This window comes from Amblyraja radiata, chromosome 3, assembly GCF_010909765.2.
Source record: "Amblyraja radiata isolate CabotCenter1 chromosome 3, sAmbRad1.1.pri, whole genome shotgun sequence".
NCBI lineage: Eukaryota > Metazoa > Chordata > Chondrichthyes > Rajiformes > Rajidae > Amblyraja > Amblyraja radiata.
This window is the reverse complement of record NC_045958.1, coordinates 130975766-131034021: the sequence shown is the minus strand read 5'-3', so window position 1 is coordinate 131034021 and position 58256 is coordinate 130975766. Positions and strand designations below refer to the sequence as shown.

At 49.6% G+C, this 58256-nt stretch overlaps 1 protein-coding gene across 1 annotated transcript; it reads right to left on the bottom strand.

Moving 5' to 3' along the window:
• Nucleotides 1-20028: 20028 nt before the first annotated feature.
• On the bottom strand, nt 20029-55483 carry slc1a3 (solute carrier family 1 member 3). Its single transcript, XM_033018769.1, has 11 exons — nt 55356-55483; nt 54108-54248; nt 45912-46158; nt 44166-44303; nt 41699-41903; nt 36739-36781; nt 30535-30830; nt 28295-28528; nt 26352-26546; nt 21345-21479; nt 20029-20375 (listed from the first exon to the last, which is right to left on the bottom strand). The coding sequence occupies exons 3-11, from the start codon at nt 46045-46047 to the stop codon at nt 20189-20191; spliced, it is 1569 nt and encodes a 522-aa protein (XP_032874660.1). The 5' UTR covers nt 46048-46158; nt 54108-54248; nt 55356-55483; the 3' UTR covers nt 20029-20188.
• Between the last annotated feature and the right edge of the window lie 2773 nt (nt 55484-58256).

Genomic DNA, 58256 nt, shown 5'->3' with positions numbered 1-58256 from the left:
CTCGGCTTGTACTCGCTAGATTTTAGAAGATTGAGGGGGGATCTTATAGAAACTTACAAAATTCTTAAGGGGTTGGACAGGCTAGATGCAGGAAGATTGTTCCCGATGTTGGGGAAGTCCAGGACAAGGGGTCACAGTTTAAGGATAAAGGGGAAATCTTTTAGGACCGAGATGAGAAAAACATTTTTCACACAGAGAGTGGTGAATCTGTGGAATTCTCTGCCACAGAAGGTAGTTGAGGCCAGTTCATTGGCTATGGTTAGATGTGGCCCTTGTAGCTAAAGGGATCAGGGGGTATGGAGAGAAGGCAGGTACAGGATACTGAATTGGATGATCAGCCATGATCATATTGAATGGCAGTGCAGGCTCGAAGGGCCGAATAGCTTACTCCTGCCCCTATTTTCTATGTTTCTATGGAGAGAAGGAATAGGCGACGTTTCGGGTCGAGACACTTCTTCACTCTGGGAGGTCGAATGTGAGGGGGAAATTTGCAATTAATGGCTTGACCCTCAACAACATTATTGATGTACAGAGGGAACTTGGGGTCCATGTCATAACTCCCTGTAAGAGGTAACACAAGTACATAGAGTGGTAAAGAAGGGACATGGTATGCTTACTTTCATAGTTGAAGACGATTGATTCGGTTCAGTTTAGTTTATTGTCAACTTAAAAAGATGGGGAAAGTGTCACATTACGGGATGTGGTAGGTGGGGACGAGAGAGACAACTGCAGAGGGAGGAATTGAAAGCAGTGGATAGGATCACGTGTCTGCCAGTGGAATCTTTAAGGACCTGGTGGAAAATGCAAACATTGATCCACTAAATGCAGAGACGGGTAGGTGAAGGTAAATATTGCATCTGCCACTACCACTTCCACTGGCAGCATGTTCCATGTATCCACCATCCTCTGTGGAAAAAGTTGCCCCTGGTAATCCTTCGACCTCTAATGCTGCAGGGAAAAAGGCTCCAGTGTATCTACCTTCCCCTTGTATCCAGTCTGAAGAAGTGTCTCGACCTGAAATATCACCCATTCCTTCTCTCCAGAGATGCTGCCTGTCCCGCTGAGTTACTCCAGCATTTTGTGTCTACCTTCGGTGTAAACCAGCATCTGCAGTTCCTTCCTACGCCAAACCCTCCAATCCTAGTAATATCCTCTTCAGTCTTTTTTGCAATTTTCCAATTTAATGACATCCTTCCTGTAGCAGGAAGACCAAAATTGTACACATTACTCCAAACATAGCCGTACCTTGTAGAGCTGTAACATTCAACCCAACTCATGTACTAGGCACTCTCACTGATGAAAGCTAGCGTGCCAGATGCCTTCATCACCCTTTCCATGTGTGTCATCAATTTACTCTGGCTTAGTGCAATGAATGATCAAACATCCAAAGCAATTGGAACTATTAATGAAAAATTGTATTTTCATAATAATTGATTGCCATAATTTAATGATCCGTTAATAGCCTGGCTTGAGCTTTGAATTGTGTTTCTGTGGGAATGTCTGCTACAAACTCCTTTTCCTCACCAACAGTTCAGTGTGTTGCCCCAGTAACAGTGTAGTCTGGAAGCAGAATGTTTGCCACTGAGTGTTCCTGCAGTTCCTTCCTTCACCCAATTCCCACTCCCCCTACCCTCTAACCAGAGCCTCAGCATGTCCCTTTTTGTCTGCCCATTACAACTTGTTTTAACTGTGCAATAGTCTTTGAGAGGGTGACCAGGGCATGTGCTGTTCATCGGCAGGCAACCATCTTTGTTTCTCTTTTGCATAGGAAGAAACTACAGATGCTGGTTTACACCGAAGATAGACACAAAATGCTGGAGTAACTCAGCGGGTCAGGCAGCATCTCTGGATTGAAAGAATGGGTTACGTTTCGGGTCGAGACCCTTCTTCAGACTCTCAGGGGAGGGAGAGACACAAAGATAAGGAAGGGTAAGGTGAAAACGAGACATCAAAAGAGATGTGGATCTAGGAACATGTAGAATGGATCATTGTGAGCTAAGAGAAGGTGTCAAAAAGTAAACAGATAAAATGTAATCAGGGACAGTCAGATTACATTCGGAGAACTGGGAAGGGAGAGGGATGGAGAGAGAAAGAGTGAGAGGGAAATCAAGAGTTACTTGAAGTTAGAGTTAGTCTTCTTCCAGACTCGCCCTGCCGGTAAACTCCAGTGTGTTAGCCCTAACCCAACCCAAGGCAGACAAATACAATAAACTCTGTACACCACGCAAACCCCCCTTTAATTAAACTTTCCTTAGATGCTAGAATAACATCTCCTCTCTGACTATCAACACGTACACCCCAATACTGCGTGCTTACCCCCTACTCTACTCTCTTTGTACCCACGACTGCCATCTAGAAATTTGCTGACGACACCACTAGTTGGCCAAATCACGGATGGTGATGTGTGAGTGTACAGGAGACAGATGGAACACTTTCCTGAGTGGTGGTTCAACAACACCCTCCCACTCTTTGTCAACAAGACCAAGGTCTGGAGACAATATGCCAGTTTTCATTGATGAGTCAGTGGTGGAGAGAGTGAGCAACTTGAAATTCCTGGGTATTGACATCTCTGATAACCTGTCCTGAATCCAGTACCTCTACAATCTCAGGTTTAAAGAGATTCGGTACCTATCCAAATATTCCAGGTGCGGGAAGAAGAAAGGAAGAGGAGGAGCCAGTGGGTTGAGGGAGAGCTGAGAAGAGGAGGAGAAATTAAGGACTACCTGAAATTAGAGGTCAATGTTCATACTGCTGGGGTGCAAACTGCCCAAGCGAAATATGAGGTGCTGCTCCTCCAATTTACGGTGGTCCTCACTCTGGCCATGGAGGAGGCACAGGACAGAAAGGTCAGATTCAGAATGGGAGGGGGAGTTGAAGTGCTGATCCACCGGGAGATCAGGTTGGTTATTGCGAACCGAGCGGTGGTGTTCGGCGAAGCGATCGCCAAGCCTACGCTTGGTCTCACCGATGTAGAGCAGCTGACATCTAGAGCAGCGGATGCAATAGATAAGTTGGGGGGAGGTGCAGGTGAACCTCTGCCGCACCTGGAAAGATTGCTTGAGTCCTTAAATTGAGTCAAGGGGGGAGGTAAAGCGACAAGTGTAGCATTTCTTGCGGTTGCAAGGGAAAGTGCCCGGAGAGGGGATGGTTCAGGTGGGAAGGGCCGAATTGACCAGGGAGTTACGGAGGGAGCGGTCTCTATGGAAAGCAGACAGGGGAGGAGATGGGAAGATGTGGCAAGTGGTGGGGTCACGTTGGACGTGCCGAAAATGACGGAGGATTATTTGTTGTATGTGACGGCTGGTGGGGTGGAAGGTGAGGACAAGGGGGACTCTGCCCTTGTTACGAGTGGGGGGGATGGGGAATGAGAGGAGAGTCACGGGGTAAAGAAGAGACTAGAGTCACGGTATAGAAGAGACATAGTCACAGGGTATAGAAGGGACATTTTGCCTACTATCACTCTGCCACTTTCAGATTTGCCGGATTCCTTGTGCCTTCCACAGTAGGCATGTTCCTGTTCAAGTGATGGGCAAGGCAGGTCAGGTCAGGTCAAGGAACTTTGGGTGACAAGAGATATTGAAGCTCTGGTCATAAAAAAGAAGGCATGGGTCAGGTACAAGCAGGTGGGGTCAAATTATTACTGGAGGAGTTTGGGGACTAAGGAACATGAAGGGAATCAGGTGGGCAAAAAAGGAGCATGAGATAGCTTTGACATCCTATGATTAATCCTAAAATTAAGGAGAATCCAGAAGACTTGTATAATTATAACTAGGGGAAAAAGGTAATGAGTGGGAATAGTCAAAAACCAATGTGGCCATCTATGTGTGGAGCTACAGGAGATGGGCAAAATCCGCAATCAGTATTTCTTTTTTTATTGTGACCGAAGACTTGTGAACCTGGAACAGTCAACAGTGATTTCCTGGGGGTAGTCAACATCACGGTTGAGGTATGCCCTAAAGAGTACAAAGGTAGATAAATCTCGTGGGTCCGATCAGATATATTCAAGGACACTTGTGAACTCGAGAAGAAATTGCACGAGCCCTGGCTAAGATATATGAAGCATCATTTGACACGGGTGAGGGGTCGAAAAACTAGAGGGTAGCTAATGTTGTTCCTCTATTTAAGTAGGGCTGAAAAGAAAATTGTGGAATTATAGACCAGATAGCCTAACATCAGTGGTTACCAGAGAGGATAAGATATACATGCATTTGGAAAGACCAGTTGAATTAAGGATAGTCAGTGTTGTTTACTGCACGGGACTACTGACCGACATCTACTACAAACCCACTGACTCCCATGGCTATCTGGACTATACTTCTTCCCACCCTGCTTCCTGTAAGGGCTCTATCCCCTACTCCCAATTCCTTCATCTACGCCGCATCTGCACTCAGGATGAGGTGTTCCAAACCAGGGCATCGGAGATGTCCTCATTCTTATGGGAACGGGGGTACCCCTCTTCGACTCTAGATGAGGCTCTCACCAGGGTCTCCTCTATATCCCGTAGCTCCGCTCTCACTCACCATCCACCACACCCGTAACAAGGACAGAGTCCCCCTTGTCCTCACATTCCACCCTACCAGCCATCACGTACAACATAATCCTCCAACATTTTCGCCCCCTCCAACGGGATCCCACCACTGGCCATATCTTCCCATCTCCTTCCCTTTCGGCTTTCCGCAGAGACTGCTCCCTCCATAACTCACTGGTCAATTCGTCCCTTCCCTCCCAAACCACCCCCTCCCCTGGTACTTTCCCTTGCAACCGCAAGAAATTCTACACTTGTCACTTTACCTCACCCCTCGACTACCTCCAAGGACCCAAGCAGTCTTTCCAGGTGACGTAGAGGTTCACCTGCACCTCCTCCAACCTCATCTATTGCATTCGCTGCTCTAGGAGTCAACTGCTCTACATCGGTGAGACCAAGCGTAGGCTTGGCGATCGCTTCGCCCAACACCTCCGCTCAGTTCGTATTAACCAACCTGATCTCCTGGGTGCTCAGCACTTCAACTCCCCCTCCCATTCCAAATCCGACCTTTCTGTCCTGGGCCTCCTCCATGGCCAGAGTGAATCCCACTGCAAATTGGAAGAGCAGCACCTCATATTTTGCTTGGGTAGTTTACACCCCAGCGGTATGAACATTGACTCCTCCAATTTCAGGTAGTCCTTGCTTTCTCCCTCCTTCCCCTCCCCTTCCCAGATCTCCCGCAGCCCACTGTCTCCGCCTCTTCCTTTCTTCGTCCCCCCCCCCCACCCCCACATCAGTCTGAAGAAGGGTCTCAACCCGAAACGTCACCTATTCCTTCGCTCCATAGATGCTGCCTCACCCGCTGAGTTTCTCCAGCTTTTATGTCTACCTTTGATTTTTCCAGCATCTGCAGTTCTTTCTTAAACAGTTGGGATATTGTGAGCAGTTTTGTGTCCCATATTTGAGGAAAGATGTATTGGCATTGGAGAGGACTTACGAGCAAGATCCCATGGATGATTGGGTTAATGTATGAGAAGCATTTGCTGGCTCTGTGCCTGTACCCGCTGTAGTCAAAATTTCATTGAAACCTACTGGATAATGAAAGGCCTAGATAGAGTGGCCGTGGAAAGGATGTTCCAGTAATGGGAGATTCTAAAGGAAGAGGGCACCGCCTCAGAATAAAAGGGCTGGAGTATTGTGTGCAGTTTTGTTCCCCTAATTTGAGGAAGGACATTCTTGCTATTGAGGGAGTGCAGTGTAGGTTTACAAGATTAATTCCTGGGATGGCGGGACTTTCGTATACTGAGAGAATGGAGCAGCTGGGCTTGTACACTCTGGAGTTTAGAAGGATACGTCATTGAAACGTATAAGATTGTTAAGGGCTTGGACATGCTAGAGGCAGGAAACATGTTCCCGATGTTGGGGGAGTCCAGAACCAGGGGCCACAGTTTAAGAATAAGGAGTAAGCCATTTAGAATGGAGACGAGGAAACACTTTTTCTCACAAAGAGTGGTGAGTCTGTGGAATTCTCTGCCTCAGAGGGGGGTGGAGCAGGTTCTCTGGATGCTTTCAAGCGAGAGCTAGATAGGGCTCTTAAAAATAGCGGAGTCAGGGGATATGGGGAGAAGGCAGGAACGGGGTACTGATTGGGGATGATCAGCCATGATCACATTGAATGCTGGCTCGAAGGGCCAAATGGCCTACTCCTGCACCTATTGTCTATTGGTGTACCTTTAAAATGGAGATAAGGAGGAATTTCTTTAGCCGGAGGGTGGCGAATCTGGAATTCATTGCCACAGACAGCTATGGAGCTAAAGACATTGGGTATTTTTTAAAAGGAGAGTGATATGTTCTTGATTAGTAAGGTTACGGGGAGAAGGCAGGAGAATGGGGTTTAGCGAGAAAAATAAATCAGCCATGACTGAATGTGAATAGCCAAATTCTGCTCCTATATCTTATGGTCTAATTACAACAGGACCTTGATCAGCTGGGCAAGTGGGCCGAGGAATAGCAAATGCCATTCAATTCTGATAAGTGTGAGTGAATCTGTGGAAATCATTACCACAGAAGGTGGTGGAGGCAGTCATTGATAATTTCAAGGTGATGATTCATCGGGTCTTGATTAGTGATAGTGTCAGGATAATGGGGAGAAGGCAGGAGGATGGGGTTGAGACGGACGATAGAATGATTGAATGGAGGTGTAGACTTGGTGGGCCGAATGGCCTAATTCTGCTCCTACAACCTGAACGTATGATTTATGACATTCTGGGGAGTCCTTTCACCAGGTTTGTGGGAAGGCCCTTGGGCAGGTTGTAGAAATGAGGGATCTAGGAGTACAAATACATTGTTCCTTGAAAGTGACACCCCAGTCAGATAGGGTGGTGAAAAAGGCTTTTGGCACGCTGGTCTTCGTCAGTAATGCCATTGTGTATAGGAGGAGGGATGTTAAATGCAGTTGTACAAGACGTTGGTGACATTGCTTTATATTCTCGGTCACTCTGCTATAGAAAGGATGCCGTTAAGCAGAAACTATTTCCGAGGATGTTGCCAGGCCTTGAGGGCCTGAGCTATGGGAAAAGGTTGGGCATGGTGAGATTTTATTTCTTGGAGCACAGGAGAGTATGAGGAGTGATCTTATAGAGGTGTATAAAACCATGAGGGACATCGATTAGGGTGAATGCACAGAGTCTTTTTCCCAGGTTGAATGAATCAAGAACTAGAGTCCATATGTTTAAGGTGAGAGGAGAAAGATTAATAGGAACCCGAGGGGTAACTTTGCAACATAAAGGGTGGTGGGGATATGGATTGAGCTGCCAGAGAATGTGGTTGTAGCAGGTACAGACACTTGGACAGGTACATGGATAGGAAAGGATTAAAGGGGAATATGGGCTAAACGTGGTATTTGGGACTGGCTTAAATGGGGAATCTTGGTTGGTATGAACATGTTGGGTCAAAGAGTCGGTGTCTGTGCTGTATGATTTGCTGTGCTGTATTGTTTACACCCCTCATGATTTTATGTACCTCATTCACATCCCCTTTTAACCTCCTCTGCTCCAGGGATAACAGAGCCAGCCTCTCCATTCTCTCCTCACAACCAATCTGTTCCACACCAGGCAACATCTTGTCAGCCCATTACAGAAAGGATATGGAGGCTTCAGAAGAGGTTTACCAGAATTCTGCCTGGACTCTAATACTGACACATATGATTTCAATTCCCTCTCAAACTGCTTGTTTTTATCATATTAGAGTCACTACCTCCTAGGGCAGGGGTCGGTAATCTACGGCCCCCGGGCCGAATCCGGCCCGCAGGCTTTTTTTTTTTCCTCAATCGTCCGGCTCGCAGACTTCCGTCATCTCCAGTAACTGGATTGTTTAAGAAAGAGCTGCAGATGCTGAATAAAATAGTAGAAAAAAATGCTCGAGTGAGTTTCTCCAGCATCTTATTTTTCTACCTCCAGTACCTGGACGGTGATTTGGCTGTACCACATCCTGCGCAAAGCCGCCGGCACGACCGCCCACGCACCTTCTGTGTCGGGATCGGGGTTGTCAGTAGGCCGGGGACGTGTGAGTGTGATATTTGTGCTCAGTGCTCCGGGTGGTGTCCTCAAAGGGACGGAATCTATCTGAACACGTGATTTGATGCCTGCCATCCGGGGTGGGATCCATGTGTACACGTGATAGATGTGGCCCGCCATCCGTTCACAGACAGGTGTCCTGGCCCCTTGGCCGAGAAGGTTGCCGACTCCTGTCCTAGGGTTTCTTTTACTGTAAGCTGCCTAATCAATTCCAGCTCATTACTTACCAAATCCATGTTACCAGTATTTGTGGGCCTGTGCTATAGGGAGTGATTGGGCAGGCTAGAACTTTATTCCTTGGAGGAGTAATCTTATGGAGGTGCATAAGATCATGAGGGGAATAGATAGGGTGAATCTTGTACCCATAGTAGGGTAATCAAGAACTAGAAGACATAGGTTTAAGGTGTGTGGAAAGATTTAGTAGGAAACTGAGGGGAAACGTTTTTACACAGTGGTGGTGGGTGCATGCAACAAGTTGCCAGAGGAGGTAATTGAGGCAAGTACTGTAACAACATTAAAACATATATTTGGACAGGCCCATGGATAGGAAAGAGGGATATGGATCAAATGCGGACAAATGAGTGTAGATGGGGCATCTTGATCAATATGGGCAAGTTGGGTCAAAGGGCCTGTTTTCATGCTGAATGACTCCATATTGGTGATGAAATAGAAGAGATCTACTTCGCAACTGGTGCTGCGTCAATATCCGTCAGTTCAGCCGTCCAGACATCTGCAGGTTCCTTTCCTCCACACTCCCTCTGCTGGTAAACGCTGGTAACCTAGGCAGACATCTATCTGCACACTCACACAATCTGCAAAGCCACATTTTTTATAAGACATTCTACAAAGAGCTTGCCCCCTCAGTATCTCACCACATTGTGAATCATGGTGGCCGATTAGGAAAAGGGGAGATGCAACGAGACATGGGTGTCATGGTACACCAGTCATTGAAAGTAGGAAAATCTGACCACGCTGCCATTTTCCTGTTGCTGGAGTATAAACAGAGGATAGTTCGGGAAGCGGTAGAGACGAGGGACGTAAAGCGGTGGTCCGACCAGTCAGAGGCCATGCTGCAAGATGCACTGAGTGATGTCGACTGGAATATGTTCGAAGCAAGTTCCAGTGACGTCAGTGAGTTCGCGGAAGCAGTCACGGACTTCATCGCAACAGTAACCAACAACATCGTCCCCACGGTAAGGGTAAGCACCTTTCCGAACCAAAAACCCTGGGTAGACAGGTCTGTTCGTGTGGCCCTGAATGCTTGCACCGCTGCCTACAACTCGGGCCTGGCATCAGGAAACATGGACGTCTACAAGGCAGAGTCCTACCGACTGCGAAGGGCGGTGAAGGATGCAAAGAGAAGGTACAGAGACAAGATGGAGTTACAGATGGAGCAGCAGGACACCAGAAGCCCGTGGCAGGGGCTACGGATTGTAACCAACTACCGGAGCACCCCTCCCTCATCCGCAAGTGCCGGCACCTCCCTAGCTGATGACCTGAACTCCTTTTATGCTCGTTTCGAGAGGGGCAACACCACTCCAGGTCTGCCGACTATCGACAATACCGCCAGCGGGCTGGCTACCGAAGCTGAAGGGAGGAATGTGCACACATTCTCGCTGTCCGAGCACGACGTGAGGAGGGCTCTGACGGGTGAACACGAGAAAAGCTGCAGGCCCCGATGGCATCTCGGGGCGAGTACTCAAGTCCTGTGCTACGCAGCTAGCTCCAGTGCTCACTACATTATTCAACCTCTCCCTGGATAAGTCCGTGGTCCCTGCCTGCTTCAAAAAATCCATCATTGTACCAGTACCAAAAAATGCCTCCCCAGCCTGTCTGAATGACTACTGCCCGGTGGTCCTTACCTCGGTAGTCATGAAATGCTTTGAGAGGCTGGTGAAGAAACACATCTGCGCCTTCCTCCCTCGGAACATGGACCCGTTGCAGTTCGCATACCGTCCGAACAGATCCACGGACGATGCGGTCTCCCAGGTCTTGCACACCGCTCTCCCCCATCTGGACAGCCAGAAGGGGGGCTACGTGAGGATGCTGTTCATAGACTACAGTTCAGCCTTCAACACGATAGTCCCCACCAGACTGGCCGGGAAACTAATGGAATTGGGGCTCAACACCTCCCTGTGTGCCTGGGTCCTGGACTTTCTCACCGCCAGGCCCCAGGTAGTCAAGATGGGAGGGAATACATCGAAGTCCCTCACCCTGAGCACAGGATCGCCCCAGGGTTGCGTCCTCAACCCCCTATTGTACTCCCTGTACACACATGACTATGTGGCTAGGTTCAGCTCCAACTCAATAATCAAGTTTGCTGATCACACTGTGGTGGTGGGCCTGATCTCAGACAACGACGAGAAGGCCTACCGGGAGGAGGTGGCTGGTCTAGCACTCTGGTGCCAGGATAACAGCCTCCTCTTGAACATCAAAAAAACGAAGGAGCTGATCATGGACTTTAGGAGGGCACATCATCCGAGGACGTACACTCCATTGAGGATAAATGGGGATCCTGTGGATAGGGTGAACTGTTTTAAATATCTGGGAGTCCACATCTCCGAGGATATGACATGGGCATCACACGCCTCAGCACTCGTGAGTAAGGCAAGGCAGCGCCTTTACCACCTCAGGCAATTGAGGAAATTCAGAGTGTCCTCCAGTGCTTCTACGCAGCGGCGGTGGAAAGCATCTTGTCCGGGAACATTACCATCTGGTTTGGGAATTGCTCTGCCAAGGACAAGAAGGCTCTGCAGAGAGTAGTGCGTTCGGCCGAACGCACTATGGGAACTTCACTTGCTCCCCTGCAGGAGCTATACATCAGGAGGTGCAACTCCAGAGCCAACAATATCATGAGAGACCCCTTCCACCCCTGCAACGGACTGTTCCAGCTGCTACAGTCAGGCAAACGCCTCCGTTGCCATGCGGTGAGAACGGAGAGGTTGAGAATGAGTTTCTTCCCAGAGGCCATTCGGACTGTAAACGCCTATCTCACCAGGGACTAACTACTGAACGTTTTTCCTTCCATTATTTATTATGTAAAATATTATGTTATGATTGTGTTTATAGTTTGTTTGGTTGTTTGTCTTTTGCACAAAAGTCCGCGAGCATTGCCACTTTCATTTCACTGCACATCTCGTATGTGTATGTGGCAAATAAACTTGACTTGACTTGCATGCAGGTGCAGCAGGCAGTGAAGAAAGCGAATGGTATGTTAGCATTCATAACAAAAAGATTTGAGTATAAGAGCAGAGAGGTTCTACTGCAGTTGTACAGGGTCTTGGTGAGATCACACCTGGAGTATTGCGTACAGTTTTGGTCTCCTAATCTGAGGAAAGACATTCTTGCCATAGAGGGAGTACAGAGAAGGTTCACCAGACTGATTCCTGGGATGGCAGGACTTTCATATGAAGAAAGTCTGGATAGACTCGGCTTGTACTCGCTAGAATTTAGAAGATTGAGGGGGGATCTTATAGAAACTTACAAAATTCTTAAGGGGTTGGACAGGCTAGATGCAGGAAGATTATTCCCGATGTTGGGGAAGTCCAGAACAAGGGGTCACAGTTTAAGGGTAAGGGGGAAGTCTTTTAGGACCGAGATGAGAAAATCATTTTTTACACAGAGAGTGGTGAATCTCTGGAATTCTCTGCCACAGAAGGTAGTTGAGGCCGGTTCATTGGCTATATTTAAGAGGGAGTTAGATGTGGCCCTTGTGGCTAAAGGGATCAGGGGGTATGGAGAGAAGGCAGGTACAGGATACTGAGTTGGATGATCAGCCATGATCATATTGAATAGCGGTGCAGGCTCGAAGGGCCGAATGGCCTACTCCTGCACCTGTTTTCGATGTTTCTATGTTCCAGGCACTAATTTTTTCTGATAGACACAAAATGTTAGAGCAACTCAGCGGGTCAGGCAGCATCTCTGGAGAAAAGGAATAGGTGGGATTCTCCGGAGATGCTGTCCCACCCGCAAGGTTATTCCATCATTTTGTGTCTATCTTCAGTGTAAACCAGCATCTGCAGTTCGTTCCTACATTCTTTCTATTTTCAGATTTCCCAATTATTATAACAAATACCACTACTGCCTGTATAATCGCAAGGAACAACACCATCTTGAATTCTGCATTCATTGGTCCGAATAAAGAAGTGAATGTCTGCTCTCTTCCAAACACCTGACACCACTCCTGGAACAGTGAAGATTAAAATCTGTCACGGCCCCAGCAATCTCCACCCCTGCCTTCACAACCGCCTGAAATAGATACAACTCTTCTGGCTATTGGGATTAAACACATTTAGGCTATCAAGGCATTTAATAGCTCCTCCCTTTTAATAGAGGCAATCAGCACGGAAACCGGCCTTTCAGCCCAACTTACCCATCCGACCAGGATGGACCATTTAAGCCAGACCTTTTGCCCGCGTTCAGCGTATGTTCCTCTAAACCTTGTGCAGGAAGGAATTGCAGATGCTGGTTTAAACCGAAGTACATTCAAAGACGTACAAGTTTGCAGGTAAATTTGCTTAGTAAATGTAAAAATTGTCCCTAGTGGGTGTAGGATAGTGTTAATGTATAGGAATCGCTGGTCGGCGCGGACCCGGTGGGCCGAAGGGCCTGTTTCCGCGCTGTATCTCTAAACTAAACTAAAATAGACACAAAAAGTTGGAGTAACACAGCGGGACAGACAGCATCTCAGGAGAAAAGGAATACTGTAGGTGATGTTTTGGGTTGAGACCCTTCTTCAGACTTCATACTACTACATGTAGTTCTGGCACCACACTATAGTTAGCAAGTGATGATGGAGGCGGATACCATACGGGCATTTATACAGGGAATAGACCGGTATGGATCACATGCAGGCAGAGCAGATTGTGCACTATAGGGCCTGTTTCTGTCCTGCACTGTTTTATGTTCTATATTAGTTGAGGGATTGGGTACAAGAGCAAAGAGGTATGCTGCAACTTTATAAAACTCTGGTCACACCTCAGCTGGAGTAGTGAGTACGGTTCTGGTCACCACACGGTAGGCAGGTTGTGACGGCACTGGAGATGGTGCAGAAGAGATCCACCAGGATGTTGCCTGGGACGGTGCTGTTCAATGAAGGGGAGAGACAGGGTCTGTTCTCCTTGGGATGTTGAGAGAGGACATGTTTGAGGTAGAGAAAATCACGAGGAATAAAGGTAGACTGCAGCAAACTGTTCCCATCTCAGAGAGACCATAGATTTAGGATGGGGGCGGGGGGGCAAGAGATGTAGAGGGGGTCATAGGGGGCCCTTCTTCACCTGCGGAGTGGTGAGTACATGGAACACACCAGGAGAGAATGGGGGAGCAGAGGCACTGACAGCGTTCAAGTGTCTAGATTCAGTCTGGCACAGAGAGCTACAGGACAAGTAGGTTTACGGTGAAGGGGAAAAGATTTAATAGGAATCTGAGGGGTAACTTTTTCACACAAAGGGTGTTGGGTGTATGGAACAAGCTGCCAGAGGAGGTAGTTGAGGCAGGGACTATCCCAACATTTAAGAAGCAGTTAGACAGGTACATGGATAGGACAGGTTTGGAGGGATATGGGCCAAATGCGGACAGGTGGGACTAGTGTAGCTGGGGCGGGTTGGGCCGAAGGACCTGTTTGCACGCTCTATGACTCCAAGTGCTGGGGGAAGAGATTGATACAGTTGTGTGCCCATGGTTGGCATAGGCAGGGTGGTCCAAGTGGATTGTTGCTGTGCCTTTTGAATGTGTATCATAGACATTCTCTTACTCCTGCTCATCTCTCCCTCCATCGCGCTGCAGTTGCACACTGCCTTCTCACTGTCCCAGCTGTGATCCAGGTTGTAGACCCGGGGGGGGGGGGAAGAAGAAGCCATCACTGCCGGCCCGCGGCCAACTTCTACCGCGGGGCCGGCGTGGACTTAACATCACCCCTGGAGGGGAGCTTCGACCGCCGGCCCTGCAGTCTGCGCTGCTTCTGGCTGCGGCGGAGACTTTAAATCTTGACCGCCGGTCTACGGCCTACACCAACTTAAAGCCGCGGTCTCCTGTGAGGAAGAGCCGATCCTGGACTGACTCTGGACTCTGGTCCTGTCCACGGGGGGGAAATGGAGGAGGACTGGCCAAATGTTTGTGCCTTCCACCACAGTGATGAATGCTGTGGTGGATGTTTGTGTTACATTTTGTGTGTTCTTTATTATTGTATCGCTGCTGACAACCCAATCCTTGCCGGGTCACTGCTCGTGCGGTCGACCGGTCGGTGCAGAGAGTAGCTTTGAATGTTTGTCTCTTCGTTGATTGTGTCCCTTTCTTTTTTTAAAAGCTACTGTAATGCGCCCTTTAAATTGCCCCTCGGGGATGAATAAAGTGCTTGATTGATTCATTGATTAAGTGTTCCTCCTGTTGTGCCGGATCCCCAGCATCTGTACCTTCCTGGATGTAACAAGCTAAGCTGAACCAAGATGCAGTAACGCTGGTCAGCATTACTTGCCCAGCCTCCTGCACACCCCACTGGTCTCTGAATGGCCAGTGCAAGAACAGTCAGTACTATAGGATCTTTGGTCAGTACTGAGGCTGCTCAGAGACATGCGGGGAGGTGATGGTGAACTACAAGTCTTGAGATTGCTCAGAGAGCTAGAATCAACCAGAAGGTCCAAATGGCCTCATTCTCTGCAACAAGCATTGAAATGTAAAGTCCAGCATGCGTTTGTCATTCACTGATATTCTCTCAACCCTCATGGTTTGTTCGACAGGATTAATATGTTAAAACCTTGGGAAATGCCAAATGTGGATTCACTGCAATGGAGGATCAGAACTGGATCAACCTGCCCCAATGCTCAGAGGCCAGAAATCAGTTGTTGCACCAAAGGTCCAACATGCAACAGAAGGAACGATGGCATGGTCTGAGGTCAGAGGGAGGGGTCAAAGTGAGGTCATTCAAACTGATATAAGCTCTGAATTATAAAATGAGAGATTCAAGCAAATATGTAACTCTGGGAGCCTCATCCTCAGACATAGATTTGGTTTCCATCAGCCACGGATGGACCATGTTTCCAGTTGCATTTTGTTTTTTTTGCAAACCATGCATCTTTTTCAATGCTGGCCATTTATGTGGCCTCCAGCGCAACCTACTCCCACATTTCCTGTGTTTAGATGTTCCAGTTAGAAACATAGAAAATAGGTGCAGGAGGAGGCCATTCGGCCCTACGAGCCAGCACCGCCATTCATTGTGATCATGGCTGATCGTCCCCTATCAATAACCCGTGCCTGCCTTCTCCCCATATCTCTTGACTCCACTAGCCCCTAGAGCTCTATCTAACTCTCTCTTAAATCCATCCAGTGACTTGGCCTCCACTGCCCTCTGTGGCAGGGAATTCCATAAATTCATAACTCTGGGTGAAAAAGTTTTTTCTTACCTCAGTCTTAAATGACCTCCCCTTTAGTCTAAGACTGTGGCTCCTGGTTCTGGACTCGCCCAACATTGGGAACATTTTTCCTGCATCTAGCTTGTCGTCCTTTTATAATTTTATATGTTTCTATAAGATCCCCCTCATCCTTCTAAACTCCAGTGAATACAAGCCCAATCTTTTCAATCTTTCCTCATATGACAGTCCCGCCATCCCAGGGATCAATCTCGTGAACCTACGCTGCACTGCCTCAATCACATGGATGTCCTTCCTCAAATTAGGAGACCAAAACTGTACATAATACTCCAGATGTGGTCTCACCAGAGCCCTATACAACTGCAGAAGAACCTCTTTACTCCTATACTGAAATCCTCTTGTTATGAAGGCCAACATTCCATTAGCTTTCTTTACTGCCTGCTGTACCTGCACGCCAACTTTCAGTGACCGGTGTACAAGGACACCCAGGTCTCGCTGTACCTCCCCCTTATCTAACCTAACTAACCCCATTGAGATAATAATCTGCCCCCTTGTTTTTGCCGCAAAGTGGATAACCTCACATTTATCCATATTATACTGCATTTGCCACGCATCTGCCCACTCACTCAACCTGTCCAGGTCACCCTGCAACCTCCTAACATCCTCTTCACAGTTCACACTGCCATCCAGCTTTGTGTCATCCGCAAACTTGCTAGTGTTGCTCCTAATTCCCTCTTCCAAATCATTAATATATATGGTAGTTTTATCATTTATTGCCCAATGTTAGAATCACTATCCGTTGGTTTATAAATAACTCCCACCAATATTGTCTGCCCACAGCTCCACCCAGAGTAATTCTAGTGCAACATGATCATGAAGCCAAGATCTTTTCTCACTCCTGCATTAGATTACCGCCATCACGTTGAACTGCATGCGCTCTTTGGAACAATGAGTTGGCCGAGACACTAAATGATGCCTTTGCTGCCATTCCATAGTTGCTGGACTTTCTCTTTTGGACATACCGTTTCTGTGTGCCATCCTGCGAGTGATGCAAGGATGAGCTGCAGCCACCCGTGCACACACCTGCTGCAGATGTTCATGCATGGCTGCATCGTGTGTCCATTGTTGACCTGTATTGGACGGTGCCCCTGCATGTGTGACTCTCAGTAGCTGCAGCAAATCCACAGAGGCTTGGTCTCCTGCCAATGGTCTCATCCACAGATTCTGTGCGCAAACTTCAAATATCAGCAGCAGCACATGATGGCAAGAACGTGAGCTGATATAATTTTATTTCAATCTACTGAATTGTGCAAGCACTACTAGAGGGAATGTTGTTGGATCAACGGGATGCAGTGAATGCTCAGAGTCCTGGACCAACCCGGATCACATCAGGATATCTCCTCGGGGAGTGGCCACTGGCTGCAGGTGTTTCCTGCACTCCCTGCAGCCGTCTGTTATTGGGAAGGTTGCATTCCCCTTCTCACCAGCAGGCATCGGAGGTGGAGCAGTGGGAGAGGACTATCGTTTGCAGCTGAAGATCTCAAGAACGAAGAGGAGATTGTATGGGGAACAGAAAAGGCATCTACAGTACAACGTTTAAAACACATTTGAACAGGTACATCGATAAGAAATGTTTAGAGGGAATTGGTCACACAGTCCATGTCTCTACTGTGATCCGTGTCCTTGTATCTACTGTGATCATACTGTCCATGTACCTACTGTGATCCGTGTCCTTGTATCTACTGTGATCATACTGTCTAAGTATCTACTGTGATCCGTGTCCATGTATCTACTGTGATCCGTGTCCATGTATCTACTGTGATCAGTGTCCATGTCTCTACTGTGATCACTGTCCATGTCTCTACTGTGATCAGTGTCCATGTCTCTACTGTGATCAGTGTCCATGTCTCTACTGTGATCAGTGTCCATGTATCTACTGTGGTCACACTGTCCATGTATCTACTGTGATCAGTGTCCTTGTATCTACTGTGACCAGTGTCCATGTCTCTACTGTGATCAGTGTCCATGTATCTACTGTGGTCACACTGTCCATGTATCTACTGTGATCAGTGTCCTTGTATCTACTGTGACCAGTGTCCATGTCTCTACTGTGATCAGTGTCCATGTATCTACTGTGGTCACACTGTCCATGTATCTACTGTGGTCACACTGTCCATGTATCTACTGTGATCCGTGTCCATGCATCTACTGTGATCAGTGTCCATGTCTCTACTGTGGTCAGTGTCCATGTCTCTACTGTGATCAGTGTCCATGTATCTACTGTGATCAGTGTCCATGTCTCTACTGTGGTCAGTGTCCATGTCTCTACTGTGATCAGTGTCCATGTATCTACTGTGATCAGTGTCCATGTCTCTACTGTGGTCAGTGTCCATGTATCTACTGTGGTCACACTGTCCATGTATCTACTGTGATCAGTGTCCATGTATCTACTGTGGTCAGTGTCCATGTATCTACTGTGGTCAGTGTCCATGTATCTACTGTGATCAGTGTCCATGTCTCTACTGTGGTCATAATGTCCATGGCCTGGATATAATCCGGAAGACGCAGGATCATTTCATTCCAAAAAGGAAGAAAGATTCTAAGGGGAGTAGGAGGCAACCGTGGCTGACAAGAGCAGTTAGGGATAGAATAAAACTAAAAGAAAAGATGTATAACACAGCAAAGAGTAGCCGGAAGCCAGAAGATTGGGAAACTTTTATAGGACAACAGAAGGAAACAATACAGGCTGAAAAGATGAAGTACGAAGGAAAGCTGGCCAGGAATATAAAGAAGGACAGTAAAAGCTTCTTTGGATATGTTAAGGGAAAAAGAGTAGCAAAGTCAAATGTGGGTCCCTTGAAGACAGACACGGGTGAAATTATTATGGACAACAAGGAAATGGCAGAAGAGTTGAATAGGTACTTCGGATCTGTATTCACTAAGGAAGACACAAACAATCTCCCAGATGTACTGGAGGACAGAGGATCTAAGGGGGTAGAGGAACTGAAATAAATTTTTATTAGGCGAGAAATAGAATTGGGTAGGCTAATGGGTCTGAAGGATTATAAATCCCCTGGGCCTGCTGGTCTGCATCCCAGGGTCCTCAGGGAGGTGGCTCTAGAAATAGTGGACGCATTGGTGATCATTTTCCAATGTTCAATAGATTCAGGATCAGTTCCTGTGGATTGGAGGATAGCTAATGTTATCCCACTTTTCAAGAAAGGAGCGAGAGAGAAAACAGGGAATTACAGACCAGTTAGCCTGACTTCGGTGGTGGGAAAGATGCTGGAGTCAATTATTAAAGAGGTAATAATGGGGCATTTGGATAGCAGTAAAAGGATTAGTCCAAGTCAACATGGATTTATGAAAGGGAAATCATGCTTGACTAATCTCCTGGAATTTGTTTAGGATGTGACAAGTAAAATGGATGAAGGGGTGCCAGTGGATGTAGTGTATCTAGACTTTCAGAAAGCCTTTGATAAGGTCCTGCACGGGAAACTGGTGACTAAAATTAGAGCACATGGTATTGGGGGTAGGGTGTTGACGTGGATAGAAAATTGGTTGGCAGACCGGAAGCAAAGAGTAGGAGTGAACGGTTCCTTTTCAGAATGGCAGGCAGTGGCGAGTGGAGTGCCGCAAGGCTCGGTGTTGGGGCCGCAACTGTTTACCATATATATTAATGATTTGGAAGAGGGAATTAGGAGCAACACTAGCAAGTTTGCGGATGACATAAAGGTGGGTGGCAGTGTGAACTGTGAAGAGGATGTTTGGAGGTTGCAGGGTGACCTGGACAGGTTGAGTGAGTGGGCAGATGCGTGGCAGATGCAGTATAATATAGATAAATGTGAGGTTATCCACTTTGGCGGCAAAAACAAGGGGGCAGATTATTATCTCAATGGGGTTAGGTTAGGTAAGGGGGAGGTACAGCGAGACCTGGGCGTCCTTGTACACCAGTCACTGAAAGTTGGCTTACGGGTACAGCAGGCAGTGAAGAAAGCTCATGGAATGTTGGCCTTCATAACAAGAGGATTTCAGTATAGGAGTAAAGAGGTTCTTCTGCAGTTGTATAGGGCTCTGGTGAGACCACATCTGGAGTATTGTGTACAGTTTTGGTCTCTTAATTTGAGGAAGGACATCCATGTGATTGAGGCAGTGCAGCGTAGGTTCACGAGATTGATCCCTGGGATGGCGGGACTGTCATATGAGGAAAGATTGAAAAGACTGGGCTTGTATTCACTGGAGTTTAGAAGGATGAGGGGGATCTTATAGAAACATATAAAATTATAAAAGGACGACAAGCTAGATGCAGGAAAAATGTTCCCAATGTTGCGCGAGTCCAGAACCAGGGTCCACGGTCTTAGAATAAAGGGGAGGTCATTTAAGACTGAGGTGAGAAAAAAACGTTTTCACCCAGAGAGTTGTGAATTTATGGAATTCCCTGCCACAGAGGGAAGTGGAGACTAAGTCACTGGATGGATTTAAGAGAGAGTTAGATAGAGCTCTAGGGGCTAGTGGAATCAAGGGATATGGGGAGAAGGCAGGCACGGGTTATTGATAGGGGACAATCAGCCATGATCACAATGAATGGTGGTGCTGGCTCGATGGGCCGAATGGCCTCCTGCACCTATTTTCTATGTTTCTACTGTGGTCATACTGTCCATGTCTCTATGATCAGTATCCTTCTCTCTACTGTGGTCAGTGTCCATGTCTCTACTGTGGTCACACTGTCCATGTCACAAGCAGTGATCAAACTGCTCTTGTCTCTAGTCTTGCTCCTCAAGTCTTTACATGGTGGTCTCGCTGCCGAGGACCCTCTCGTTTTCGTGATCCTGATTCATCAGTTTGTAAGGTTTCTTCATCTGCTCGTTCGCGTGGAGGTCCATCTCCTGGAGCTCATGGCGTGAGAGGTGCTCAACGATGCCGGCACCCAGGGAGTCTCCCAGCACATTGGTGGTAGTCCGCAGTCTATCCCTGTACAACACAGCATCAAAGCATGGTCAGTGGGGGAGAGACCGTTACACACCCAGTGATGATCAGACACCGGCACTGGGGGCAGAGACTGTCATACAACCATCACTGGAGGAGAGACCGTCGGACCCATCACTGAGGTAGAGATTGACCCGTCAATGGGGGAGTGACTGTTACGGGAAGACCCCCGTCCATGGTGGTACGTGTCATTGGTGGCGGTACGCAGTCTGTCTCTGTACAACACAGCATCAGAGCCTGGTCAGTGGGGGAGAGACCCCCATCACTGGGGATAGACCATCAGATGTCAACCAGGTAGAAACCCTCATCACTGGGGAATGGACCTGTCAATGGTGGAGTGACTGTCACAGGGGGAGACCCCTGTCCATGGTGTAGATTTCCAGTCTCTGGGGAGAGACCCTCCGTCACTGGGGGAGAGAGTGTCACACTCCCCAGTGTTACTCTCAATGCCCCACCCTTACTCTGTCCAATCTCATGTGGACACCTCACGTAGGCTTACCTGCCGTTTATAGACTTGATCTCCAGACCCCCTGTAACTGGGGGAGCGGCCCCGTCAATGGAGGAAGGACCCGTCCCTGGGGTAGAGACCCCCCTCACTGGGGAGACCCCTGTCGCTGGGGGAGAGTTCCCATCACATGGGGGAGAGACCCTGACACTGGGGTAGAGACCCCCATCACTGGGGGAGAGGCCCTGACACTGGGGGAGAGACTCCCCTCACTGGGGGAGAGAGACCCTGACACTGGGGGAGAGAGACCCCCCTCACTGGGGGAGGGAGACCCCCATCACTGGGGGAAGAGATCCCCATCACTGGGGGAGAGACCCCCATCACTGGGGGAGGGAGATCCCCCTCACTGGGGGAGGGAGACCCCCATCACTGGGGTAGAGACCATCAGACACCCATCACTGGAGCTGCTGGGCCGAGTGGCCCGTTTAACCGTGTGATGTCAGACTTACAGGAACCAATCCACTGCAATGATGAGACTGATGTCGTCGGTAGGAAGTCCCACTGATGTCAGGACGATCACCATGGTAACCAGGCCTGCCTGGGGGATTCCTGCGGCACCGATACTGGCAGCGGTCGCCGTGATGCTGGATCAAGAGAAAAGCAACAGGGTTACACAGTGGAGCAGAGACAGCAGTGCAGGTAGTACACTGGATAGCGCTCACAGGGTCAGGTCCACCACCCCAGCATCTATGTCATTATAGGGCGGCACAGTGGTGCAGCAGTAGTCGCTGCCTTACACCACTTGCAGCACCAGAGATCCCGGATCAATCCCGACTAAGGGCGCTGTCCGTACAGAGTTTGTACATTCTTGCCGTGGCCGCGTGGGTTTTCTCAGGGTGTTCTCGTTTTCACTTGCGGGCAGAGCACCAAGGCAAATTCCTTGTATGTGAATACTTGGCCAATAAACTTATTCATTCATCATTCATTCATTCATTCTAGTGCATGTAGGATAATGTTAGTGTGCAGGGATCGCTAGTCTGTGTGGACTCGGTGGTCCGAGGGGCCTGGTTCCATGCTGTATCTCTAAAAAAAATGCAGAAGCCCCTTAGCCTGCTTCACAGCCAACAATTCATCACCGTCCGAGTCCCACATCAACAGGATGAGAGGAGCGCAGCCCCCCCCCCCCCCTCAGAGAACAAGACCCTGCAACAGAGGCTGGCTAACACTGTAGACAATTACTTTGCATTGGCTTTGACCGGGAGAAATGCTAAAAAAATCCCGATAATAGCAATCAAAGGGCCAGGGAGTGCAGTACAACGGTCTGTCCCTGAGACAATTACTGGGCAAGGAAATAGAGCCAAGGGTGGAAGAGACTGCAGTACCTGAGACTAATAACCATGGCCCTTCGGGGAGGTGAATACGGAAAAAGTGGATACGTGGATTATAATCTACAATGTTCCCCGGATTCTGGAGCACAGTTCGGAGAACTAGCGAGGTGGCTATTCAAGAGTGTGAGAAAGGTGAAAACCAGGGGACTATAGGCCGGTTGGGCCAACATCTGTCACTGGTAAGTGCTGGAGATAGATACAAAAAGCTGGAGTAACTCAGTGGGACAGGCAGCTTCTCTGGAGAGAAAGAATGGGTGATGTTTTGGGTCGAGGCCCTTCTTCAACATCTGCAGCTCCTTCCTACACCAACTCGTAAGTGCTGGGGTTCATAGTTAATGAGAGAGCAGCAGATATGGAGAATCCGGCAGGGTCAGACTGTTTTTATGAAAGGGAAATCGGGTTGGATAAATGTTCTCAAATTGGTTGAGTCATTGAGCACAGACACGGGCCCTTTGGCCGCCCCCTCCATGCTGACCTTATAGCACCTGTCTCCAGAATGTCTGGATTTCAAGGAATCATTCAACAAGGTGCCACACAAAAGTTGCTGCACATGCTAAGAGAGCGTGATCCAGGGGTGACATAGTTAAAAATGTCAGGATGAATGGGTCATTTTTGTGTAGGCGATCGTTAATCAGTGGGGTACCACAGAGATCAGTAATAGGGCCTCAACAATTCACCATCTGTACTGAAGACTTGGGTGTACGACCAAGTGAACTGAAGACAAATTTACTGATGATACAAAGATAGGGGGGGTAATGAATTTGGAGGTGGGCAGAGCCTGCTCAGAGGTTGAGTGAGTGGGCAGTTGGTGGATGGAGGATAATGTGAGCTTCTCCACTTTGACAAAGCAGACTGTTATTTAAACAGCTTAATGTTGTTCTGCAGTGATCTGGGAGGGATATGGGGGAAAAGGCAGGAACGGGGTTTTGAGTGTGGATGATCAGCCATGATCACAGTGAATGGCGGTGCTGGCTCGAAGGGCCGAATGGCCTACTCCTGCACCTATTGTCAACGTACAAGACAACAGAAAGCCAGCATACAGATCCAGCAAGTAATTGGGATTGTCTTTATTGTAAGGGATACAGAATATCAGCTGTGTTGGCTACCCCTGGTCTTTCCCTAATTCTGCCCTTCAGAAGTTTCCAAATACCTTTCCTAGTGCCAGTGTTAGGCTCAGGGGTCTGTAATCACTGTCAGTGAGAATCAAGTATAATTGTTTTCATTAATCAGGAGTCTGATCATGAATAGAAAGGGAATCAATCTTCCACCTGTAGGTGGTAGGACCTTGAAACTACAAGGACAGCTGTGTGTGTGTGGACCACCACCATGTGTGTGAGGGGAAAGGAGTGTAGCACCGGCTCAACAGCTGGCCACTAAATACACACTGGAAACCGACACAATCATGAGTCATTCTCACCTGCATTGGACAAAAGTACACGCAATAAATTCATAAGTGATAGCAACATAATTAGGCCATTCGGCCCATCAAGTCAAAATAAAGAGGAAGAACATTGGATTTTATTACCTTCCATCACAGTGAGGAACGTGGGGAATCCACTGTGGTGGATGTCTGTGTTAACCTTTATGTAGTTTGTGTGTCTTGCTTTTTTTTAGTATGGCTGTATGGTAATTTGAATTTCACTGTACCTTAATCGGTACACATGACAATAAACTGATCTTGAAACCTTGCAAGTCTACTCTTCCATTCAATCATGGCTGATCTATCTCTCCCTCCTAACCCCATTCACCTGCTTTCTTCCCATAGCCCCTGCACCCATACTGATCAAGAATCTATCTGTCTCTGCCTTAAAAATATCCATTGATGGCCTCCACAGCCTTTTGTGGCAATGAATTCTACAGATTCTCCATCCTCTGACTAAAGAAATTCCTCCTCATCCTAAAGGAACATCCATTCATTCTGAGGCTATGACCACTTGTCCTAGACTCTCCCACTGGTGTGACAGATCATGATCAGATAAATGTTGCATTTTGCTATGCAGGTACTGTACATAGTTCCATTGAGGTGGCAACACAGGTGGAGCAGGTGGTGAAGAAGGCATCTGCCATGCTTGCCTTCTTCGGTTGGGGTATTGAGCACAGGAGTTGGGACACGTTATGACTGTACCAGATGTTGGCAAGCTGACATTTACCCCTGTACACAATACCCAGTTCTGTCGCCCTGCTGAAAGAAGGATGCCATTAAACTGGGAAGCGTGCAGAAAAAAAGTACAGTACATGGCTATTACCAGGTGTGGAGGATTTGAGTTATAAAGAGAGGCTGAATAATCGGAGCAGTTTTCCACCAGAGTGTAGGAGGCTGAGGAGTGACCTTATAGAGGTTTATAAAATCAGGAAGGGCGATAGATGAGGTGAACAGCCACAGTATTTTTCCCATGAAAGGGGAGTCGAGAACAAGAGGGCATAGGTTTAAGGTGAGAAGGGAAAGCATTAACACAAATCTGCGGGGCAACCTTTCACACAGGGTTGAGGCTGGTTCATTAACAACATTTAAAAGACCCTTGGACAGGTTGGTGGATAGGAAAGGTTTGGAGACGTTGGGCCTGTTTTTTGTGCTGTTTGACTATTCCAGACTGGCTATTCTGCTGCGATAATGCCTGGTTGTTAATCAACATGGGGGTGATGGCCGTGTTAGGAGAGGATGTCCAGATTCCCCATGGAGTGCTGGAACACAATGGGAGCACATCTCAACTGAGGCATCTTTCAGTTGAGATGCAGTCCCACTGTAAATAGGTAATTGTACGAAACAGAATATTGAAACAAGCTGTGCAATTGTAACTTTAGAATTGGCTTCAATCAGCTGTTGTTGCCTTTGTTCTGAAAGAGTTGAGAGGGATTCTCCCAATCTCACCACCTCTGATCCCACGGCACATATGAAGTTACATCCACAGCTCCACTTCTGTGAGGGTGATTCAAAGTCACACTAATCACCCTTCTTATCACTGCTGCCCTTTTAAAATAATGTTATTATAGCTGTTGTCCTTCCAGCATCTCACCTGAACCCAGCCAAGGTTAAAAACTCCCAGTTGCAGCCTCAGCAATCTCTTGTGTAGGAGGAAACTGCAGATGCTGGTTTATACCGAATATAGACAAAATGCTGGAGTAACTCAGGCAGCATCTTTGGAGAGAAGGAATGGGTAACATTTTGGGTTGAGGGGAGATGGAGACACAGAGATATGGAAGGGTAAGGTGTGAAAATGATAGAACAAAGGGGACAAAGACCAAGGTAGATGTGGAATATATCATTGTTAGTCCTTGTTCTCCGACCAGTCTGATTGAGCCTCCTGATTATATTTCTCTTTGTATACCTCGTTCCACATTCTCCTTGTTATTCTTCCCCTTTGTTCTCATGTTTTCACACGTTACCCTTCCATATCTCAGTGTCTCCGTCTCCCCTGACTCCTAGTCTGAAGAAGTGTCTCGACTTGAAACGTCACCCATTCCTCCTCTCCAGGGATGCTGCCTGAGTTGCTCCCACTGAGTTACTCCAGCATTTTGTGTCTGTCCTCAGCAATCTCTCGTCTTGCCTCCCGAGCAGCCTGGGATAATTTATTATATATTTATATATTTATATTATAGTATATGGACACATTGATCTGTTTTGTAGTAAATGCCTATTATGTTCTGTGTGCTGAAGCAAAGCAAGAATTTCATTGCCCTATCAGGGACACATGACAATAAACTCACTTGAACTTGACTGGGCTACACATCCACCTTTAATCCCACTCCCACTTACTACTGCCTTTTTTCCCAATGATTACTTGTTCCCAAAATACACGATCCCTTCTCTGAATTCTGCAATCAACAGGAAATGCACAAACTATCTCAATGATGCCAAGGTAGACAAAAGTGCTGGAGAAACTCAGCGGGTGAGGCAGCATCCATGGAGCAAAGGAAATAGGCAATGTTTCGGGTCGAGACCCTTCTTCAGACTGAAGCCAAAGGTATCTCCCAAATGCATGGCCACAAGGAACGTGAATGACACGGCAGTACCAAGTGGGACATTCCCACTGAGCACTCCTATCCATCCCAGCAGGTCAGCTATTTTCTGCTTCTGCCATCTGATCAGTGGTTTGAGATTTGAGGGGTGTGGTTGAGTAATTGTGTTACCTGATGGTGAGGATTTGGCCAAAGTTGAGGTCGAAGTTGTTCACCTGTGCGATGAATATGGCAGCAAGAGCCTCATAGAGCGCAGTGCCGTCCATGTTAATCGTGGCTCCCACCGGCAGCACAAACCTGGTAACTCGTTTATCCAGGCCTATCTTGTCCTCCAGGCACCGAAACGTGATAGGCAGTGTGGCCGAACTGCGGGGAGACGGGAGAACATCAGGACACGGGCACTGGGTCACGCCAGCACACGGGCACTGGGTCACGCCAGCACACGGGCACTGGGTCACGGCAACACACGGGCACTGGGTCACGGCAACACACGGGCACTGGGTCACGGCAACACACGGGCACTGGGTCACGGCAACACACGGGCACTGGGTCACGGCAACACACGGGCACTGGGTCACGGCAACACACGGGCACTGGGTCACGGCAACACACAGGCACTGGGTCACGCCTACACACAGGCACTGGGTCACGGCAACACACGGGCACTGGGTCACGGCAACACACGGGCACTGGGTCACGGCAGCACACGGACACTGGGTCACGGCAACACACGGGCACTGGGTCACGGCAACACACGGGCACTGGGTCACGCCTACACACGGGCACTGGGTCACGCCTACACACGGGCACTGGGTCACGGCAACACACGGGCACTGGGTCACGCCTACACACGGGCACTGGGTCACGGCAGCACACGGGCACTGGGTCACGGCAACACACGGGCACTGGGTCACGCCTACACACGGGCACTGGGTCACGGCAGCACACGGACACTGGGTCACGGCAACACACGGGCACTGGGTCACATCAGGACACGGGCACTGGGTCACGGCAACACACGGGCACTGGGTCACGGCAGCACACGGGCACTGGGTCACGGCAGCACACGGACACTGGGTCACGGCAGCACACGGACACTGGGTCACATCAGGACACGGGCACTGGGTCACGGCAACACACGGGCACTGGGTCACGGCAGCACACGGACACTGGGTCACGGCAGCACACGGACACTGGGTCACGGCAACACACGGGCACTGGGTCACGGCAGCACACGGACACTGGGTCACGGCAACACACGGGCACTGGGTCACGGCAGCACACGGGCACTGGGTCACGGCAGCACACGGACACTGGGTCACGGCAACACACGGGCACTGGGTCACGGCAGCACACGGACACTGGGTCACGGCAGCACACGGACACTGGGTCACGGCAGCACACGGGCACTGGGTCACGGCAGCACACGGACACTGGGTCACGGCAGCACACGGGCACTGGGTCACGGCAACACACGGGCACTGGGTCACGGCAACACACGGGCACTGGGTCACGGCAACACACGGACACTGGGTCACATCAGGACACGGACACTGGGTCACACCTACACACGGGCACTGGGTCACGGCAACACACGGGCACTGGGTCACGGCAACACACGGACACTGGGTCACGGCAACACACGGGCACTGGGTCACGCCTACACACGGGCACTGGGTCACATCAGGACACGGACACTGGGTCACGCCTACACACGGGCACTGGGTCACGCCTACACACGGGCACTGGGTCACGGCAGCACACGGGCACTGGGTCACGCCTACACACGGGCACTGGGTCATGCCTACACACGGACACTGGGTCACGCCTACACACGGGCACTGGGTCACGCCTACACACGGGCACTGGGTCACGCCTACACACGGGCACTGGGTCACGCCTACACACGGGCACTGGGTCACGCCTACACACGGGCACTGGGTCACGGCAACACACGGGCACTGGGTCATGCCTACACACGGGCACTGGGTCACGCCAGCACACGGACACTGGGTCACGGCAACACACGGGCACTGGGTCACGGCAACACACGGGCACTGGGTCACGGCAGCACATGGACACTGACAGATTGAGGGAGGGCAGCTGGGTCTCACCTGGACGAGGTGCCAAGAGCCGTGACCAGGGCTTGCACCATGCCGCCGATGAAAACGAATGGGTTCTTGCGAGTGATGATAAAGTAGAGGGTGGGCAGCACGATGAGCGCGTGGATCATCAGCCCCACAATCACTGTGATGGTGTACATGCCCAGCTGCCCACCCACCACACTCATGTCCTCCATCTCCACAATCTTACCCGCAATCAGGAACAGGATGCCCACCGGAGCGTACCTGGACACAGAGAGAGAGAGGGCAGGGTGAGAGGGGGCAGTAGCGGGGAGAGGGGGCAGTGAGAGGGAGGGGAGGCATTAGACAGGTACACAGTCTCACATACACCAGCCCATCACTCACATACATACACACACCAGACCATCACACACACACACACACACACCAGAATATCACACACACACACTCATAAACAGAATAGACACACACACACACACCAGGGACTTGCGGGCAGGGGAAGCAAAGCCTCACCTGTCATACTCCCAATGAAAATAGCTGTTAAGAAAAGTAAAGAAAAATAATAATAAAATAAAATAAATAGAAAGATTTTTCCACAGATCTGTTATAAATGTAATTTCTATATGAATTTAATAATTTTTTATAGTAAAAATCGCCAAATTTGCACAGCTCCACTGCGAATACATGAAGAGGTGAGAGGTGAGGCAGCAACAAGCTAAGCCTCCCCTCTGATTGCACAACCTCTTAGAAACTACATGGAGGGCGGGCAATAAGCGTGTGCCTGTTACCATCTCTATGTATGTCACCAATGTAATGCGTGTAATCCTTTCATTACATGTCCTCACCTTCCATAGTCCAGGTAACGTATTTCACATATAAAGATATTATATTTGTGCTCGCTGGTCTCACATTAAACTGCATAGAAAAAGCTCCAGGGGAGGCAGCGATCACATCTGCCTCACAAGTGGAGGAAGAGCGAGGGTCAATTACGTAGACGCTGCCTCACTCTCCCTCCACTCCAGCAGCGGCGGTGCAGACCAAAGATCATAGAGTGGAGCAAGATACACCACTCGGTGAAGAAACGGTCATTGGGAAGGTAGACTTTGTCGGTACATTAAAAAGTTATTGGATTTTTAAAAAATAGATCTATACTTATCACAATAATAAAGTCAACAATTTTTGTACTTCTGTTCATTTTTGTTTAGTTCATGTAAGGCAGGAGTCTCCAAAATATGGCCCCCAGGACACATCAGGCCCACCACCTGATTTTTCAAGCTCAGATTCGAGTCGGGGAACACAGCGACCCAGGGCTGCTCTTAGTGTTGTTACCGGTTAGATCCCTCAAATTGTCAGAGCCGAGACATCACTGGGCCGCCGTGAAGAAGGTGCAATGGTGCTGTGGGGGGGTTCGGCGGCGGTCAGAATGGGACGGCTGCGGGTTATAACGTGCCATCGTTCCTCTCTCCCTTCTCTCTCTCTCTCTCCCCATTCTCTCTCTCTCTCTCCATTCTCTCTCTCTCCCCATTCTCTCTCTCTCTCTCCCTTCTCTCTCTCCCCCCATTCTCTCTCTCATTCTCCCTCTCCTTCTCTCTCTCTCCCCATTCTCTCTCTCTCATTCTCTCATTCTCCCTCTCCTTCTCTCTCTCCCCATTCTCTCTCTCTCATTCTCTCTCTCTCCTTCTCCCTCTCTCCCCATTCTCTCTCTCTCCCCGTTCTCTCTCCCCATTCTCTTTCCCCGTTCTCTCTCACTCTCCCTTCTCTCTCGCTCTCCCTTCTCTCTCTCTCTCTCTCTCTCCCTTCACTCTCCCTTCTCTCTCTCTCTCTCCCTTCTCTCTCTCTCATTCTCTCTCTCTCCCCCTTATCTTCTCTATCCCTCCCTCTCAGCCAGGGCTCCACCCCTCTCTCTCCTTGGGGAGGCGGTGATCAATACAGGAGGGGCCGGGCCACTGATACTAGCCAGTGCCTCCCCAGGCATTGACCTCACCGCACGTCACTGACACACACACAGTTGACTCACACACACACACTGGTCCATCACACACACACCAGCCAGTCATACACACACAAACAGAATAGACTCATAAACATACACATACACAGTCTCACATACACACACACACACACAGTGGACTCACATGTACACTCACACACAGTTGACACACACATACACACACACACACACACACAGGTGCTTGGGGACATGTAAAGCACACAGATGAAGTTAGCAAGCTTAGCCCGAGGTCTACATTGTCATTTACTACACTCAGTACCATGTGATCACGGACACCAGGCGCATAATGGCTTCGTTGAGACAGTTGAAGAATTCTGCGACAGCTCTCCCCTCCTCCTTCATGGCTCCGATGACCAGGCCGAAGCCCACGGAGAACACCACAAGGCCCAGGGCATTGACAGAATTGACGGTGCCAGGGACAGGGACCAGCTCGTCTCTGGCCTCCAGCAGCAGCTTCATGGCCTGTGTGACATTGGTGATGAACAGGGCTGGGCTATGGCTCACATTCCCCAGTGCCGCTCGGCTCACTTTCCTTCTGTCGTATCCTGTTTTGAACTAAACACAGAGGACATGCAGCCATCAATCGGGATTCCACGCAACTGCACGGCGGACTGTTGCAGCAGGTAGTGCTGCTGCCTGACAGCACCAGAGACCCGGGTTGCATCCTGACCGCAGGGGGCTGTCGGTGTGGACGTGGCACATTCTCCCTGTCTCCGGGTTCACCGGTTCCCTCCCACAACTCTGAGACGTGCAGGTGACTGTGAGTGGGTTGAGTGGTCTCTGTAAGTTGCCCCCAGTGTTGGCAGGTGGTGACAGTGCTGGGGGGAAGTTGCTGGACATGTCAGTGGTTATTGGGATCTGAGAGCCAGCATGGAGATGCCAGGCTGAATGGCCTCCTCCTGCACCCCAAGGAAGTGTGAGTATTGGAGATGAAGCCCTAATTATATAATAATAATAATACATTTTATTTATGGGCGCCTTTCAAGAGTCTCACGGACACCTTACAAAAATTTAGCAGGTAGAGGAAAAACATGTAAGGGGAATGAAATAAATAGTAGAGACATGACTAGTACACAAATTAAAGACAGAATTCAATACAAAACACAGTATGAGGCAATTAATGCACAGATGAAAAGGGACGGGGACGTGGGGCTAAGGATAGGCAGAGGTGAAGAGATGGGTCTTGAGGCGGGACTGGAAGATGGTGAGGGACACGGAATTGTGGATCAGTTGGGGGAGGGAGTTCCAGAGCCTGGGAGCTGCCCTGGAGAAGGCTCTGTCCCCAAAACTGCGGAGGTTGGACTTGTGGATGGAGAGGAGACCGGCTGATGTGGATCTGAGGGACCGTGAGGGTTGGTAGGGGGAGAGGAGGTCAGTGAGATATGGGGGGGCCAGATGGTGTAGGGCTTTGTAGGTGAGGATCAGGATTTTGTAGGTGATCCGGTGGGAGATGGGAAGCCAGTAAAGTTGTTTGAGGACTGGAGTGATGTGATGCCAGGATTTGGTGTGGGTGATGAGTCGGGCGGCTGCGTTCTGGACCAGTTGGAGTCGGTTGATGTAGGTGGAGCTGATGCCAAGGAGAAGTGAGTTGCAATAGTCCAGTCGGGAGGAGATGAAGGCATGGATGAGTCTTTCAGCAGCGGGAGGTGTGAGAGAGGGTCTGAGTTTGGCGATGTTGCGGAGATGAAAGAAGGAGGTTTTAATGACATGGCGGATGTGAGGCTCAAGGGAGAGGGTGGAATCAAAGATCATGCCAAGGTTGCAGGCCTGGGGAGATGGGGAGACAGTGGTGCCATCGATGGTGAGAGTGGGGTTATTGATTTTGCTGAGTGTGGCTTTGGAGCCTATGAGGAGGAATTCTGTTTTATCGCTGTTGAGTTATACACCTGGTAATATACACCTGGGCCCACCAGTGAAAGGAACTTTACAATGGTGGGGGAAAGCATCGGGACTTCCTGAGAACAACCCACTCACCTCATGCATGGGGTGGGTCAAACCTACTGCCAACTCAATCCCGCTCACCATCTGAAATACGAAATACCCAGGAGAATCTATCTGAACAAGTAAACATGGACAACAGGAGCAGTTGTTGGCCACTCTGAGCTGCAGCATGGCATCAGGGCAGGTCAGATTGTGATCTTGGTTCCACATCTCCAAATACCCATGACAAACGTTCACATCCTTTCTCGAGAATCCTTCTGCCCCTTTTGACCCTCTGGCCTTCATCAGTCTGGGTATTGAGTGTAGATGTTGGGAGGTCATGTTGCAGTTGTACAAGGCGTTGATGAGGCCACATTTGGAGCATTGTGTTCGGTTTCAGTCGGCTAGAGGAAAGATGTTAAACTGGAAAGAGTGCAGAGAAGATTTACGAGGATGTTGCCAGGACTTAAAGGCTTGAGTTTGGGCAAGATTGGACTTTATTACTTGGAGCAGAGGAGGCTTAGGGGTGATCTCATAGTGGTGTGTAAAATCATGATGGGAATTAATAGGGTGAAAGCCAAAGTATATTTCCCAGGTATGGGAATCAAGAACCAGAGGACGTAGGTTTCAGGTGAGATGAGAGAGATTTAGTAGGAACCAGTGGGACATCAGCGCCAGAGACCAGGGTTCAATGCTGCCTACAGGTGTTGTTTGTACGAAGGTTGTACGTTCTCCCTGTGACCAAGTGGGTTTAGTTTAGAGATACAGCACTGAAACAGGCCCTTCGCCCCACGAGTCCGTGCCGGCCAGTGATCCCCGCACTTTAACACTAACCTACACACATTAGGGCCAATTTACAATTATACCATGTAAATGAACCTACAAACTTGTACGTCTTTGGAGTGTGGGAGAAAGACGGAGCTCCTGGCGGTCACGAGGAGAAACTCCGTACAGACAGCACCCGTAGTCAGGATGGAACCCGGGTCTCTGGCGCTGTGAGGCAGTAACTCTACCGCTGCACCACCTTGGTTTTCGCCAGGTGCTCCGGTTTCCTCCCACATTCCAAAGATGTGCAGGCTTGTTGGTTACTACTGTTGTAGCAGAATAAACCACTGGTGTGTGGGATAGGAAACTGGGAAAGAGACTTTTGGTGGCACAGACCCAGCGGGCCGAAGGGCCTGTTTCTACGCTGTATCTCTAAACTAAACTCTAAACTAGACTTGTTAACACATGTAGGTATGTGGACAGAGCTGCCAGAGGAAGTATTTGGGGCAGGTACTATAATAATATGTAAAATACATTTGGCCAGGTACATGGATATGGAAGGTTTAGAGGAATATGGGCCAAACTGGAGTAAATGGGGCATCATCGGTATGGACGAGTTGGGCCGAAGGGCCTGTTTCTGTATTGTAAAACTTATGACATCAGTCTCTGAGTGTGGAAAGTCCCCTCAGATCACCTCTAAATCTCTGCCACCAATCCTAAATCCATGTCCTGTAGTTTCCCTTCGTCCTCATGAGGGCAAAGTTCCCTGCAATCGACCCTATCTCTAATATAACTCAGTCGTGGCTCTTGATAGCCCCCTCCACTTCAGGGAGCAGAGACCCAGCCTCTGCTGTGTCTAGGGGCATTCAGAGAGTCCCCGGGCCTGACCCGAGCTGTACGGAGCTCTGTTCTGTCAGTGTGCCATCGCACGTCTAACGTGTAGGTGCCAGGAGGTGAGTCAAGATTCTCAGCCCCTGGCCTGTTGTATCCACAGTGTTTATGTGGCTGGACTGGGGCTGGTTCTGGTCACCAGTGACCTCCGGGTGTTGATGGTGGGGACTTGTTGAAGGTGATGCTGTTAACTGCCAGAAGGAGGTGTCAGGCCGTCTTGATGAGTTCATGTTCAAAGGTTATAGGAGCAGAATTAGGCCATTCGGCCCATCAAGTCTACTCCGCCATTCCATCATGGCTAATCTATCATTCCCTCTCAAACCCATTCTCCAGCCTTCTCCCCATAACCCCTGACACCCGCACTGATCAACAATCTATCCTTAACAATTGTTAGGTGCTCCCCCCCCCTGGTGAATGTTATGTACTTACCTTTCTCTGTTTCTCTCCCGAGTGCAGGCCTCGTGGCTGTGAGTCTGGAATCACGGGGTTAAAAGGCTCCTGTACCCGATTGGCCAAGCTGCGTCAGGTGACGGGTGACTCATCTGAAGCTTAAATACCAGAGTCTCCCAGGATTCTCTCTCTTCTTTGTTGACCCTGACTTGTGAGCAGCCTGCTGGTGTGAGCTGAGGAAGGCCTGGCCACATGGCATAGATCTTTGTGTACTTTCACCATTACTTGTTAACAAATATTGAATTGGGACGGACAAGGGCTGACCTTAGTGTTTTCGGGTATTTTGTTTCAGGGTTATATCTCTTTAGGCAGGTTTTAGAGTCTCTGGTTCGACGGCCCATTACGTGGCTGGCTGGAGCACTGTTTAATTGTTTGTTAGTCCATCCCTATCCCTGACTGGGTTGTTTAAATCAGGTTTGGGTTTTGTGTTCCATTGAATAATTAAAACTATTTTTGAACTTGAACCTGGTTTTTGACTTATGTTATGCGGCTCTGAAGTACCTGCATTCGGGAGTCGTAACAATATCCACTGACGACCTCTGCAGCCTTCTGTGGCAATGTATTCCACAGATTCACCTCCCTCTGACTAAAGAAATTCTGCCTCATCTCCTTTTATTCCCAGGCTTGTAAACCTCCTCAGCCCCATCTCTAACGCCAGCACATCCTTCCTCAGATATGAGCCCCAGAATAAGGCAGTTCGGTATTCCGAAAAACGCAAGGATTCATGGGATTTTTCAAAGGTCATTCGAGAATTAAAAAAAGCAGATGGGGTGCCTGGTAGCGGGGGAGAGCGGGGTATAACAACGAGAGAGAGGGGGCAGATGTGCGTGGGAGACGGGGAGACGGTGAGAGGTTTCAGTTAGACAGACAACCACTGGTAAAGCCATGGCTCGTTGTCCTCAATCGAGAGAATGCAACTTCAGAACCCCCTCGTCTCGACCCCGCTGGAGATCTCCGCGGGCGCAAGGAACAAACGATCTAAAGTTTGCGTTGTGTGAACTGAATGTTCTTAACGTCCTCGTCATACACCGCCGTTTTGTGAGAGCGGTTGGATCTTGGGATGGTGGAGTCAGCAGCCGACAAGTGAGCGGGCCGCGGTAGCTGGTGCCTGTCCGCTCACTCGCCGCTGGAAGAAGTGACACCTCTACTCCCCGGGTCGGGCGCTGCCTCCTCGACCCCGCTGCTCGGCGGCAGCCAACCAGGATTCCAGAACATCGTTGATGCCTCACGTCAGCTCCTGATCCCACGCCGCCTGTCCGGACAATGTCACCGACGTTGGTTGAGCTGAAGCTGGGATCCAACCACCCTCACAAACACCAGTGTACGGCAAGGACGAGGACGTTCACTCAACACAAACTCCAGGTCATTTGTTCCTTGCGCCCACGGAAATCCCCGCTCCCATCCATCCCAACCACGGCACAAAAGCCTAATGTGAAGGAGCGTCTTCTATCCAAAGGTTCATGGACGGGAGTGTCGACCCAGGCCCGCAGTCAGTGAGGAGGGGAGACGCCGGCCCCAGCTCGACTCCGCCTGCCCCGCCACTGCTTTATTTCCGCGCCGCTGGGCGCTCCACCGCTCCCGTCCGGCTCCCACTGGCCCGGGGCCGCGCCCCCGGATGGGACACTCGGGATGGGACGGGGACGGGGTTGGGGATGACCCAGTGGCGGCTGGATAGGGACGAGACGCATGTCTGCACCCATACAGCGGCATGGCCGCCGCGAGTGTTTAGCCCGAGCAACATATGGCCTGTGCATGCGCAGTCGGAATACCGAACTGGCTTATTGCTCACAATAGTCCATGTGTGGTCTGACCAGCACCTTGTAGAGCCTCAGCATTACAGCCTTGTTTTTGTGTACCAAATTGTATGATTCCACACTTTGCTACGCTGTATTCCATCTGCCACTTCTCTGCCCACTCTCCCAACCAGTCCAAGTCCTAGAATTTAGAAGATTGAGGAGGGATCTTATAGAAACTTACAAAATTCTTAAGGGGTTGGACAGGCTAGATGCAGGAAGATTGTTCCTGATGTTGGGGAAGTCCAGAACAAGGGGTCACAGTTTAAGGATAAGGGGGAAATCTTTTAGGACCGAGATGAGGAAAACATTTTTCACACAGAGAGTGGTGAATCTCTGGAATTCTCTGCCACAGAAGGTAGTTGAGGCCAGTTCATTGGCTATATTTAAGAGGGAGTTAGATGTGGCCCTTGTGGCTAAAGGGATCAGGTGATATTGAGAGAAGGCAGGTACAGGATACTGAGTTGGATGATCAGCCATGATCATATTGAATGGCGGTGCAGGCTCAAAGGGCCGAATGGCCTACTCCTGCTTCTATTTTCTATGTTTCTATGTTTCTGCAGAGTCCCTGGTCTCTCTACTCTACCTGCCCCTCCACCTATCCTCGTATCATCCGCAAACTTGGCCAATGTGCTGACACTTACCTGTTTAAAGCAAGCTTCGACCAAATTCGGGGGAAACATGTTCCTGTGGAGTAAATAGATAAGTGTTACAGAGATGTCAGAGATTGCACTAAGTCCCTCTCCCTCTGTCAGCTCCAGCTTGGATCATCCAGGCTGGGCTTGAAACACCACAATGTCGGAACACTTCCTCCAGCCAGGAGCTGGGCTGTGCAAAAGGAACTTGGGATAATAAAACATATCAGGTCAGCAATCAGTAAATAATAACAGGGATAAACCTGATTCATGTTAGTAACAGTTGAAGGGACAGAGGGGGGAGGGGGGGGGGGGGGGGGGGGGGGGGGGGTGACAAGACTGCTAATGGTACAGAGATTGGAGATTAGCAAGTCATGAGGAGATGCAACATCAGTTTAGGGACTTAGTTCCCTGAATGTGGCCTCACTGGTAGGTAGGGCGGGCAAGATGTCCATCGACACACTGGCCTTCATCAGTCGGGGAATTGAGTCGAGACCTTCAGACGTTTTATTGCAGTTGTACAAGATGTTGGCAAAGTCACATTTTGAGTATTGTGTTCAGTCATGCTGCTGTTGGAATCATGTCATGAAGCTGGAAGAAGTGTGGAGAAGCTAGACACAAAAAGCTGGAGTAACAGGCAGCATCTCTGGAGAGAAGGAAGGGGTGACGTTTCGGGTCGACACCCTTCTTCAGTCATACTCCAGCATTTTGTGACTACCTTTGATTTAAACCAGCATCTGCAGTTCTTTCCTACATAGGAATGTGGAGACGATTTACAAGGATTTTGCGAATGAGTCTTCTATAGGGAGAGCAGGAGGTTGAGGGGTGATCTTATAGAGGTGTATAAAATCATGAGGGGAATAGATCAGGTGAATCTATACTCTTACCCAGAGTACGGGAATCAAGAACCAGAGGACACCAGTTAAAGGTAAACTAGGAAAGTCAAGTCAAGTCAAGTCACATTTATTTATATAGTACATTTAAAAAACAACTCTCGTTGGCCAAAGTGCTTTACATTTGTTATAAGAATAGTATAAACAAACAAACTACATACATATATACATGTAGCCCTCACTCAGTGGACGTCAGGAAAGGCTTGGGAGTATAGATAAGATTTTAGTCTTGACTTAAAGGAGTCGATGGAGGGGGCAATTCTGATGGGAAGGGGGATACTGTTCCACAGTCTAGGAGCTGCAACCGCAAAGGCGCGGTCGCCCCTAAGCTTATGCCTAGACCGCGGGATATTCAGCAGCCCCAAGTCGGCCGATCTGAGGGGCCTGGAGGTGGAGTGGTGGGTGAGAAGACTTTTAATGTAGGAGGGGGCAAGCCCATTGAGGGCTTTGTAGACATAGAGGAGGGTCTTGAAATGTATACGGAACCGCACAGGGAGCACAGTGGAGAGAGGCCAGGATCGGGGTGATGTGGTCCCTTTTTCGGGTGCCCGTCAGGAGTCTCGCTGCGGCGTTTTGGACCAGTTGCAGGCGGGACAGGGAAGATTGGCTGATGCCAGTGTAAAGAGAGTTGCAGTAATCTAGGCGGGAGCAGATAAATATGTGGATGATCTTTTCGAGGTCATCAAAGTGGAGGAATTGTTTTATTTTAGCTATCGTCCGAAGCTGAAAGAAGCTAGCTTTTACCACGACATTGACTTGTTTGTCAAATTTCAATGCTGAGTCCAATATCACGCCAAGGTTTTTGACGTGAGGTTTGAGTAGTGGGGTAAGGCTTCCAAGGCTGCCTGCTATCATTTTGATTGAGTCCGAGGGGCCGAGAAGGATGACCTCAGACTTACTCTCATTTAGTTGGAGGAAGTTCTGGGCCATCCAGCACTTTATATCCTCGAGGCAGCGGGTAAGGTTAAGTAGGTTAGATCGGTTTTTGGGCTTCAGGGGGAGATAGAGTTGTGTATCGTCTGCGTAGCAATGGAAGGAAATGCCGTGCCTTTCAATGACTCTGCCTAAGGGGAACATATACAGGGAGAAGAGAATGGGGCCAAGGATGGAACCTTGTGGAACCCCACAGCAGAGATTAGCTGGGGAGGAGAATGAGTTTCCTATGTTAGTTGAGAAACTCCTACCTTTGAGGTAGGAGATGAACCATCTAAGGGCAGTGCCATCAATACCAACCCCATACCGGAGACAGTTAATTAGGATGGTGTGGTCGACGGTATCAAATGCTGCACTGAGGTCAAGAAGGAGCAGGATTGCACAGTCGCCGGAGTCAACGGTGAGGAGTAGGTCATTGTGTACCTTCAACAAGGCAGACTCTGTGCTATGGTGAGCCCTGAAACCTGATTGGAAAGTTTCCAGGATAGTGTTTTGGTGAAGGTAAGGTATAAGTTGACTTAAAATTACCTTTTCAAGGGCTTTTGAGAGGAAAGGGCTTTTGAGAGGAAAGGCAACTTAAAAGGTAATTTTAAAATTAAAAGGTAATTTTAAGTCAACATACCTTACCTTCACCAAAACACTATCCTGGAAACTTTCCAATCAGGTTTCAGGGCTCACCGTGCCCTGCCGTGGTGCCCTGCCGTAAACATGCCGTGGTAATGGGTCTGTAGTTGCTTGGCAAGGTGGGGTCGAGGTTAGGTTTTTTCAGGAGTGGCTGGACCACCGCATGCTTGAAGCAGGTAGGTACAGTGCCAGTGGCCAGAGAGCTGTTGAAGATGGCGAGGATGCTGGGACCGGCTGTTGTAATTATGTCCTTTAGGAGGGCAGAGGGGACAGTGTCGAGGGGGCAGGTAGCAGGTTTCATGGCGGTGACCAGTTTTACAAGGGAGGATAGAGTAACGAGTTGGAAACTGTCTAATTTTGAAGAGCAGACCAATGAGACAGCCAGGTCACGGATGGGAGGGGAAATATTCGTTTTTATATTCTTTACCTTGCTGGTGAAAAATGTGGTAAATTCCTCGCACTTAGCAGGGGACCCAGTTAGGCTGGTACTGGTGGCAGGACAGATGATGGAGGTGATGGTGCTAAAAAGGACCTTGGAGTTTTGCGCGTTTTTGGAGATAAGGGTGGAAAAATATTTAGTTCTTGCAGATTTTACTGCTTCCTGGTATTTGTCAAGATTATTTTTCAGGAGTTCAAAGGAAATTTGAAGGTTATCAGATTTGTACTTCCGTTCTGATTTTCTGCATTCTCTTCTTAGGGCTCTGGTGGTATCATTAAGCCACGGCTCGCCTTTAGGCTTCAATGTGATCATGGCTGATCATCCCCAATCAGTACCCCGTTCCTGCCTTCTCCCCATATCCCCTGACTCCGCTATCTTTAAGAGCCCAATCTAGCTCTCTCTTGATAATATCCAGAGAACCTGCCTCCACCGCCCTCTGAGGCAGAGAATTCCACAGACTCACAACTCTCTGTGAGAAAAAGTGTTTCCTCGTCTCCGTTCTAAATGGCTTACTCCTTATTCTTAAACTGTGCCCCCTGGTTCTGGACTCCCCCAACATCGGGAACATGTTTCCTGCCTCTAGCGTGTCCAAACCCTTAACAATCTTATATGTTTCTATAAGATATCCTCTCATCCTTCTAAACTCCAGAGTGTACAAGCACAGCCGCTCCATTCTCTCAGCATATGACAGTTCCGCCATCCCAGGAATTAACCTTGTAAACCTACGCTGCACTCCCTCAATAGCAAGAATGTCCTTCCTTAAATTAGGGGACCAAAACTGCATACAATACTCCAGCTGTGGTCTCACCAGGGCTCTGTACAACTGCAGAAGGACCTCTTTGCTCCTATACTCGACTCCTTTTCTTACAAAGGCCAACATGCCATTCGCTTTCTTCACTGCCTGCTGTACCTGCATGCTTACTTTCATAGACTGATGAACAAGGACCCCCAGATCCCGTTGTACTTCCCCTTTTCCCAACTTGACGCCATTTAGATAGTAATCTGCCTTCCTGTTTTTGCTACCAAAGTGGATAACCTCACATTTATCCACATTAAACTTCATCTGCCATGCATCAGCCCACTCCCCCAACCTGTCCAAGTCACCCTGCATTCTCATAGCATCCTCCTCACAGTTCACACTGCCACCCAGCTTAGTGTCATCTGCAAATTTGCTAATGTTACTTTGAATCCCTTCATCCAAATCATTGATGTATATTGTAAATAGCTGCGGTCCCAGCACCGAGCCTTGCGGTACCCCACTAGTCACTGCCTGCCATTCTGAAAGGGACCCGTTAATCCCTACTCTTTGTTTCCTGTCTGCCAATCACTTCTCTATCCATGTCAGCTCTCTACCCCCAATACCATGTGCCCTAATTGTACCCACTAATCTCCTATGTGGGACCTTATCAAATGCTTTCTGAAAGTCCAGGTACACTACATCCACTGGTTCTCCCTTGTCCATTTTCCTAGTTACATCCTCAAAATATTCCAGAAGATTAGTCAAGCATGATTTGCCCTTCGTAAATCCATGCTGACTCGGACCGATCCTGTTATTGCTATTTAAATGTTCGACTATTTCACCTTATATAATTGACTCCAGCATCTTCCCCACCACCGATGTCAGGCTAACTGGTCTATAATTCCCTGTTTTCTCTCTCCCGCCTTCCTTAAAACGTGGGATAAAATTAGCAACCCTCCAATCCACAGGAACTGATCCCGAGTCTATAGAACATTGGAAAATTATCACCAATGCATCCACAATTTCTAGAGCCACTTCCTTAAGTACCCTGGGATGCAGACCATGGAGATTTATCAGCCTTCAGTCCCATCAGTCTACCCAACATCATTTCCTGCCTAATGTGGATTTCCTTCAGTTCCTCCGTCACACTAGATCCTCTGGCCAGTGCTATATCAGGAAGATTGTTTGTGTCCTCCTTAGTGAAGACAGATCCAAAGTACCTGTTCAACTCATCTGCCATTTAAAAGACATTTGGACAGGTAGGAAAGGTTTAGAAGGATATGGGCCAAATGCAGGCAGATGGGCTGAGTGTGATGGATATCGGCAGAGAAGGTTGCACACCTGATCAGGTCCATGAAGGCATCAGTGGAGTGGACTTTTTCGAACTTGCCCTCGCGGTGCATCTTGTCCTTGCCCCCTGCCCCGGGGTGGATGATTAGCACCATGATGATGCCGGTGATGACGGCCAGCACCGTGGTGGTAGTGTAGTACACCACTGCCCGCAGTCCCATCTTCCCAGACGCCTTGCTGTCCAGAGCAGCCATTCCTGGAAGAAGGAAAGGGGTGCATTCAAATATCACGACAAAGCCAACACCATGCGTGCAGCACGGAAAGCAAAGGCACAAGTGATCTGAGACGTGTTGGTGAACTGGGTGCAAAGCTGGATGGTGACAGGAGACAGAGTGGTGGTGAACGGGTGCTGGAACCAGTGGTGCTGGTACTGGGGCTGGTGACGAGAGACAGAGTGGTGGTCTATACACTGTAAATAGATCAATTATAATCATGTATTGTCTTTCTGCTGACTGGTTAGCACGCAACAAACTAAACCTTCAGCTTTAGTCTCCTACCATGGGAAACTGACTCCATCTACCCAAAGCCTCTCATCATTCTGTATGATGTTATCTCTTGACCTCGTCTACTGCAGGGTAAACAGACCTAGCTTGTCCGATCTCCTATAGACACCAATGATCTGTACGATTGTAACATGGTATTCTAACTCTTGTATTCAGTGCGATGCCCGATAAAGACAAACATGCCATACACTTTCTGCCCCACTCTGTCTACTTGCATCACCATTTACACCAAAATATAGAATAAAGGGGAGGTCATTTAAGACTGAGGTGAGAAAAAACGTTTTCACCCAGAGAGTTGTGAATGTATGGAATTCCCTGCTACAGAGGGCAGTGGAGGCCAAGTCACTGGATGGATTTAAGAGAGAGTTAGATAGAGCTCTAGGGGCTAGTGGTGTCAAGGGATATGGGGAGAAGGCAGGCACGGGTTATTGATAGGGGACGATCAGCCATGATCACAATGAATGGCGGTGCTGGCTCGAAGGGCCGAATGGCCTCCTCCTGCACCTATTTTCTATGTTTCTATGTACTTGTACTCTCAAGGGCCTGTCCAACTTTCACGACCTAACTCACAACCTTTTTTACTCGTAAACATTTTTCATCAGGCTAGAAAAAACGCCCCGACCTACTTGATGCCACGAGTACCTACGACTGGCATCACGGCCTGCTACGACCTACCTACGACCTCCAACAACCCCCTACTACCTCGTGACGACCATGCTGCGAGTATGAGAAGGGCAAACTCGGCAGAGGTGGTGAATTAGGTCGTGAAAGTGGGACAGGCCCTTTAGGTACTTCTGTTCATCCACACTCCCCAGTGCTCCCTGTATATCCTGCCCTGGTTGAACTTCCCAATTCCGGCTACCATTCCCACTTCCCACAGTTAATCTAGACCCTGCTGATGGTTTTGCAAGGGGAATCTCTCGATCAACCTCAACAAAACCAACAAAATTGTCCCAACTCCACCCCTTGCCGTTTTCCATAGAGACCACTGCATCCGCAACTCCTTGTATCACTCATCCCTCCCCCCAGAACACCCCTCCCCATGTACATGCCCTTGCAACCGCAGGAGATGTAACACCTCCTCCATAACCTCCATCCAGGTGGGACTGAGGTTCACAGGCACCTCCTCTAATCTCATCTAATGGATTTAGTGTTCCCGATGTGGTCTCCATTACATTAATGAGACCAAGCATAGACTCTGGGACTGTTTCACTGAACGCTTGCACTCAATCCATCAAGGCCTACTGGATTTCACTGTTGCTAACCACTTTAACTCTCCTTCCCAATCCCATAGTGACATTTCTGTCCTGGGCCTCCTTCATTGGCAGAGTGAGGCCACATACAAACTAGAGGAACAGCACCTCATATTCCATTTGGGTAGCTTACAACCCAATGGTGTCAACTTTGAATTCTCCAATTATAGGTAACCTCCTACAAACACCCTCCACTTTCTGTCGCACAAACTCCCTTTCTTCCCCCCCTCCTCCATGCCCCACCTGGCCTCTTTCTCCTTCCCCTTCCCACACCTACATTCCTTCCTCTGGCTTCACAATTTGCAACTTTTCAGATAGTCCCAATCCAAAACATTACCTATCCATGTTCTCCACAGATGCTGCCTGACCCGCTGAGTTACTCCAGCACTCTGTGAAACGTCACCTATCCATGTTCTCCACAGATGCTGCCTGACCCGCTGAGTTACTCCAGCACTCTGTGAAACGTCATCTATCCATGTTCTCCACAGATGCTGCCTGACCCGCTGAGTTACTCCAGCACTTTGTGCCCTTTTGTGCAAACCAGCATCTGCAGTTCCTTGCTTTTCCTATCCATTGTGTTTGTCCCATCCTTGGCAAGGAGTGCTAGGCACCACTTCTGACCGTCTGGCTGAGTGAACATGGGGAGGATTGTGCTAGAGTCGATTACCATCTTTCTTCATGGAACATGAGTGGGGTCCATACCTGTCACCAAGCTGGAGACGATGAGTGGCATCACCATCATCTGTAACATGCGCATCAGCAGTTCTCCCGGGAATGAGAAGTACTTCACCTGGCGATAGTTCATGTGGTATTTCCTGAGACAGAAGCCCAGTACAACCCCTGGGGAGAGAGACAGTGTTAGACCAGCCGGGCAGGACTCTCCCCCACACCTGCACCAGACTGGAAGGGCAGATCTGCTGTGCTCCTTTGGGCCCAGTAGGGAGGGGTGGATGGACATTAGTGTCCACCAACAAGAAGGACATGGATGGTGGTGAGACAGGGAAGGTCATGTTTATATTCTACACCACCTTTATATCAAGAAGACCCTGTTAGACCAAGAGTGGAGGGAGGGGGGGTTGAGCAAGGCAGTGATTCAGTTTAACATTGATACTGACCCTCAGAAGGCAAATGGATTAGGACTGGATTGGGATTGGGGCTCAACACCTCCCTGTGTGCCTGGGTCCTGGACTTTCTCACCGCCAGGCCCCAGGTAGTCAAGATGGGAGGGAATACATCGAAGTCCCTCACCCTGAGCACAGGATCGCCCCAGGGTTGCGTCCTCAGCCCCCTATTGTACTCCCTGTACACACATGACTGTGTGGCTAGGTTCAGCTCCAACTCAATAATTAAGTTTGCTGATGACACTGTGGTGGTGGGCCTGATCTCAGACAACGACGAGAAGGCCTACTGGGAGGAGGTGGCTGGTATAGCACTCTGGTGCCAGGATAACAGCCTCCTCTTGAACATCAAAAAAACGAAGGAGCTGATCATGTACTTTAGGAGGGCACATCATCCGAGGACGTACACTCGATTGAGGATAAATGGGGATCCTGTGGATAGGGTGAACTGTTTTAACTATCTGGGAGTCCACATCTCCGAGGATATGACATGGGCATCACACGCCTCAGCATTCGTGAGTAAGGCAAGGCAGTGCCTTTACCACCTCAGGCAATTGAGGAAATTCAGAGTGTCTCCGAGGATCCTCCAGTGCTTCTACTCAGCGGCGGTGGAAAGCATCTTGTCCGGGAACATTACCATCTGGTTTGGGAATTGCTCTGCCAAGGACAAGAAGGCTCTGCAGAGAGTAGTGCGTTCGGCCGAACGCACTATGGGAACTTCACTTGCCCCCCTGCAGGAACTATACATCAGGAGGTGCAACTCCAGAGCCAACAATATCATGAGAGACCCCTTCCACCCCTGCAAAGGACTGTTCCAGCTGCTACGGTCAGGCAAACGCCTCCGTTGCCATACGGTGAGAGCGGAGAGGTTGAGAAGGAGTTTCTTCCCAGAGGCCATTCGGACTGTAAACGCCTATCTCACCAGGGACTAACTCTACTGAACGTTTTTCCTTCCATTATTTATTATGTAAAGGTATATGTGTGTTATGATTGTGTTTATAGTTTGTTTGGTTGTTTGTCTTTTTGCACAAAAGTCCGCGAGCATTGCCACTTTCATTTCACTGCACATCTCGTATGTGTATGTGGCAAATAAACTTGACTTGACTTGGATTAATAGAGGGCTGTGGTGAGTGGGAGTCGTGTGGCATTGATACAGGGCTGTGGGGCAGTGGGATTAGTTTAATAGGGTTGATACAGGCCTGTTCCACTGAGCTTCTGCACAGATGCAGCCTGAGCCGCTGAGTTCCTCCAGCTCTGTGTCTCTGAGACTGGAGTTGGCAGAATAGAGAGTGAGAGGAGTTGAGGTACGTTTGGCCATCTGGCTACTCACCAACCACCACCGCTGCCACAGTGAACAGCACAAACAAGTTGTTCTTGCCAAATCTCTTCACATCTTCACAGGTAACCCTCCGACTCCGTGACTTGGCCACTGTGCGTTTCTGGAAGCCTTGCTGGATGCGTTCCATTGCATTTATCACCACTGCCTTTAGGATTAGGGTTCCCTGTGATCCCAGCAGTTATTTTCTCAGTAATGCCTGACTGAATGCAGCGTGGATCCAAGGCACTGCAGGCAATTGGTGGAATAACAAGGCAATACATTAATGTACAGATCACATCACACACCTTCAGCTAAAGAACAGCACGGACCACACATTGTGTGTAAGAAAGAACTGCAGATGCTGGTTTAAATCGATGGTAGACACAAAATGCTGGAGTAACTCAGCGGGACAGGCAGTATCTCTGGAAGGAAGGTATGGACGACGTTGCAAGTCGAGACCCTTCTTCAGACTGATGTCAGGGGAGGGGGTGGGACAAATATAGAATGTAGGTGGAGACAGTAAGACCAGTAGGAGAACTGGGAAGGGGGAGGGGATGGAGAGAGAAAGCAAGGGCTATCTGAAGTTAGAGAGGTCAATGTTCATACCGCTGGGGTGTAAACTACCCAAGTGAAATATGAGTTGCTATTCCTCCAATTTGCGCTGGGCCTCACTCAGACAAAGGAGGAGGCCCAGGACAGGAAGGTCAGATTGGGAATGGGAGGGGGAGTTGAAGTGCTGAGCAACCGGGAGATCAGGTTGGTTAAGATGGACTGAGCGGAGGTGTTCAGCGAAACGATCGCCAAGCCTGCGCTTGGTCTCGCCGATGTAGAGAAGTTGACACCTGGAACAGCGGATACAGTAGATGAGGTTGGAGGAGATGCAGGTGAACCTCTGCCTCACCTGGAAAGACTGTCTTTCCAGGTGAGGCAGAGGTTCAACTCATTCACGCTGAGTAGGCTATATAACTGAGAAAGTGCCATTTGCCCACGCCAGGTCCACATTCCTCTAAATGTTGGATTCCATTTATTTTTGTAAACTTAGGCAACCCTCGTTATACATTATATCTCCAATGTTGCTGTCATCTACAAATGTACAAACTATGTTTAATCTATTAAACATAGTTGGTAAACTACTCAATCATGACCTCTGGTACTGCCTGTGTGGAGTTTGCACGTTCTCCCTCTGACTGCATGGGTTTACTCCAGGTGCTCCAGTTTACTCCCACATCCCAAAGACATGCAGGTTTGGAGGTTAATTGGCCCCTCTGTAAATTCATAAATTCTGGGACCAGAATTAGGTCATTCAGCCCATCAAGTCTACTCCGCCATTCAATCATGGCTGATCTATTTTTTCCTCTCAACCCATTCTCCTGCCCTCTCCCCATAACCCTGACACCTGTACTAATCAAGAATCTATCAATCTCTGCATTATAAATATCCACACATTCAGCCTCCACAGCCGTCTGTGGCAATAAATTCCACAGCTTCACCACCCTCTGACTAAAGAAATTCATCCTCATCTCCTTTCGAAAGGATCGTCCTTTTGTTCTGAGGCTGTGGCCTCTGACCCAATAGACACTCCCACTAGTGGAAACATCCTGTCCACATCCACTCTATCCAAGCCTTTAACTATTCAGTAACTTTCATTGAGGTTCCCCCTCATCCTTCTGAACACCGAGGCACAGGTCCAGTGCCATCAAACGCTCCTCATATATCAACCTGTTTAAGAAAGAACTGCAGATGCTGGAAAAATCGAAGGTAGACAAAAATGCTGGAGAAACTCAACGGGTGACGTTTCGAGTTGAGACCCTTCTTCAGACTGATGTGGGGGTGAGGGAGGCGGGAAGAAGAAAGGAAGAGGCGGAGACAGTGGGCTGTGGTAGAGCTGGGAAGGGGAGGAGGGTGAAAGCAAGGACTACCTGAAATTGGAGGAGTCAATGTTCATACCGCTGGGGTGCAAACTACCCAAGCAAAATATGAGGTGCTGCTCCTCCAATTTGCGGTGGGACTCACTCTGGCCATGGAGGAGGCCCAGGACAGAAAGGTCGGATTGGGAATGGGAGGGGGAGTTGAAGTGCTGAGCCACCGGGAGATCAGGTTGGTTAATGCAAACCGAGCGGAGGTGTTGGGCGATGCGATCGCCAAGCCTACGCTTGGTCTCACCGATGTAGATCAGTTGACACCTAGAGCAGCGGATGCAATAGATGAGGTTGGAGGGACACCTGGAAAGACTGCTTGGGTCCTTGGATGGAGTCGAGGGGGGATGTCAAGCGACAAGTGTAGCATTTCCTGCGGTTGCAAGAAAATGTACCAGGGGAGGGGGTGGTTTGGGAGGGAAGGGACGAATGGACCAGTGAGTTACGGAGGGAGCAGTTTCTGCGGAAAGCAGATGGGAAGATGTGGCGAGTGGTGGGATCTCGTTGGAGGTGGCGAAAATGTTGGAGGATTATTTGTTGTATGTGACGGCTGGTGGGGTGGAAGGTGAGGACAAGGGGGACTCTGTCCTTGTTATGAGTGGTGGGATGGGGAGTGAGAGCAGAGTTACAGGATATAGAGGAGACCCTGCTGAGAGCCTCATCTAGAGTCAAAGAGGGGAACCCCCGTTCCCTAAAGAATGAGGACATCTCAGATGCCCTGGTTTGGAACACCTCATCCTGGGTGCAGATTGGGCATAGACAGAGGAATTGGGAGTAGGGGATAGAGCCCTTACAGGAAGCAGGGTGGGAAGAAGTGTAGTCCAGATAGCCATGGGAGTCAGTGGGTTTGTAGTAGATGTCGATCAGTAGTCCCGACATCTACTACAAACCCACTGACCCCCATCTCCTTCGGCTTTCTGCAGAGACCGCTCCCTCCACAACTCCCTGGTCAATTCTTCCCTTCCCACCCAAACCACCCCCTCCCCTGGTACATTTTCTTGCAACTGCAGGAAATGCTACACTTGTCGCTTTACCTCCCCCCTCGACTCCATCCAAGGACCCAAGCAATCTTTCCAGGTGAGGCAGAGGTTCACCTGCACCTCCTCCAACCTCATCTATTGCATCCGCTGCTCTAGGTGTCAACTGCTCTACATCGGTGAGACCAAGCGCAGGCTTGGCGATCGCTTCGCCCAACACCTCCGCTCAGTTCGCAATAACCAACCTGATCTCCCGGTGGCTCAGCACTTCAACTCCCCCTCCCATTCCGAATCCGACCTTTCTGTCCTGGGCCTCCTCCATGACCAGAGTGAGGCCCACCGCAAATTGGAGGAGCAGCACCTCATATCTCACAAGGGTAGTTTGCACCCCAGCGGTATGAACATTGACTTCTTCAATTTCAGGTAATCCTTGCTTTCTCCCTCCTTCTCCTCCCCTTCCCAGCTCTCCCACAGCCCACTGTCTCCACCTTTTCCTTTCCTCTTCCTGCCACCCCACCCCCCACATCAGTCTGAAAAAGGGTCTCGACCCGAAACATCACCTATTCCTTCGCTCCATAGATGCTGCCTCACCCGCTGAGTTTCTCCAGCATTTCATATATTAACCTAGTCATTCCTGGGATCTTTCTTGTAATCCTCCTCTGGACCCTCTCCAATGCCAGAGCATCCTTCCTCAGATATGTGGCCCAAAACTGCTCACAATATTCCGAATGTGGGCTGACCAGCGCCTTATAACACCTCAGCATTACAACCTAATATATTATAGTCTAGCCCTCTTTAAATAAATGCTAGCGTTGCATTCACCTTCCTTACTTTGCAGCTTCCAAGGTGGATCCCAACCCAGGTGGCAGTTTGCGTGCTTGCCACAGAAGCAGTTCTACAAACACATAACAATCGCTCCACACTCTTCAATCTCTGCTCCTACACCAACATTTCTTACTTTAAATATAATTTACCTTGCGTTATTCCTTTATCATATGTCTATACACTGTAAATGGTTCAATGGTAATCATGTATTGTCTTTCTGCTGACTGGTTAGCACGCAACAAAAGTTTTTCATCGCACCGTAGTACATGTGACAATAAACTGTAACTGTAAATACCAATTTCACTTGCAGATTAACTACATGACTTCAGAATTAAGGGACAGAAGTTTAGGGGTAACATGAGGGGGAACTTCTTTACTCAGAGAGTGGTAGCGGTGTGGAATGAGCTTCCAGTGGAAGTGGTGGAGGCAGGTTCGTTGGTATCATTTAAAAATAAATTGGATAGGCATATGGATGAGAAGGGAATGGAGGGTTATGGTATGAGTGCAGGCAGGTGGGACTAAGGGAAAAAAGTTGTTCGGCACGGACTTGTAGGGCCGAGATGGCCTGTTTCCGTGCTGTAATTGTTATATGGTTATATGGTTAACTTTTGGGGAATCCTGCACCAGCATTCCCAAGTCCCGAGCATCTCCGATTTCTGGATTCTCTTCCCATTTAGTAAATAGTCTACACCTTTATTCCTACTACCAAAATGCATGACTCCACACTTTGCTCCACTATATTCCATCTGCCACTTCTCTGCCCACTGTGCCAACCTGTCCAAGTCCTTCTGCAGAGTCCCTGCTTTCTCTACACTACCTGCCCTTCCACCTATCTTCATATCATCTGCAATCTTTGCCACAAAGCCTTCAATCCCCTCGTCCAAATCATTAATATACAACGTGAAGACTAGCGGCCCCAGCACCGAGCCGCGCGGAACTCCGCCAGTCACTGGCAGCCAACCAGAAAAAGCCCCCTGTACTGCCACTCTTTGCCTTCTGCCATCCAGCCAACCTGCTATCCATGCTACACAAAAATGCTGGAGAAACTCAGCGGGTGCAGCAGCATCTATGGAGCGAAGGAAATAGGCAACGTTTTGGGCCAAAACCCTTCTTCAGACTCATCCATGCTAGTATCTGCCCTTTGATACCATGGGCTCTCATCTTCTTTAGCAGCCTCACATGTGGCACCTTATCAAAGGCTTTCTGAAAATCCAGGTAAACGACATCTACTGACTCTCCTTTGTCTGTTCTGCTATTTAATTCCTCAAAGAATTCCATCAGGTTCGTCAGCCAAGATCTCGCCTTCACTAAACCATGCTGACTTTGGCCGACTTTATTGTGAGCTTCTAAATACTCGGAAACATCATTCTTTATAATGGACTCTAAAACTTCCCAACCACTGAAGTCAGACTAACCGGCCTATAGTCTCCACTATTCTGCCTCACTGCCTTCTTGAATAGCGTAGAAATAGTTGCAGTTTTATAATCATCTGGAACCACCCTTGACTCTAGTGATTCTTGAATGATCACAACTAATGCCTCTAAATCTCTAAACAATCTCTAAAACTACCTCTTTCAGAGCCCTGCCTCACTCTGACAGTGGAGGGGCCAAGGACACAAAGGTCAGTGTGGGAAGGGGAATTCGAATGTTTGGCACTGGTAGGTCAGGTAGGTCCAGGTGGACTGAGCGAAGGTGTTCAGCAAAACGATCTGCGTTTGGTCTTGTCGATGTATAAGAGTCCACATCTCGAATAACAGATAGAGTAGATGAGGTTGGAGGAGGTGCAAATGAATCTCTGCCTAACCTATAAGGACTGGCGAGGAAGAAGGTATAGGGACAAATGTTGCATCTCCTGTGGTTGCAGGAGATAGTACCTGGGGAGGGGGTGGTTTGGGTGGGAAGGGATGAGTGAACCAGGGAGTGGCAGAGGGAATGGCCTCTGTGGAAGGCAGAAAGGGGTGGAGATGGGAAGATGTGGCTAGGGGTGGGATCCCATTGGAGGTGGCGGAAATGTTGGAGGATTATGTGTTGTATGGGACGGCTGATGGGGTGGACGGTAATAGCTAGGGGGACTCTGTCTCTGTTGTGACTAGGGGAGGGGGGACAAGGGCAGAGCTGCGATGTACCGAGGGTACATGAGTGAGGGTCTCATCTATGATGGGAGAGGGGAACCCCCATTCCCTAAAGAATGAGGACTTCTCTGATGTTGTGGGTTCGGAACATCTCATCTTGGGCGCAGATGCAGCATAGATTGAGGGATTGGGAGTAAGGGATAGAGTCTTTGCAGGAAGCAGGGTGGGAAGAAGTGTACCCGAGATAATTGTGGGAGTCGGTGGGTTTGTAATAGAACTGCAGGTACTGGTTTACATGGAAGACAGACAAAGTGCTGGAGTAACTCAGTGGGACAGGCGTATCTCTGGATAGAACGAATGGGTGACGTTTTGTGTCGAGACCCTTCTTCAGACTGAGAGTCAGGGGAGAGGGAGACATGGAGACCCTTCCTTATCTATAAATTAAGATACAAATGAAGGTCATTTCATGCTGCCTCGGCAAGGCCAACAGCATAATGAATCACACCCTGACCACTCCCTCTTCTCCCCTCTCCCATCCGGCAAAAGGTACATTCAGAGACAGTTTCTTCCCAGCTGTTATCAGGCAACTGAACCATCCTACCACAACTAGAGAGCAGTGGCGAACTGCTATCTACCGCATTGGTGACCCTAGGACTATCATAGATCGGACTTTGCTGGCTTTGCCTTGCACTAAACGTTATTCCCTTATCATGTATCTGTGCTGTAAATGGCCTGAAGTCCCACACCACCAGGATCGGGAACAGCTACTTGTCCTTGAACCGACCCGCACAACTCTAATCCTACCTCGGCAACAGAACACCACGCTCTCCCCGTGACCGGCGAGGGGGTTCTCCAAGAACTTCTGTCTCCTCCCACATTTCAAAGACTTCCAAGTTTTGTATGTTAATTGGCTTGGTATAAATGTATAGGGAGGTTTCCCGGCAGTCGGGTCACGACCCATGACCCGTACTGTTGCTAGGCTACTCCAAGTGGAGTACACGCGATGAACTGCAGGTTGGCACTTACCATTGTTTCCAGCGTAGCGGGCCCGTTAAAACCCGCTGAAATTGTCCATTTTTGCGCTGTAAATAATTATGGAAATCGGGATAAGCGTGAGAGACATTTAGCATACTTCACAATTCCAGAAGTGAGGAGAAATGACGGTAGATAGAAGCGAGAGCTGGAGGGACAACAACAGCCAGAGTGCTTGGCGAACATTGTTCGTGAAAATATTGGGAATTATCGCGTTTGCTCACTGCATTTCATCAAGTAAGGCATTATTTGTGTTTTTTCTTGATTCCTTTGGCATCTAAAAAGTTTCAGAAGTGATAAATCTGGCTGTAATTTTTTTTAATCGCCCATGGTTCCCAAGTGGGATTTACATACAAAATGAAAACGCATCTGAAGAAACATTTACAGCCAGATTTATCACTTCTGAGAATTTTTAGATACCAAAGGAATCAAGAAAAAACACAAATAATGCCTTACTTGATGAAATGCAGTGAGCAAACGCGATAATTCCCAATATTTTCAATGTTCACCAAGCACTTTAGCTGCTGTTGTCCCTTCAGTTCTCGCTTCTCTATACCTTCATTTCGCTTCACGCTTGGAATTATAAAGTTGGGTACGATGTCTCTCACACTTACCCCGACTCCCACAATTTTTTCAGCGCAAAAATTCAACATTTTGGCGGTTTTTAACAGGTGGGAAAATACTCGTTTCTTGCATTAATAACATATACCGGAAGTGACGGATGTCTTCCAGTTGGATTTAGCGGCTCCGTGCCTCCGTGACCTTACGTGCAACCTCCCTATAAAATGTAAAATTGTGTCCAATTTGTTTCTGTGGACCGAAAGGTCGCCCATTCCTTTTCTCCAGAGATGCTGCTGCCTCACCCGCTGAGTTACTCCAGCATTTTGTGCCTGTCCACCATTCTGTGAGTTGTCCGAGTCGGTGAACCTGTGTTGCTGCTGCAAGATTGCAAACAAGATTCTCATTGTGTTTAAGAAGGAACTGCAGATGCTGGAAAACCGAAGGTAGACAAAAGTGCCGGAGAAACTCAGCGGGTGCGGCAGCATCTATGGAGCGAAGGAAATAGGCAACGTTTCGGGCCGGGTCTGAAGAAGGGTTTCGGCCCCAAACGTTGCCTATCTCCTTCGCTCCATAGATGCTGCTGCACCCGCTGAGTTTCTCCAGCACTTTTGTCTAGCTAAGATTCTCATTGAACCTGCAGCACTATCACTATCCGTCCCTATGTGTGAACCGTGCACGGCAATCGCTGGGCCTCCAACCAACACAACCCCTCACCCTTCACCGTTTCCCCATCCTAGCCACAACACTCAAGCCAGAAAGCCACTTATTTCTGTCATCGTTCTGTTCCAGACGCGCTAATCGTACACAAACACCTTAAATACTCACCGATCAGGAATCTGCGGGCGTGAAGAAGCGAATGCCCCCTCGGATGTGGTGCCTTTAAGTCCTGGACACGGCGCGGGGAATCTTCTCCTTGGCGCAGCAAGGGACCCGGAATTCACCAGCACAAGAAATCGTACAACAGGGCTTGGAGGGGAAGCATTTCATTTTAACCACAGAGCACGGAGACAGGCCCTTCGGCCCACCACATCCTGTCTGTACTCACGATAGACACAGAATGCTGGAGGAACTCAGCGGGGCAGGCTGCATCTCTGGAGAGAAGGAATTGGTATCTGGGGCTAAGGGTCGAGATCCTTCTTCAGACTCGACCAGAAACGTCGCCCATTCCTTCTCTCCAGAGATGCTGCCTGTCCCGCTGAGTTACTCCAGCTTTTTGTGTCTGTCTTCGGTGTAAACCAGCATCTGCAGTTCCTCCCTACATCCTTTCACTTCTGCATAGACCCGCTCCCCTCTCCCACCCCCAGGTTCACACACTGTTTGAGGGGGCAGCTTCCTACTCTCTCCACCCTCCTGTATTGCCCTCGTATCTTCACCACAACCCGCGGCGGATGTTGCCAACAACACAGAGATGGATAGATTGTTGATTAGTGCGGGTGTCGGGGTTTATGGAGAGAAGACAGGAGAATGGGGTTGAGCGGGAAAGATAGACCAGCCATGGCTGAATGGTGGAGACACGATGGGCCGAACGGCCTAATTCTGCTCCTATCACATGAATTCGTGAACTTATTTTTAGGAGGGATCAGGACCGCGGTTTGACAACGTTCAAAACTGAGACACACCCGATGAGATATGAAAGCCACTGCCAGAGAGACTGCAGCCAGTCCACCAGGGCTTTGGAGAAGGATGTGCCGCAGCCAGCATCAGGCCAGGGACTGAGGGGGTTGCCCTGGTGGTACAGCAGCTGGGACTAGACGGGCTGAGCGGCAATTCCATGCCACAACAATTCCGATTAGCGTTGCTTTTGTTCAGCTGGAGATTAGCTCCCCATCCCCTCCCCCCCCACACTGACCCCTCACCCTCCACAATGACCACTACACCCCACTCCACACCTCACCCTTCTACTATCTCTGCTTCACCCTGCCCTCACCCCCTCTCCCCCCCCCCCCCCCCCCCCCCCCCCCCCCCCCTCTCCCCCACCCCCCTCTCCCTCTACACCTCTCACCCTCCCTCTCTCCCACCCCCCTCTGCCCCTCTCCCTCAACCCAGCCCGACCCGCGACCCGCGACCACTCACCGGACTCCGGCGGCTCCGGCTGCGGGCGTGGAGCGGAGGGAAGGCGGCGGCCCCCGCGGGGTGGAGCCGGCAGTGGGAGGGACGGGACTGGAGATGAAGGGGAGGTGAGAGGGAGAAGCGGGTGGAGAGAGGACAGAGAGGGGAGGGGGATGGAGGAGAGGGGGGGGGGGGGGGGGGGGAGAGGAGGGGGGGGGGAGAGGGGAGGGGGTTGCGGGAGAGGGGAGAGAAGGGGGTGGGGTGAGAGGGGTGAGGAGAGAGGGGGAGAGATGGGGTATGGGAGAGGGCAAGGAGGTGGGATGGGGAGGGGAAGGGTGCGTGAGGAGAGAGGGGGAGTGGGAACGAGAGAGGGCGGGGAAAGGTGCGGGGAGAGAATGGAAGGGAGATGATGGATGGTGCAGGGGGGGGGGGCTGGGAACAGGTGAGGGTGTGGGGGTGAGGGTGTGGGGGTGAGGATGTGGGGGTGAGGATGTGGGGGTGAGGATGTGGGGGTGGGGGTGAGGACTGTGGGGGTGGGGTGAGGATGTGGGGGTGGGGGTGAGGATGTGGGGGTGAGGATGTTGGGGTGAGGATGTGGGGGTGAGGAGGGGAGTGGGACAAAAGAGGAAAGGTGTGTGGGTAATGGGGAGTGTGGAGAACGTGGTAGGGAAAGGATGGGTGGGATAGAGGGAGGAGATGTTGGGAGGGAGGGTCATGAAGGGAATAAGGGTGCATCAGACCACGTCGACCTAATTACGCGGCCTCGTGGTCGCGTCGAGGCGCGACGGTCCCGTGAAGGTCGCGCACGACTTCACGCGTCAGCACAGCCGTCTGGAGTGCGTGACGTCATTTGAAGATGGACACAAAATGCAGGAGTAACTCAGCGGGACCGGCAGCATCTGTGGAGAGAAGCAATGGATGATGTTTCGGGTCGAGATTCTTCTTCAGTCTGAAAGAAGGGTCTCGACCAGAAACGTCACCCATTGCTTCTCTCCAGAGATGCTGCCGGTCCCGCTGAGTTACTCCAGCATTTTGTGTCTATCTCCAATCGTCTTGGCCCCGCTCTGGGAGTAGAAGTGGGGGCGGATCCGGACCGCAACGGCCGTGAGCCCCAGGCCGAGCTCGGCGATCGTTTACCTGCTTCTGCTGCTGTTGGAGGTGAGACGTTGCGTCGCGCCAGGGTCTTGGGCCTGTCCCACTTTGGCCGTCAAAAGAACACACAATACACAACAAAAATGTAACACAAACATCCACCATAGCATTCATCACTGTGGTGGAAGGCACACAATTTGGCCCGTCCTCCTCCATTTCCCCCCATGGTCGGGACCTCAACCCTCCACAGCCGTCGCTGCGGGCGTCCAGATGTGCAGACAGGTAAAAGTCCAGGTAAGTCCAGAATCGGCTCTTCCCCACCGGAGACCGCGGCTTTAGGTTGGTGTAGGCCGCAGGGCCGGCGGTCGAAGCTCCCCTCCAGGGGTGATGGTAAGTCCATGCCGCGCCCGCGGTAGAAGTTGGCCGCGGGCCGGCATTCGGAGCTTCTTCTTCCCCCACGAGGGATCCCGGGCCTGCAATTAGCCCATAATCCCACCACTTTCCAACCCATCACCTTGTTCCAATGGCTTTTAAACGTAACTGTTCCCACTTCCACTCCCTCCGGCAGTTCCGTCCCTACACCCTCTGTGTGAAAACCTCCTGCCTACTTTAAATCTTTTCTGAGAGATGGTCCAGCACTGGTGACAGAAAGGACAGGAGATGCTGGAGTGTGGAGAACATGCCATCAGTCAGTGTGTAGGAAGGAACTGCAGATGCTGCTTTATACCTCATTCCTCATGAGAGGAATAGATCAGGTAGATACACAGTCTCTTGCCCAGAGTAGGGGAATCGAGGACCAGAGGACATAGCTTCAAGGTGAATGGAAAAAGATTTAACAGGAATATGAGGGTTAACTTTTTCACACAAAGGGTGGTGAGTGTATGGAACAAGCTGCCAGAGGAGGTAGTTGAGGCTGGGACTATCCCAACGTTTAAGAAACAGACAGGTACATGGATAGGACAGTTTTGGAGGGATCTGGACAGGTGGGGCTAGCGTAGCTGGGGCATGTTGGCCGGTGTGGGCAAGTTGGGCTGAAGTGCCTGTTTCCACACTGTATCACTCTATGACTCTATACCAAAGATAGGCACAAAGTGCTGGAGTAACTTAGTGATTCAGGCAGCATCTCTGGAGAAAAAGGATGGGTGACGTTTTGGGTGGGACCTTTCGTCAGACAACTGCAGATACTAGCTTGAGGGAATGAGTGGCCTCCTACTGCTCCAGTTTTGTCCTGTTTCTTGTGAAAGAGGATGGTGGTAAATGGTTTCCCCAGAGGTGGCAGGCTGTGGGGTCACTGGCAGTGCCTCCATGGACAATCTGTGACCTCCTCAGCTGAAGAAAGTAAACACTAGGAATGTGGGAGAGGGCGGTACGGGCTGGCGGAGATGGTGCCATCAATATGGCAGGTGGGATATCACGTGGGGGGGGGGGGGGGGGGGGGGGATCGGGGGCCGTACAGGGACAGTGGGTTACTTGGGACCAAAGGAATCACAAACACTGCAACTGTGATATAAAAACAGAACAAGCTGGAAACTCTCAGCAGGTCAGGCAGCATCTGTGGGAAGAGAATCAGAGTTGATGTTAGTTCTGACGAAGGCTCTTCAACCTGATTCATGGATTCCCCCGGAAGCTGCTGAGAATGTCCAGCTTTTCTGTCCTCGTGAAAGGGGTGATGGAGTTGATTAAGGTCCTCAATCAACAGGTCTTCGCCCAGGAGAAGGAGGTGAGGTCAGGCAGACGTATGCGTCATTGTGGAGCAGGTGAGGAGGAGGAGGAGGAAGGACACTTGCCATAGGTACACTAGGGTTGATAAATCTCTGGGGTTGATGAGATGCA

Bases quoted from the DNA above. Each gene is read 5' to 3' on its own strand.
- slc1a3 (XM_033018769.1), bottom strand. From the start codon at position 46,047: ATGGAACGCATCCAGCAAGGCTTCCAGAAACGCACAGTGGCCAAGTCA. The intron at 30,831-36,738 runs GTAAGTGTCAGC...CTCTGTGTTTAG, and splicing joins TCGAAGCTTGCTTTAAACAG to TTCAAAACAGGATACGACAG. The intron at 21,480-26,351 runs GTAACACAATTA...CTCTTGATCCAG, and splicing joins GGCCAAATCCTCACCATCAG to CATCACGGCGACCGCTGCCA.